This window comes from Nicotiana tomentosiformis, chromosome 7 (assembly GCF_000390325.3).
Source record: "Nicotiana tomentosiformis chromosome 7, ASM39032v3, whole genome shotgun sequence".
NCBI classification, from domain to species: domain Eukaryota; kingdom Viridiplantae; phylum Streptophyta; class Magnoliopsida; order Solanales; family Solanaceae; genus Nicotiana; species Nicotiana tomentosiformis.
In genome coordinates, this window is record NC_090818.1 from 78,286,465 (window position 1) to 78,358,553 (window position 72,089).

General features: G+C 39.4%; 4 protein-coding genes across 4 annotated transcripts; 2 read left to right on the top strand and 2 right to left on the bottom strand.

Moving 5' to 3' along the window:
• Nucleotides 1–20,480: 20,480 nt before the first annotated feature.
• LOC138895863 (uncharacterized) lies at nucleotides 20,481–20,822 on the top strand. Its single transcript, XM_070180603.1, has one exon. It carries the CDS (start codon nucleotides 20,481–20,483, stop codon nucleotides 20,820–20,822), a length of 342 nt encoding a protein of 113 aa, XP_070036704.1.
• A 586-nt stretch (nucleotides 20,823–21,408) lies between these two features.
• Nucleotides 21,409–22,032, top strand: LOC138895864 (uncharacterized). The gene has a single exon (XM_070180605.1). The coding sequence runs from the start codon at nucleotides 21,409–21,411 to the stop codon at nucleotides 22,030–22,032; it is 624 nt and encodes a 207-aa protein (XP_070036706.1).
• Nucleotides 22,033–37,638: 15,606 nt separating this feature from the next.
• LOC104106186 (uncharacterized) lies at nucleotides 37,639–40,837 on the bottom strand. Its single transcript, XM_070180606.1, has 6 exons — nucleotides 40,722–40,837; nucleotides 39,944–40,586; nucleotides 39,285–39,796; nucleotides 38,381–39,149; nucleotides 38,166–38,294; nucleotides 37,639–37,749 (listed from the first exon to the last, which is right to left on the bottom strand). Exons 1-6 carry the CDS (start codon nucleotides 40,835–40,837, stop codon nucleotides 37,639–37,641), a joined length of 2,280 nt encoding a protein of 759 aa, XP_070036707.1.
• Nucleotides 40,838–41,750: 913 nt separating this feature from the next.
• Nucleotides 41,751–42,293, bottom strand: LOC138895865 (tropomyosin-2-like). The gene has a single exon (XM_070180607.1). The coding sequence runs from the start codon at nucleotides 42,291–42,293 to the stop codon at nucleotides 41,751–41,753; it is 543 nt and encodes a 180-aa protein (XP_070036708.1).
• Nucleotides 42,294–72,089: the final 29,796 nt, after the last annotated feature.

Consider the following 72,089-nt stretch of genomic DNA (forward strand, 5'->3'; position numbering starts at 1 on the left):
AAAAATGGGGCTTAACTTCTGGCGTGTTCATTAGTCTTATGTTTGTGGAAGATTTTTGGTGTGTTTTGATGGTGTGGAATTAATTTATGTTGAAGCTTGGTGGGGGTGCTCATGTGGCCGAAATTTAGTGAAATTTGGTGTAAAATATGTGCACTTGATGCTATTGTGAAGGTATGGTGATGTTGTGGTTGTGGTGTGAGGTGCATTTACTTTGGTTGTATGGTGATTCTAACCCACTTTGAATTGAAATAAGAAGGTGCAAGATATGCCCACAATGTGTTTGTTGAAATATCATAGTGACATAAAATTGTGTAGTATTGCAAATTGAGAAGGGAAGTGCTTTGTGGGATGTGATGCTTGATGATAAGTGTGGGGTGGGATGCCATGTTCTTATGCTGTGGAACTTTAACTCGTTAGCCCCAAGTTCTAATTGATTGACCACCCCATGCTCATGTGTTGCTAGGTGCCAAATAAGGTGTCTGGTTCATGCTATAGTGCTTGTGTAGTGTTGTATTGTATCCTAATTTTGTTAGTAGTGAATTAGACTGAATTCTTATTTTTTCTTTTCGAGATTACTAGCTTAGCTTCTTAATTTTGTCTCTTACATTAGTGTTGTCCGTGGTTCTGTTGTTGGAATGTTGTGTTGGGGGTTGGGTGAGCTGCTGATTGCTTGTGTCATGCTTCTAATGGGGTAGTCCGAGTCCCCGATATACATTTTACTTGTGAACATTCCAGTGACATAAGTGTGGGGTGGTTACCCGTTTGGTCTTGTTTTGTTTTACGTGTTATGGCTAATATTGTTCGTCTTGTGCAAGTACAATGTCTCGTCGCCCTAGCAAATGCTCTAACATGGGTTCTTCCGAGGTTGCCTCTAGTAGCCATCGAGGAGGTAGTCGGGCACCTCCCCCCGCCCCAGTGGAGGAGGAAGAGGAGCGCATTGATCCAGATGCGGATGTGGTACTAAAGTGCAAATTTGGTATTCGGGCTGTCCCAGCCCATGCTCGACATTGGTTGCAGACGTGCGTCCCGGTGGTGAAGCTGGAGACCGAGGTTGCTATTGATGATGGGAATTTGGCCCGAAAATGTAATGAGATATACAAGAACATTCGGGCTTTGGGTTTTGACAGTCTATTCCGTCCAGGCGATGTAGTGAACGTGAACCTGGTCAAGGAATTTTATGCGAACTGGCAACCTGAGGCTAGCCTGGATGTTGTGTATGCAGTGCAGGTACGAGGTAAAGTGATTCCATTATCCTCCCAAGTGATCAATCAAATTATGGGTTTCACAGAGCATTCCCACAAGCTCTTTCATAGGGTTCTCCGTCGGCCAAACTATCTGGCTATTCACCGACAGCTATGTGGCACAAACTGTTTTGTCGCATGGACACGGGATGTGAATGAATTACACAAGAACATGACGAAGGGAACATTCCAGCATCCGGCCAGGGTTATTTTGCAGTTAATCAATGCCAAAATCATGCCTACCCAAAGTGACACTGATGTCCCATGGCTGAAAGTGTGTTTGATCTATGCCTTTTTGACAAGGATGCGGTTTGATCTTGGAAAAATCATGCTGGAGCACATGGCGAGAGTGCGATCACTTAGAGCCCGCCGCCTATACTACCCGAGTATGATCACTAGGTTGTTGTGGGCGCACCATGTAGAGGAGGAGTTTCACTATGACCAGACCATCCTAGTGACATATCCTATCAAGGCCTTTGACATCACTACAGTGATAGATCCTCCTGTTGCTGCTATTAATTCGGATCAAAGGCTGGTCTGTGTTGAAGAGACACTGCAACTGCTATTTGCTGACTTGTGCCTTCGCGCTGCTCGGGGGGAGATTGGCTTGGTAGAGTTGCAGCAGGATCATCCCCTTTCTGCCGTCACTCAACAGTGGTTGGGATTGGCTGGGGGAGGACAGTTGCCACTAGTTGAGGATGTGAAATCCGTTCCCTCCAATGATAAGGAGTATTTGCGCACATTCGAGGATGCTGATGATTAGGCCAAGGGCCTCAGGGAGTCAAGTTTTCACTATTGTTTTTACTGTTTTGCATTGGGGACAATGCAATTTCTTAAGTGTGGGGTGGGGTGCTCCTATTTGATTGTATTTATAGTTATACTTGTTTGCCTATTTTGTAGTTGGTTTTTTTTGATTTATTTTTTGCTTTCATAGACAATATGGTCTGTAAATTATAATTCTGAATTCTATCGGCTTGTAATAGTTAGTAATTAATTGTTTAGTATCGACTCTTCTCGACGAAGGATTTCGTCGACTGGCTTCTTGAGGGAGTTGAAGTCGAAAGAGAAACAAAAATTGAAAATCCAAGGTTTTCCTCTTGGTTTTTCTTTGTGTCGCGGTTCTTTTCCAAGGGTTTTCCTTGAACCGGGCGTAGTTAAATTTTTTTATTTTATAGGAATAAAGAATCTTGAGTCATAGTACTAATTTAGAGCAATTTTCCTTAACTGCATATGCCTTGAGAGTGGTAAGTGTCGTAGTTGTGATGCCTAGGCTCAGTTCTTGACTCTTAAATAAGTGCCTTAAATTGTGTGATTGTAACCCTACTTAACTGCTTTGACTAGAGAGTCGGAAAAGATCCGATCCTAAGTGAGTTATGTGTCAATGTGTGAGTGACGTTTTTGTGATATTCTGTGCATGTCAGTTGATGTCTAGAACTTTTCCTGTGTGTGTGCAAAGCGAAATAGTAGTCTTATTCAGTTTAGGAAGTGATATAGGCATTTCTTTGTTGAGTCAGTATGTGTCTGTGACCCACCTAATTGAATGTATCTTAGTTAACCCCTTTGAGCCTATAATTATGTTTCTTTGGCAACCACATTACAAACCTTACCCATTTGTTTGAAGTTATCATCTGTTTGAACCTCTACCTCTCGTGAGCACTTAAAAATATTATAAGCATGTAAAAGCTAAATGGAGGTATGGTTGGGTTTTTAAGTGAAACTATAGAAAAAGGAGAAAGGTGCAGTGTTTGAAAAAGTTTGAGAGCCACTGGTATAAAATTGAGAAAAAAAAAGAGAGTTTGATAGAGAAAAAAAAAGTGAACTTTTTCCAGTGGTATTTCTTATCTTGTTTGTGCTTAAAGATATTGGGAGCTTGATGCTATCATGTATAAAGGTCGGGGCTTGGTTCAACATAAGAGTGGGGTTTGAATTATGAAATTGTATATGTATCAGAGTGCTCAGGGAGGTGTAGCCACTATATCTATATGTATCCTACCCGTCCCACAACCTACATTACAACCAATTAAAGTCCTACTTGATCCTTGATTGAATGAGCTCAATTAGTAGAGTATTACACTACGGGCAAGCCTATGGTACATTTTCTGTTGCACATGAATTTTGATTCTGAGAGTGAGTTAATTCTTTCTATCTTTAGTTCCTAATTGTTCTTGAACGATATTGTGCGTGGAACTACTCTCTATTATTTGAGTGAGGGCACATGATTTGCGAAGGTAAGGTAACGTCTTTGACCACTGTGTTCGAGTAAGTGACCAGGTTATGCAAAATGCGTGGTACTTTTGAGTCGAGTCTTGAGGTTGGGATTTTATGATATGGTGCTCAGCCTATTTCAAATATTCTTCGCATGGTGTGTTAGGGAGGTTGTCTGATGAAAAGGTCCTCCGTATGTGAAGTGTAGTTTAACTGCTCGAGGACGAGCAATGGTCTAAGTGTGGGGTGTTGATGGTAGGCTAGAAACTCATGTTTTAGCCGTAGTATTACACTCTAATTACTGCATTTTACGTGTGTTTGAGCTTAAATGATAGTGAATTAAACTTAGTACGTGTTTTATGCCTGGCAGGAAGTGATTTCGAGCTAAAAAGTTAATTTAGAGCTGAATCGATCAATTTGGAGCTTTCATGTCTGAGTAAAAGCCTAATAAGTTAAGCCGGGATCGTGTTCGGAGGTCGTGTACCAAGTTTGGATGTCAAAAGAGGATGAAACAATTTTACTCTGAGAAAATAACACTGCCGTGCCGCAATAAAATGCAATGCGGCAGTGTAAAACGTGCCTGACAGGAAAAATACATGCCCGCTGATAGTCCCCACAAGCACGCCGCGAGGTTTGTTTCTACAAGGACAAAAACACGATTTTGATGGGAGGACGGAACTTTGAGAGGAAAACAAAAGTATGTAACACTCGAGAGCACAAATTTGGTCAATTCTTCCATTCTTATTCTAGTATACATTCATTTTATGTTTGAAAATATTATTTTTGATGATTGTATGAACATGAGTGGATAAGAACCCTAATATTCTGGGGTCATGGGTGCTACATGAATTTGATGTTCGAAGTTTAATTTGACGAGTTTGAGTTTATCATATTGGGTTGTTTATTTAATTCTGTTTTTAATTATTTTGCTGAGTAGCTAACACTGAAATACTATCTATGAATCTAGCATTGAACTCGAAAGTGGGAATTCTAGATTGCATATATAATTAAATACAGCAAGTTCTTGAACCTGGGCATCGGTGAACGGATTCGCACTTAGGATGGACATATACCTAATTGCCTTGCTTGATTGAAATACAGGAAGTGTAAATGCATTCTTGTTAATCTTAGTTCTATAGACATATAGGAATTAAGTTAGCTTGAATAGGCGAGTAAGAACTAGAAAAATTCTTATGAGTAATATTAACCCTGTCAATCAACAATCAAGATAAATCAATTAGTCATTTTAATCAAAGAACGCAACATGATTGTTAGCTAGCCTATGACCCTGGAATATTCTCTCCTACTGATTGTTATCTGAAATTGCTTAAGTGTTGTGGTTGATTTCTAGTTATTTCATTGCTTGATAGTTTTTAGGTAGTAAATTAGTCAATTATATATTTTGTGAGAAATCTCTTGAATCGATAAGTTGTTTGAGTTTGAATCAGTCAAAAGTTAATCATAAGTCTTCGTAGGAACGATATTCTACTCACTACTATATTACTTGATGACCACGTATACTTGCGTGAGTGTGTTTGGTCGCAACATACAACCTAATTTGTTCTAAGTCCAATTAAGAAAGGGTGCAAGTAGTACACATATATGGGGGGTCCTAAGTTTTTTAGCCTAAAGGATTACCCCGTGAAACATAAATAATAATTCGCAACTCCCTCAAAGATAGGGGTTGCTCATATTATTCAGCGGGCACAGACTATCATCTCCTGCTACCAAATTACTATCTTAAAGTTGTTTACCTAAAGCGTTCTAGTTCAATTCTAAAATGCGTTCTATGTGTACATTACCCGTCCCATGCCTATGGTTCGAGGCTTTAGACCTACTACTTGGGTGGTTCTAGACATTACTTGGGATTCTTAAAATGATAAAACTAGGCGCACATTCAAAACAGGTAGGACTGCACGCAGTTAACAGTTAAGGCCTCAAGTTGTTCCCCACACTGTCACGACCCAATTTTCCCTCTGTTGGGTATCGTGATGGCACCTAGTCTTAGGGACTAGGTAAGCCTCACATTTACTGAATAACAACAATAATTAAATAATATCTAACAATTTTGAAATGGAAATCTCTATAAAATTTACAATTTCCAAAATCGGTAGTACAAGTCATAAGCTCTACAAAGTTTGCTATAATTTTCTAAATACAACTGTTTGAAATAAAGTAACAGTATGAATACAAATCAGAAGGTGACTCCGAAGCCTGTGAACGTAACAACAGGTTTACCTTGAGTCTCCACAACAACATACCACATAGCTAGCTAATGATCACCTGACTTCGAAATATCTAGATCTGCACAAAAATGTGCAGAAGTGTAGTATGAGTACACCACGGCGCTACCCAGTAAGTATCAAGACTAACCTCATTGGAGCATTGACGAGGAACAGTCAAGATACCTACTGGACTAAATAACCTGAACAAGTATAAATATAGAAACAACAGAGTATGATATCTACATAAAGACTACGCGAAGTGGAAATTAATACGGTAATTTCAATAAGGAAGTAAAACAACAACTATCAGCGGAACACCATAATAATGACATAGAAAAATGAATGAAAACACAACCTAAGTTCGATAATCATAGATAAAGAAAAGGATAAGTAACAACTCAACAACACGATAGCTTTCACACCGGGTTTTAGTCAATAAACTCCATGAGGTACCGAACCTCATACTATTCATAACTCACGGGTTCCAATACCTGAACCCTAACACTTGGCATCCTGTGCCCTCGTTACACTTCATAACCGCACTGACGACTCACGTGCCAGATAGAGCCATTCTCACAGAGAAGGCAAGTAAACATGGGTGTTCATCTATCACAACAATATCAAAAAAACTTCTTAACCGATAAGAGTGCCCAACTACGTGTATGCTTGTGCAAGTGTCCTAACATAGTTCATGCCAGCTAGTAAGTACAGGAAAAGAAATGGACAGCACGTAGAATGTTTTCACACAACTTTCCACAAGATAAAGCTCACACAGGTAAGTCTACCACTACACAAGTGTCAACAACAAGAATGCCCCCAGGCCATCACAAGTCATCACAAATCAATCCCTGACACAACCTACCTTGTCTCGCCATGTGTGCAATAGTAAATTAAATGCCCGCCTTGTCTCGCCACACGTGCATAATAATGTTCCCACCTTGTCTCGCCACATGCGCAACCCACATATATATATATCCCGACTTCTCATGCCGCATATGAAAATATCAATAGTAACAATAGCACGGCAAAAACCCCGTGCATCAAAATAAAAACAGCCGCACGACAGAAACCATGTGCATCACAACAATAACTATAACAACAACAATGACAATAATACAAGGGTACGATAAATAAGTTAACTCAGAGATTCCAGAACTCAAAGAAATGGAAAAACTAATTCACAAGGAGTAGCCACAATCAGGAATGCTAGTCATAATAAGAATAGCTTAACCAGAAAGGAAATACTATGTAAAAACGGTCCACAATATAAAGTTCGACAACGAGGGAGCTAATACAAGTCGAATAATTCCAATTAAGGACAAGTCAACTAAATTATATGATATCTAACTTCTTTTAAGGTTGGGAAATTAGGAAAGAGATACAACAAATTTAGCTAAGAAGAAGCAGCAGAAAGATAACCATAACCTCAATTAAGGCTAAACAATTACAGAAGAGATAGTAATAATTTCAAATAAAGATAAGCAGCTAGGGAAAGGATAACATGGCAATAGAAAGGTAACAATTTCAGTTAAGGCACATATAAATCAAATAAGCAATAAGAGTGAATCATGAAGCAATTAATTCTAATTAAGCAGGTAGAGGTGAAACTAGTAATTAAGAAGCGTAATCATAATAAGAACAACTGTATATTCAGTGAATACAAGGGCCTACGAACCCTAAAATGCCAATTTTCCACAAATAAGTCCGAACACGTACTCGTCACCCCGCGTACACAGACTACAATTAGTATAGAAGACTCAAATCCTAAGGGGTACTTCCCCCACACAAGGTTAGACAAGATACTTACCTCCGCCGCGGCACGCAGCCCGACTCAAACATATCAATTCACATGGAATCGCTAGGGTCTCACCCTCAACTCTGAATCACAAGTGGAATACACATCATACCAATTGAAATCTTCCACTAACTCAATTATGCCAATAAAATCACAACACTTACTGAACTCTCACCTCGGTAGAGTATCAAATAACAAATCATAACCAAATTACTCAGAAATCACATCAAACCTGCCATAATAGACAACATGAATTCACTCTTAGTCTCGTAACTTTCAATAATGAATTAAAACAATGATAGACACGACTATCACTCATAGAATCTCCCAACAGGGGCAAACACATAAACATAATACTAGGTCATGAACTCACCCATAGGTGGGACAACAAATAGGGGATAAACCAAACCGAATTAAAATACGAATGGTGCCCCTCTGTGACAAATCAAAATCATATATGTTTGACATCATCTGGGCGCAATGTCCTCAAGCCTACTATATGAAACACATCAACGGGTCGGGCCTTCCCTTCTTGGGCGCTCTCGACCTCCCCGACCTCCACCTCGAGCTGGCTGAGCAGGTGGGGCAGTAACTGGTGCTAGAATCATAGCCTAAGGACCGGTAGAGCACGTGGTGGCTGAGAAGTCTGCGGAGGTACACCCCTCCTAAGTGTGGGTCAATCCCTCACAATATTCCGGGTGTCGCCACACTCAAAACAATCCCTCGGAGGGCGTGGTTGTTGTGACTGACTCCGGCCAAGTTTGTCGGACTGGCCGCTAAAAGCACCCCAAACAGAAGGCACACTAGATACTGGCGGTGCATAATAAGGCTCCTGGGGCCTAGCAGGGGCTGGAACACCACTGTCGGCTAGAAGAGCTGAATGAACGAGGCGACTCACATAACCCCTACCATGGCGAATTGTTGGGGCACGAGCTCCAGAATAAAAACCAATCTCTCAAGACTTCTTGGCCTCTCTCTCCTCTCGGTTCCGGGCAAGCAAGCCCTCCAATCTCCTGGCAATACTCATGACCTGCTAATAAGAGATATCCATCTCCAACTCCCTGGCCATACTAATACGGATACTAGGGTGGAGTCCCTCAATAAATCATCAAACCCTCTCTCGAACTGTGGAAACCAAGGTCGGTGCATGTCGGGCCAAATCACTGAAGTGGACTGCATACCCTGACACAGTCGTAGTACTCTGGCGCAGTTTCCCAAACATCGCGCGCCATGAGTCCCTGAGGCTCTGAGGGACATACTCTCTCAAAATCATGACCGATAACTGAGTCTATGTAAGTGAAGTTGCCTCATCCGGACTACTCAGCTCATAAGCACGCCACTACTGATAGGCTGCTCCTTTAAGCTTGAAGGTGGTAAAAGAAACCCCACTCATCTTCGCTACGCCCATAGTACGGAGAATACGATGACACTTCTCCAGAAAACCTTGAGCATCCTATGTAGCTGATTCGCTGAACGTAGGTGGGTGGTACTTCTTGTACCTCTCAAGTCTGAGCTACTCCACCTCCGAAACCGCTATCCCGGTCTCATGCTGGACCGGAGCTACCGGCGGCATAGGAATGAACTCTGGGGCCTGATCAACCTGGACCCTCTGCTTGAGAGTACGGGTTGTGGGAGTCTGTACCCCTCCCCTGGCCTGATATGCGGCGGGAGCTAATGGAATCAATCCAGCCTGAGATAAGGTACTGAACATGCTCATGAACTGGGCTAGAGTCTCCTAGAGGGATGGTGCAGCAATAGGAACCTCCGATGCCTGCCCTCCAGCTAGTGTTGCTGGGGGCTCCTCTGTCACAGCTTGCACGGGTGCTCTAGTAGCACCGCATGGTCGTCCTCTACCCCGGCCCCGGCCTCTGGCGGCTCTAGCAGGGGGCTCAGGTAGTCATCAGATCCTCCGGTACGGTTCTCACCATCTATGAGAAAGAATAGATTACAGAAGTTTATATTTTTTTTTATGCCAACAAATTTTGCACGACAAGGAATCAAAGAAGCATAATGTTTCCTAACAGTTCCATAGCCTCCCGAAGATAAATGCTGACGTCTCCGTACCGATCCGTGAGACTCTAAGAAACCGGCTTGTGACTCACGATACCTATGAACCTAGAGCTCTGATACCAACTTATCACGACCCAAATTCTCCCTCCGTGAATCATCGTGACAGCACCTAGTCTCTACGACTAGGTAAGCCTAACACTTGCGGAAAAGAAATGAAAAACATGAAAATTTAACAACTAACAGTAACATATATTTTAATAAGCATTTGAGATGCTGCCCGGCATATACAATAATCAATTCTCGAAATATACAAAACACTCGCAAGACCCGGAACACCGTAAGTCACAAGATTCTACGAAGTTCTAACTATTCTATACATAAGTGCCTATAGAAATAAGAGAAGAATCAACATGGGGGGATAGAGGGGGACTCAGAGGATATGCGGACGCTGGCATATGTACCTTGAGGTTCTCCGAAAACAACAGCGACTACAACTAAGGACAAGGCTGGTAAGAGAAACCTGAATCTGCACACGAAAAAACATGTACAGGAAAGGGCGTGAGTACACCACAGCGGTACCCAATAAGTGCCAAGCCTAACCTCGGTAGAGTAGTGATGAGGTCATGTCAGGCCCCCTGGTATATAATAAATAAAGCACGAAAATATAATAGTATAATAAGAGATTGGAATTTAACAAAAAGAAAACACAGCGAAATAACAGTACAACACACAGGGATAAACAGCAGGGGATCTCCCGAGATACCGTCTCGTAGTCCCAAAATAAATATGCAGGGAGAACTCTCGAGGTACCGCCTCATAGTCTCAAAAGTAAATATACAGGGAGAACTCTCGAGGTACCGCCTCAGAGTCTCAAAAGTAAATATACAGGGAGAACTCCCAAGGTACCTCTTCGTAGTCGCAAAAGTAAATGTGCAGGGAGAACTCCCGAGAAACCGCCTCGTAGTCTCAAAAGTAAATGTGCAGAGAGAACTCCCGAGGAATCACCTCGTAGTCTCAAAAGTAAACACACAGCTCAAACCGATAAGTACTACATTTAACAGCAAGAGTTCTACAGTTTAGACTGATAAAGAACAATGAAAAGCAAGAAATCAACTAGGCATGCTTCACAAAGTTCAAATAAGCAGTTAAAGCACGTAGACATGCGATATTAGACTAAACGGGATAACTATACATAATGGAATAGCTCAAATAAGAATGGAAACAGACTAATACTTATTAAAAAAATATAACTCAATTTAAAAGGAAAAACAACTTGATACTTAGTAAACATCGGGTTTTACAACAATATAGCCCGTGTACGTACTCGTCGCCTCACATACACGGATCTCACATATCACAACAGTACCAAATCCTAAGGAGATTTCCCCCACATAAGGTTAGGCAAGCCACTTACCTCGAACCAAGCTCAATCAATCGGTAACAATGCCTTTTCCATGAATATCTGACTCCGTATGGCCCAAATCTAGCAAAAATCAAATTCATACCATAAATACAAATATAAGAAATTAATCTAATTAATGAAATCAAAGCTAAAACAAGAAATTAAAAAATTGCCCTAAAAAGCCTCCTCGGGCCCACGTCTCGGAAAGGGTAAAAGTGCCTAAATATGAACACCCATTAACTCACGAGTTCACTCGTACCAAAATTATCCAAATCCGATGTCAAAATCCCAATCAAAACCCAAAATGTTACTTGAAGAACTTCTTCCCATTTTCCCCCAATTTTCAATCCAAATCCAAAATTTAATGATGAAATTAATGATAGATTAGTGGGATATAACCAAAATCAAATGTAGAATCATTTCCCAAACGATGTATCTGAAAATCCCTCGAAATCTCATCCAAATTCGAGCTCCCAAATTTAGCGCTGTTTGATGTGGTTTGAGGGCTCGACTAAGTTCGTATGGTATTCATGGTTTGAATTTGATTTTGGCTAGATTTGGGCCATTCGGAGTTGGATATTCGTGGAAAAGGCATTGTTACTGATTGATTGAGCTTGGTTCGAGGTAAGTGGATTGCCTAACCTTGTGTGGGTGAAATCCCCTTAGGATTTGGTATCGTTGTGATATGTGAGTGCCGTGTACGTGAGGTGACGAGTACGTACATGGGCTATATTGTTGTAAAACCCAATTTTAACTGAGTATCAAGCTGTTTTTCCTTTTAAATTGAGTTATATTTTTAATGAGTATTAGACTGTTTCCATTCTTATTTGAGCTATTCCAATATGTGTAGTGATGTAACGACCCGGCCAGTCGTTTTGAGAGTTATAGCCCCGATCCCCTATTTATTGCTTCCCCCGTATCTATTTCTGCTATTGTGACTTGTCGATAGGTTTAGTTTTTGGTTTTGGAGTGTTTTGGGACACTTAGTCCCTAAACGGAAGCTTAGGCCTTAGGATTTTGATCGTAGTCGGAACTATGTGAAGATGACTCTGGAATGGAATTCTGTTGATTCCGTTAGCTCCGTTGGATGCTTTTGTGCTTAAGGGCGTATCCGGATTGTGTTTTGGAGGTTCGTAGCTTATTTAGGGTTGAAATGGCAAAAGTCAAATTTTTGGAGATTTGGACCGATAGTGGAATTTTTGATATCGGGGTCTGATTCCAGAAATTGGAGTAGGTATGTAATGTTGAATATGACTTGGGTGCAAATTTTGGGGTCAATCGGACGTGGTTTGATAGGTTTTGGCATGGGTTGTGGAAATATTAAAGTTTCAAATTCTTTAAGATTGAATTGGAGGGCGACTCGTGATTTAACGTTGTTTGATGTGGTTTGAGGACTCGACTAAGTTTGTATGGTATTTTAGGATTGGTTGGTATGTTTGGTTGAGGTCCCGGGGGCATCGAGTGAGTTTCGAATGCTTAACGGATCGCTTTTGGACTTTGGAAGATAGCAGATTTTCTGTTGTTTTGTTGCAGACATTTTCTTCATCGCGTTCACGAGGGAGTTCTCGCGTTTGCGTAAGGCATATGGGAAGGCCAATTGAGTTATTCTTCGCGTTCGCAATGTGGTTTCCGCGTTCGCGAAGATATGGAACCCTTAGGGCATGTGTTCGCGACATGGTCCTCGCGTTCGCGGAGAGGAACGGGCAGATGGAGCTTTAGGCATTTAAGCCTAGGCGTTCGTGAAGAGGGTCTCGCGTTCGCATAGGGTCCGTCATTGAAAGGTACGCGTTCGCTAAAGAGGACCCAAATTCTCCCTCCATGAATCGTCGTGACGACACGTAAGAACAAATCCACGCAAATAGTCATGAGCTTATGCCAACAAGGTTCCAGATTATGTAGTAAGCGACTCTAGGCAGATTCAGAGTCGGGATGCATTAAAATTGTTCAAGAGCTATAGGCATGGTTTCTGTGTGATTGAATGACTTAATAAAATCCCATAGACAGTGCTTCTAGGCAAATTATGTTGACGAAGCTGATGAATATAATCCTTATTAACGGCCTATAGGCATAATCTCTAGGCGATTTGCGCCTGGGCAGTGAGACCATTGAAGGCACAGATTTATCCATCTTTGATCCAATAGGCATGCTATCTAAAAGTGTATGAAAATAGAGCATGTTGAGCAAATGAAACACTTAGATCTTATACGCATGTTTCCTACCCTTTCATACGAAAATTAAAGTATCACAGTCCCCCACTTTCACTACTTCCCCATTATTCGTTATTACAGACTATTACATGACCAAATAGAATACTAAAACAATTACAGACTTAATATGGTAATTACAGGTTCAAATACAACAATTACAGGTCCAGTACAAGTACAAAATAACTCAGCAATGCCTTCTAGGCCTTCACCAACCTTACTCTTCACACATCCAATAGGCCTAACACCCCAGGCTCACACGGATGACTAAAGCACGCGAGACCCAACATACAAGGCCCAATGAAGCAGGCCCAAACACGAAAACAATTATCTTGCTAACAATTAGCAGGAGTACAAATAGCCCACACAAACAAATTGCTCAAACAATTTCAGATGCAGACATGTACAGATTGGATGCTTGGTATTATAGTTAATAGAGAATCTGGGTTTTAAACACACATAATGAGCATATGTTGAAGTTTCAAATTTAGGCAAGTTTGGATACCAGAAAATATTGAACTGCAGAATAACTTCAAGGCAAATAGGATTGCAAATGAAGATAACACAATATCGAAATCATATTGGTTCATAAAAGTTCAAACAACATGGACATACAGAGCAGTGAACACAAGCAAAAGAGAATGGAATTGCAAGAGTCAAGGTACTCACCAGTTTGCAGATTAATAAGCAGGTAAAAGAGAAAATTAAGTACCAATAGTAGCTCAGTCAGCAATAGTAGAGAAAGAATAGCAGGACTCCCAAAATTCCAGTGCGTCAGAGTTCCCAAGGGTTTTAAGTGAACCCCGGGCAGTGCACGCACTAAGAAAATTGCAACAATCAAATTTCGGTGTCCTTGGTTTTCAGCTGGCCAAGGTCTCGAGTTTAGAATAGTAGAATGAGTGAGAGTGAGAGAGTATTAGCAGTAGTTAAGGTCTATTTTAGGGGCAATGGGGAAGGGGTTTTTATAGTAGAAAATTTAAACGAACAAACAAGGAAACACAGTCAATCAAACATAAATTAGGAAAGAAAAGCATGCAAAATCAATTTAGAATCAAAATGGGAGAAAAATCAGGCAAACCCTAGTTTTGCCCGGAGTCAATGATTGGTCGAATATATTTGTAAATCGAACCCATATAACCTTGCCATGAATGTATATAGACGATACATCATCTAGATCTTAAAGATCGAGGATGATTGTTCTTGATTCAAGACCTGGTACTTGCCAAAAATAAGCAAGTACTAGGTGATGCCATAACCATGTAAGTAATGGGGAGATAGAGCATATATGGAAGGGAAATCATGGGGAGATTCCATATTAGGACCGGAAATGGAGAAGATAAGGGAGGCAGCTGCTAGGGTTTTATAGGAGAGGAGAATAGGACAGTAAGGAGCGTTTGGGTCGTTGTTCTTGACAGATCAACGGTCAGGATTAAAAATGAATGGGGCGGGTTTGTTTTAGTAGGTCGTGACCGGGTTGAACTTAAGGGTCGTTTGGTTTGGTCTAAAGGGATTGGGCCAGGGATTTTGGTTTGGTTTGCATTAAATTGGTCAGGAAATTGGCCTATTTTGGGCTAGCTTTCAAAACACCAAAAATTAAATAAAATAAAATTATTAAAATAGCAAATAACTAGCAAACAAATATTATTTATTAAGTAAAACAATTAAAAATAGTAACTCAATATTATAAAAATATAAATTTCTACTTTGGCATAAATGATATAATAAACACAATTATTTTTGTAGAATATTGGCTATTATTGCAACTAATATAAATAATTGTGAAAATGGAAATGTAATTATGTAAAAATAGGATTAAATATTATAAAATGCACGCGGGTATAAATAGTAAATTTGGATGATTAGGTCACCCAAAAATGATTTGAAAGAATAATTAATAAATATTTGAGAAATTAAAATGCAAGAAAACCAATTTTAAAGCTTTAAAGTTATAGAAAGTACTTACATAACCCGTATAGGTTGGGTAATAGTGCAAAATGATATTTTGAAAGTATATAAAATATTTTATAAAATATGAGGGCAAAATTGGGTATCAACAACTGCCCCTCTTTACCCGGGAATGATGAAAGAGTTGTTGGATAAAGAAAATGATGACCAATTTTGTCCGAATGAACGAGGATGAGGTATTTTTCAAAAAAATGGGGGCCGAACCCTAGTTTTTGAGTTGCCTACATATCCCTGGTGTTATGGAAATCAGGTAGTGTGTAGTTCTGAATCCAAAATTGAATAGAGCCGGTGGAGTTATTTTAAGAAAGGCGTGCATTTTGAAGAAGGATCGTTTCTAGATATGATAGTGTCATAAGTAACGGATACTTTCAGGTGGGGCTATGAATGCGAATTTGATTGTTATTGATGTACAAGACAAGTGTTTGAGTGGTTACGAGATGGGAACGATCATTGCTGGTTGTCAGTTACATTGGAGGTAATCAATGGATGTGAACGTTGTGAACGGAAACCAGAGAGAGAATTTCTCCTGTTTGTAGAAAGGTTACCTCCCGAGTTACCTGCAAAACTTAAAACACGATGCACGCGAATATATGTAGTTATTGCGGAAATTTAAACATGATGCAAATTCTTTTGGGACCATGAGAGTTGTCTTTCGGACGATGAGGATGATGTCGTTAGACCATGACGTCTTGGGCCATGAAGCGTATGATAAGGGATTCGTGGGCCATGAAATGGTGTTCTCGGTCCATGAGGATGGTGCCTCTGGACGATGACGCCTTTGAATAATGATATGCATTTTCTAGAGATACTCCAGTGATGGCATGATGTCTTCGGCTATGAGGATAATGCCTTCCAACTATGATGCCTCCGGAAAATGTGGCAATGTTTCAGCCCATGAAATGCACTGATGCATTGATATTAATTGCTTGATAGAGGGAACATGTGATGCTTAGTCATATGCGAGAACGAGCCAAGGCAGTGCTTAGCCTTATGCAAATGATGGAGACATCGCTTAGTATTGTGCGATATAATGAGGGAAGTGGTTAGCCCTATGCAATGTGACGGAGACAGTGCTTAGTCTCATGCAGTGTAATGGAGACATTGCTTAGTCTCATGCAAGTTATTGTTATGATTCTTGTACACATTGTTGTTGAGCCCTAGATATATTCTGTTGTGGCATTGGTATTGTTACTGTGGTGATGTGATGGCACATGTGTACGTGAGGTGCAGATGATTGTTATTGTTGTGTTGTGATTGAGATGCGCATGCAGCGGAATAAAGGTGGTGTGTATATTGATGTGCATGCGGCGAGGTAAGGGGGCTTATGGGCGTGTGAAGCTCACGCAGCGTCATACGAGGGACTTATGATTCATGATTTGTGATTATGAGGTGTGGTACCTCGGGGTAATTCTTGATGTAAATCTTGTGTTGGAATGACTAGAGGATGTGAACTATTATGTTTTCCTTAATTGATCCTCTCGTTTTTCAACTGTGTTCGAGTTAACTTGCTGTGTTACCACACGTTACTCCTTGATGCCTATTCTAAATTTTGCTTTCCATTGTTAGCTTTATATTGATATTCTGCACAGATTTATGTCTAGTGAGTGTCTTGACTTGAACCTTTTCACTATTCTGCCAAGGTTAGTCTTTATACTTACTGGGTACCGTTTGTGGTATAGTCATATTACGCTTCTGCATATTTTTGTGCAAATCCAAGTACCTCTGAGCATGCCGGTCGTTAGTGAGCGAATTTGAGATTGCTGTGGAGACTTCAAGGTATACATTCCATTATGCTCGCAAGCCTAAGAGTCACCTTCTGTTGATTTGCTTACTACTGTTTATTGTATTTCTAAATAGTATTGTATTTTGTTTTTTGAGATTTCACATATACTCTCTTTATAGCTTATGACTCGGTAGCACCGGTTTTGGGATTTAGGTGACTTACATATTTATGCTTTTGGTTATATTAAACCACTTTTCAACTTTCATTGTTATTTAATTTTGTGTTTGGTTCTGTTGATCGTGCTATGTGATAGGCTTACCTAGTCCTAGGTACTAGGTGCCATCACAATCCTAAAGGTGGGATTTTGGGGTCGTGACAAGTTGGTAACAAAGTTCTAGGTTCACAGGTTTTATGAGTCATAAGCAAGTTTAGTAGAGTCTTGCAGATCGTTACAGAGACGTCTTGTAAGGCCCCGTGAATTTTTTCCTAAAAAACAGGGTTCCGTGATGCCGGGGTAGGCGTAGAGGTTAATAATGCCAAAAAATCGGGGTTCCTAAATACCGGGGTTCGAACTTTTTGGATTGAACAGTGCACTGGGGAGTTAAAGGAAAATATTTTGCAGAAATAGGCATTTCTAAGGCCCATTATGCGGCCGCATAATCACTCTGCGGGCCGCAGAATGGCTGCAGAGAGAAGTAGCTACTTAGGCCATTTTTATGTCAATTTCGCGGCCAATTATGCGACCGCATAAACATTTCACGGGCCACCCTTTTGTCGCACAATCCGCCTTAGGATTTTTGCGGAGGGAGGTTCTGCGGCACATTATGCGATCGCAGAACAGGTCTGCGAGCTGCATAACTACCGCCACCCAGGCAGATATTTTCCATTTTTGGCACCAAATTATGCGGCCGATATGCGGACCGCATATCCATTTTGCTATCGCATATGCAACCGCATACCTTGTTCTAGAGCTTCATTTTTGGGTTTTTATAACCCGACCCTACTTCGTTAATTAGACTTGTTGTCCCATTTTTGAGCTAAAATCTGACATTTTGAGAGTGAGAGAGTGATCTTCAACAAATTGTCCTTCAATTCTTGCTCGAAACATTGAAGATTAACAAGGAAAACTCACTAGGTCTTCATCCTAAAGGTAAGATTCTACATCCTAATCCTCAATTTCGAATTTTGTCTAGAATTGGGTAGTTAGTAAGATAATATTTGGGCATGGGAGTTGTTCATCTTGTATGCATGTGTTATCAAAGAATTTGGGTAGGTTGTGAGCTAAAACTGGAAGAGAATGGGTTGGGAAATGATGGAAGATTTCACAAAGGGGCCTTAAAAACATTAATGCACACCTAGTGCTTGATAATATGCTCAAATGAGCTAGAATCATGATCATCTTCCTAATTTTAGTTCAACTTGTTATATTTCTAAAATAGATTGAAGTTTCTAAGAATTTCGGAACGTTTGAATGTTTAAGGAAGCTCAATTGAGTTATGTTGGCTAAACCCCCTTCTTCTTAGAATCGAATCCCACGGTGTTTATGTAATTGGTGTAAGTCCCAAATTGATCATTATAGAATTGGCTATTCCTAATGTGTTTGTGTTGAAAGATGCATGTTCAATATTTATTAAAAATGCCTCATCATGTCATCTTGCCATTTGAGGATGTGTTCAAAATGTGGAATATGTGTTAGAAATGTTAAGACTTCATGTCAAGATCGAATAAAGGTTGTTATGCCAAATTGTATGAAAAGCCTATATGTGCTTTAGATTCCCAAATTGCTCATATGTGTACTAATGTATTAAATGGTAGGCCTTATTGTTGTTGATGATGATAATGATGTTTGAATGTGGAAAGGGGAAACTGGAATTATGAAATACGGCCAAGTGCCAAGAATGACTTTATAATTGTGGTCACTAGTGCCAATGAATTGAAAGGATGTCAAAGAAGTATGATGTGAAATGGTTGACTGAAAAAGGTAATGTCTCGGGAGAGACGGCCTAGCTGATCGAGCCGTGGTCGGACGCCATGCCGCACACATGGTGGTGACTGTGCTAGAAATTATGATGAAATTGTGGTTATGGTTGATGTCTCAAAAGAGACAACATAGCCGATCGGGTCGTTATCGGACTCCGTGTAAGAAGACGGTGGTATTGTGAATTATGGTATATCGGCACTAAAGATCACCCAACCTAATAACATGGAAATTGATTAGAAAACTTATGTGATCCTTAACTTGATGTTTTAGTATGATTTGAAGCTCTTATTGAATTCTTGACTGTTCCCCCTTGTATTATTATTTATTCTATTGAGATGTTGTTTAGTTTTACATACTAGTACTATTCGACAGTACTAATGTCCCTTTTGCCGGGGGCACTGCATCTTTAAATGGATACAGGTGGTTCCATAGCAGGCAGTTTTGATCACCGATAGCGGTACACCTTCTTCCTAGCAGACTTGGTGAACCCCACCTCATTCCGGGGTCATGTATCTTTTGTACATTTTGTTATCATGTTTGGAGGTATAGCCGGATCCTTGTTGCCGGCACTATCATAACACTCTTTTGTATCTTTAGTAGGCTCCGTAGACATTGTGTGGGTTGTTTGTCAGTGATGGGGGAAGTCAAACAATTCATGTTTATGTTTTAATGAATCACTTGTTCCACTGTAGCCTATAAAAAGGTGTGTATTTTGAGACTTAAAAGTGAAGTAACTAGTAAAATGCTTTAGTATTGTATACATGATCTCCCTACTGTCTAATTAACGAAATTATGTCTTCTCTTGATCATGAGTGCGCTGGGTAGAAAGCGTCTAACAGGCTTGCTCGACCGGGTTCACTCGATTGGGCGCTGGTCGCGCCTTTCGAGTTTGGGGCATGACAAACTTGGTATTAGAACTTAAGGTTTTAAAGTATCCTAGGATGTCTCGCAGCCTGTCTAGTAGAGTCCTCCTAAGCGGTGTGTTGTTGACCACATCTATAAGTTGGAGGCTACTTGGACATTTAGGAATAAAACCCTTCTTTGATATTCTGGATCGTGCGACGAAACGGATTATGAAACTATTCCTCCTCTAATTCGTCCATTCCTTTAACTTTCAGTACATGACACCTAAGAAGAGAGAAGGAACTGGCCAAGGAGCCAATGCCGCCCCAAGAGTGGCAGTTGACCATTTATTTGATGATGCGGGCGAATACCCGAGGGGTGGGGATAATCTCCCGACTGCTACACTGCCTGATTCCACTATGCATGGCCAGGCCACACCGGTTGCTGCACCTACTGAGGGTGCAGCGATTCCTCCAACTGATATTCTGGTTCCATCTCCAGCCTGAGCTTCTGGTTCTGGTATTTATGATGCAGATCTTAGGGGAGCTATCCAGATGCTGATAGAGATAGTAGCTTCTCAAGCCCAGAGATCAAATGTTGAACCCACTTTTTCTAGCCAACAAGGGGATTCTAGTGGTTCCAGGATGAACATGTTTCTTAAGTTGGATCCTCCGATGTTCACGGGTGCTAATCTCGAGGAGGACCCATAGGGCTTCATTGATGAGATGCATAAGACTCTCCAGGTTATGCGCGCTACTGAGATGGAGGGAGTAGAGTTGGCCTCATATCACCTAAAAGGGGTGGCCTATTCTTGGTTTGAGCTGTGAGAGGACTCTTGGGAGGAGGGAGCCCTCCAGCGAAGTGGAGTGAGTTTGCTGACGCTTTCATGGACCATTTCTTGGCGGCCGAGACTAGGGCAGCCCTTGCCGCAGAGTTTGAGTGCCTTAAGCAAGGAAGTAAGAGTGTGTGGGAGTATCACATGGAGTTCGTGCGTCTATCTAAATATGTCATTCTCATGTTGACGACTATGGAGGCTAGAGTGCGCCGGTTTATGCAGGGCCTTAGTCCCTTGGTTATCAATGAGGCCGCTACAGCTGCCTTGAATTCAGATATGAACTATGGGAAGATGGTATCATTTGCTCAAGCTACACAGAACCATAAGTTGAAGAACAGAATGGAGCGAGAGGGTAACAGCAAGGCCCGGTCCGCGGACAACTTTGGGGAGTAATTTGGTAGGGGAAGATCAGCTTTTAGGGAAGGGTCATCAAAGCCATCCTAGTCATTTGTTAATTATTCAGCCAGCGCACCGCCAGCAGGGCCCAGTCAGCAGCAGGGGAGTCATTTTAGGCCCAATCAGGGCAGCAGGGGACCCCACCAGCAGGGCCGATCAGGAGGGAGATTCCAATAGCAGTGGAGGCCCCCTTGCCCCAGGTGTAAGAAGATGCACTTGGGGATCTGTTACATGAACCTACCTATATGTTACGAGTGCAGATAGAGGTGTCATATTCTGAGGGAGTGTCGTTCATCCCACCAGGGTACGGGAAAGGGGCACAACAAAGCCACCGAGTTCTGCAGCTGCTACATCTTTATCATTCCCTCAAGCTCGAGGCACTCCATCACCAGCAGGGCGTGTGGTAGCTAGGGGTGGTGCGCAAGGTTCAGGAGGACCCAACCGTTTCTATTATATGAGTGGTCGCCAGAGTGCAGAGGCTTCTCCAGATGTTGTCACAAGTATATTGACTATCCAATCTCATGATGTATATGCTCTTATTGATCCCGGTTCCACCTTGTCCTATGTTACCCCTTATGTTGCTATGGAATTTGGGATAGAATCGGAACAGCTTCCTGAGCTGTTCTCTGTATCTACTCCGGTTAGCGAGTCTATTGTGGCCGCACGGGTTTATAGGGGTTGTGTTGTCATGGTGCATGATCGGGACACCATGGATGATCTCATTGAATTGGGGATGGTCGATTTTGTTGTAATTATGGGAATGGATTGGCTTTATTCATGCTTTGCCAAGCTCGATTACCGAACTAGAATTGTGAGGTTTGAATTTCCAAACGAGCCAGTTGTAGAATGGAAGGGGGATAATGTGATGCCAAAAGGTAGGTTTATTTCTTACCTTAAGGCTATGAAAATGATCAACAAGGGATGTATTTACCATTTGGTACGGGTTACGGACACCTGTGCTGAGGCGCCTACACTTGAGTCTGTGCCTGTTGTGAATGAATTTTTGGGAGTCTTTCCTGATGAACTCCCTGGGATCCCACCGGATAGGGAGATTAATTTTGGGATTGATGTGATGCTAGACATGCACCCTATATTTATTCCACCCTATGGGATGGCATCAGTAGAATTGAAGGAGCTAAAGGAACAATTGATGGATTTTTTACAGAACGGTTTCATCCGACCGAGTGTGTCACCATGGGGTCACTGAGGATATGTATAGACTACCGGCAACTCAACAAAGTCACAATAAAAAACAAATTCCCATTACCAAGAATAGATGATTTGTTTGATCAGTTACAGGGTGCTAGGTACTTCTCCAAAATTGATTTACGATCCGGGTACCACCAATTGAAGATCCGGGAGCAGGATATTCTGAAAATAGCATTCAGGACCCGGTATTGGCACTTTGAATTTGTGGTAATGCCTTTTGGGCTAACAAATGCCCTGATGGCATTCATGGATCTTATGAATCGGGTTTTCAAGCCTTTTCTCGATTCCTTTGTCACATAGTATTCGTTGACGATATTCTTGTTTATTCACGAGGTCGCAAGGACCATGTCAATTATCTCAGGGCAATTTTGCAGACTCTTCATCAGCACCAATTGTATGCGAAATTTTCAAAATGTGAATTTTGGCTTGAATCTATCACATTCTTGGGTCATGTTGTCTCCAAAGAAGGAATTAAAGTTGACCCTCAAAAGATTGCAGCGGTGAAGAATTGGCCTAGACCTACAATGCCAACCGAGATCCGCTGTTTCTTGGGCTTAGCAAGGTATTAAAGAAAGTTTGTGGAGGGGTTTTCTACTCTTGCCTCTCCATTGACTAAATTGACACAAAAGGCAATTAAGTTCCAATGGTTAGATGCTTGTGAAAGAAGCTTCCAGGAGTTGAAATTGAGTTTGAATATGGCACCAGTGTTGACTCTACAAGACGGTACATATGTGTTCATAGTATATTGTGATGCTTCGAGAATCGAGCTTGGGTGTGTCTTAATATAACACGGCAAGGTTAGAGCTTATGCTTCTAGGAAACTCAAGAATCATGAAAAGAACTATCCAACACATGACTTAGCACTTGCGGCTGTGGTTTTTGCATTGAAGATTTGGCATCATTATTTGTATGGGGTCCACGTGGATGTATTCACGGACCACAAGAGCCTTCAATATATTTTCAAACAAAATGAGCTGAATCTGAGGTAGAGAAGATGGCTTGAGTTACATAAGGATTACGACATCGATATTCTATATCACCCGGGGAAAGCCAATGTGGTGGCGGATGCTCTTAGCCAAAAATCTATGGGTAGTTTGGCTCACTTGGAGGCATATCAAAGGCCATTGGCCAGGGAAGTTCACCGATTGGCTAGTTTGGGAGTTCTTCTTGCCGACTCTAGTGAAGGAGGGGTAATTATGCAGAATCGGGTTGAATCATTGCTCGTTGTGGAAGTCAAATAGAAGCAATACGACAATCCATTGTTGGTACAATTAAAGGAGGGGATTCAAAAACATAAAACTAGGGCTTTTACTCTTGGCATGGATGATGGTACACTAAGGTACCAAGGGCGGCTATGTGTTCCAAATGTGGATGGTCTCCGGGAAAGAATCATGACCGAGGCTCACACTTCCAGGTATTCCGTGCACCCGGTCTCTACAAAGATGTATCATTATCTCAAGGAAGTCTATTGGTGGAATGACATGAAAATGAATGTGGCGGACTTTTTGGCAAGGTGTCCGAATTGTCATCAAGTAAAGGCCGAATACCAACGGCTTGGCGGGTTGGCACAGAATATAGAAATCCCAATGTGGAAGTGGGAAATGATCAATATGTATTTTGTGGTAGGGTTACCACGTACTCCGTGCAAGTTTGACTCAATTTGGGTGATTGTGGATCGACTCACGAAATTAGCACACTTCTTGCCAGTTAAATCTACCGACACATCGGAACAATATGCTCAGTTGTATATCAAGAAATAGTCAGTCTGCATGGCACTCTAGTTTATATCATTTCCGATCGAGGGGCTCAGTTCACGGCCAATTGTTGGAAGAAATTTCGGCAAGGTTTTTGTACTCAGGTGAATCTTAGAACAACCTTCCATCCACAGACATACGAGTAGGTAAAGCGGACTATTCAAACGCTCGAGGACATTATGTGTGCTTGTGTTCTTGACTTCAAGGGTTGCTTGGATGATCATTTGCGACTCATAGAATTTGCCTACAATAACAGCTTTCATGCTAGTATTCAGATGGCACCATTTGAGGCACTCTATGGTAGGAGATGTAGATCTCCCATTGGGTGGTTCGAAATTGGGGAAGCTGAGTTGATAGGGCCAGACCTCGTGCATCAGGCTATGGAAAAAGTTAAAATCATCAAGGAGCGGTTGAAGACTGCTCAGAGTCGTCAAAAATCCTATTCAAATGTTCGTCGTAGAGACTTAGAGTTCAAAGAACATGATTGGGTATTCTTGAAGGTTTCCCCCACGAAGGGTATAATGTGGTTTGGAAGGAAAGGGAAATTGAGTCCGAGGTATGTCGGGCCGTACAAAATCATTCATAGGATTGGTCAGGTGGTATGACTACTTGTACTTAGTTGCTATAACTAATTTAGTTGTAGTCAAGCCTTATCCACATTTTTATTTATATCATGTCCTTGTGTATTTTATTGATGAGTTATGAGGATATTTCTCTTGATGATAATTAGTTATGTTGCATTGTTGTGATAATGGCACTTGTGGACATATTGAGCGGATTGATTGCGATGATATTATGGCACGAAGTCTTTTTTGTGTTGTGATGATATTGTGGCACGAGGTCTTTGTTATGCGATTGTGTTTGGATGTGTCAACACGATGTCTTTGCCATACGATTATGTCTATTGTTGTGCATGTGGGGAAAAATAAGGGTGGCGCTATTCTCAGATTTCCCACGTGGCAAAATAAGGGTTGCGATATACGCATGTGGTGAAATAGGGGTTGCTTTTTTTGTTATGTGCACATGTGGCGAAATAAGGGTGGCATTGTCGGGATGGTATGTGATGGCTTGGGGGAAATTTTATTGATTTTGTTTGTGTGGTGGTACGAGAGTGGCATTCTTGTTTGTGCGTGTGACTTCTTATGTGTGATATGCATTTTTACTTGTTTGTTATGTTGTTTCTAACATGCTAATCTATCCCTCTATGATTATTTGATGATTTGGTTGACAACTGGATTTACCTACATAGAGTTTATATCTCATGTTTCATTGAGTTGTTGGTAGTGTACCGGATGATCATGATAAGAAAGTTGTCATCGAGCATTGATATAGTTGATTCTTAAAAGATTCTCTTGAACATGTTATTTGGCATTTGATATGGACTCGGATCATGTTGGGCGTCGAGTTTCAGTCATGTATGAGTATTGAGCACATAAATTATGTGATACATACATCTTTGTGAGTGGGGGTTGGTGCAAGTAGTATTTGTTGAACATGTCTAATTGGTAGAGTCTATTTATTACCATATCCCAGCTGTGTACCCTTATTGTTGTTATTCTTTATTCTGTGACTGTCTCTCTGGAATATTTTCTTTGTATTATACATGTTATTGAGATGTACAGGTTATGCAAAGTGAGTATCTTTTGACTTAAATAAACCTCGTCACTACTTTTCTGAGGTTAGTCAAGATACTTACTGAGTACATGGGGTCGGTTATACTCATACTACACTTCTGCACATTGCGTGCATGTTCTAGGAGCTGAGAAGCTATGGATGAAAGGAGTAGTCACTGGAGATGTACCTTCTTCCCAGATATAGCTACCACTTATTCTTGGTAGTTTTAGATTTATAATCTGTTTATATATATTCCAAATAGATATTGTATTTATTTTCATACCAGCTTTGTAAATCTAAGTCTTAGTGGTTCATGACTTGCTACCAATCCTTGAGTTTTTGTATGAAAATTTCAGTTATTTCATTTATCGATTTGTTATTATTTCATTAGAGTTGTGTTGACTGTTGTTTGCCTTACCTAGTGGGTTGGGGTAGGTGCCATCATGACTAGGTAGATTTTTGGGTAGTGACAAGTTGGTATCAAAGCTCTACGTTATAGGTTCTACGAGTCATGAGCAAGTGTCTAGTACAGTCTTGCGGATCGGTATGATGACATCCATACTTATCTTCTAGCGACTACATGACATCTAGGAAACTTCCCATCTTCCTTTCCTTATCATGTGACATTATTTCAGCTTGAAATTTATACCTTTGATTTCATCTCATTCACTCGTATGTGTTGTTGCGCACTCCATATCAGCTATGCACCGATGGTTTACGATAATGTGTATGGACTATGAAGGTCTGTGGATGCTTGATTATATCTCCATTGTGTCGTCTAGTGTCAAAAATGGATGTGGTGGTAGGTCTTTCAGGTTTTCCTTTGTGGGAGGCAGTGGATTCTTGTATCTTGTTGATGAGTACAGAATTAGGAGGATTAATTGGCTGCCTAGTTATTGTGACCGTGGGGTCATGAGAAGATGCTAATTTGAGGCTAGCTGGTGGGATTTGAGGTTGTATGTTTCATATGATGGTTTTATTTAGTGGAATGCATATATTATCATTTCAACGCACCTGGGGAAGTTGGCTTGACTGTCACCTGGGTGAATATGCACTTGGCAGAGTCTTTGCAATGCTTTATGACTATAATGAGTTTATGAAGTGTCCAGCTGATTAACAGTATGAGACCGTGGCAGCTACGAAGGAAGGGTGGTGTGAGTTGTAGATAATGTGTTCTATGGCTACGAGACAAAAGGGGGAGTTTTCTATTGAAGATTGGATTGCATGGTCAGGCATTATATTAGCCTCAGACTAGGATGAGCTTATGGAGTGGCTATGATTTGACAAATATTTCATCGTGGATGATTTAGAGCAAGGGATCGGTTGGATATATTTCGTACTACACCTTATGGGAACATAGGAGTCTTGGGATGATTCAGGTTTGATACTCTTTGTGGATGTTGTGTGCAAGGAAAAAGTAATCACATGGTTTTTCTTTTGGATATCCATGTGCTGGTGGAGCGCGGCTTGTTCGGTGCATATTGGCTGCGTATTGGGGATTAGAGCAAGGTGGATGACTTTCCAGAAGGTTCCAACGGGATCAGGAATCATATGTGGTAATTTAGGATTTTCGGATTTGCATATGGTTAGGACTTGGGGCTTGCATTGGATGGTAGCAAAACTTGCGGCATTCTATATCATTATTGATTCTACATTGAGGTAATAAAGAAGTGATGAAACAACTTCAGATTCATTAAAGGGTTCTTCAGTGCAGGCATTTTTCATATTGAGGTACTCTTGCTCTTAACAGTCTATGCGACTTCGTTGATTTAAAGGGATTTAGTTCTAATGATTTGGTTACGTGTAAATGTATTCCGGAGAGTTTGCAAGTATTTGGACATGACTTGCGTATTGTGTACTCTACATGCATGGGTGTTCGCTACGTGTCGTGATTTCATTCTACGAGATTGAGTTAGTGGAAGGTTTATGCTTGATGGTATGTCTATCCTACTTGTGATTCGGAGTTAAGAATAGGATCCTCGCATTTTCATATGGTAGTATGATAGAAGTGGTACGCCGTGTGGGATTGAGATTTCATAGGTAAGGTTGCAGTTAGGTCTTGAAAGGTAGGTCACGAGTTCTAGACAACATGGGATATTTTAGATGCTTAGAGGATGTTAACACTACCTTGTGTTTTTGACTTGCAGGTGTTCGACTAGTATTACGGTAACCGCCTAGGGGTTGACTGTTGTTGTTCAGATTTTTTCTACACGGCATAGAAGATTTATGTGAGTAGTTTCTATACGTTGATGGTGTACGAGAGATGTGTCAGTCATTTGGGTGGTGGAATTTGGATCGGATATGAAGATTTATATATTCTTGAGGTTCAGGGACTAGTTGTTCTTATAGGTAGACTATTCCTTGGTTGCGGACTGTGAAGATGTGTTAAAAGTTAGTCACCTAATGGTATATGCTATGGATAGGTTACTATGTACTTTTGGAAGGTTATTTACCTATTTTGGGATGATTGGAATTGATTTAGGGGTTCATTGGTCGGCCTTATGAGAAAGTGTACTCTACATAGGATCGGGTTTGCTCACTCATGCACATCATTTTTATGGGTGTGTCATCAGGCAGAATGGATGTATATGTTCCCTGATTAGTTTCATGTGTTGCTCTCTTATGGTACGATGGGTTGTGCGGTTGTTCGACTATTCACACGCATGGTGTAGTTCTATTCCGGCCTTGTGGTGAGATTTGAGCGAGATGGATTTTGGGGGTGTTGAGTTGCTTATTGCGCCTTGGTTATGGTTTTCTAGTCTGTGGTATTTGGTGCCATCCGTTTCTATATTATTATGGTTATGCATTTCATGTGTTTGATATTTGTACACAGGTGGTTGTTGACTGTGAGCATTATGGCTCGATGAGTATGCCATGTGGATTGGTATGTTTGGATCGGGTGACGCACCGCAATAGAATTATGTAGGGATATGATCTTTGTGCTTATTTCGTGTGCTTTGCTTCTCCCTTGTGAAATGGGTTTATAGCGTTGAGAGTTTTGGTGGTATTTGTTGAACTTGTTGGGTGGTTCTCTTCTTTGTCTCCCCTTCTATCTCTGGTTATATTTGATTTATTGCTTATTGAGTACAAATTGCGTCGTATGTGTGTATGTGGCATTTGGTATGGCTTGTCATTTTGAATAGCTTGTACTGGATAAGATGAGATCATTGGACCTGGAATTAATGCAATCGAACTTGGATAAGGTATGTTTTGATCAGAATATCATTAATCGGCTTAGAGTTTGGCAATCGTTCTTGTCGGGTGAGAGAACTCCAGGACTTGTTGATTGGGTGAGTGATTATGAGTTTCTACATGTTTCTTGCATCATTAGCAGTGTTATGAAGGTTTGAAAAATGGTTTTATTTGAAATGAGGTTTGTTACCGACACCAGGTTCGATAATGAGCAGCTAGTGTGGTCGGAAGTTATTGCTTTGAGTACATGGGTTATGTGGTACATCGTGTGGTTTGATATTGGCAGTGTATTGATGGCTTGATGCAGCTTGATGTGATAGATACAATGTATATATACAAGGACCAGATATTATAAGGAACTTCGGGCGTTGGAGCTTGGGTTCTAATGTTTATGGACTAAGGTTAAAGAAAGGGATCTTTAGGCAGCTTGTGTTGATGGGCCTATATGGATTGAGGTGATGTGGGATCACCCGTGGGTATGGCTATGGTGAGTTTTTACAGTGATTTGATGGCATAGGAACGACTATTGGCACGTTCGAGGATGAAGGTATGTTTAAGTGAGGGAGAATATAACGACCCGACCGATCGTTTTGAGCTTTATTGTTCTATTCGGTGGTTTGAGATCTTGAATAGCTTCATATGATGTATGACAACTTGTGTGTATGGTTGTTTCGATGTTCGAGAGGTTCAGGATTTTATTTGTAAGAGAAATGTTCATATTTGGAAGCTTTAAGTTAAAGAGTTGACCAAAGTTTGACTTTTTTGTAAATGGTCCCGGATTTGTGTTTGTAGGGTTCCAATAGATTTGTATGGTGATTTTGGACGTAGGCGCATGCCCGGAATTGAATTCGGAGGTTCCTATGATGATTTGGCTCTTTTTGTCGAAAGTTGACAATTGAAGGTTTAGAAATTTCATAAGTTTGACCATGAGTTAACTTTGTGGATATCGGGTTTGTATTATTATTTCAGGACTTGGAATGGTCCTTATTGTCATTAAGAACTTGTGTGCAAAGTTTGGTTTCATTCCGAATTGATTTGGTAGGATTCAGATGCGTTCGCTGAAGTTTGAAGGTTTGAAAGTTAAGAGAATGATCTTGGTCTTTGATTCTTTGGGTTTGATGTAATTTATGATAGTTCAAGCTTTTGGATAAGTTTGGATAATGTATTTTAACTTGTTGGTATGATTGGACGGGGTCCAGAGAGGCTTGGGTATGTTTTGAGTCGTTAGTTGAGAGACTAGTTAAGTTAGGAATTGGAGTTAGACCATGGTCAACATCGGATCAAGATGACCCCTTCTCGGTGTTTTGAGTGTGTGAGCAGGTCTGTAGCGTGTTTTATGATTGAAATGCATATATGGTTTGTGTCAGGGAGGTTACGGATCATTTCAGGGAAGTTTTGGATTGCTAGTTTGCAATTGAGAACCTTGGTCGCTATTGTGAACATGAGGTGGCCATTGCGAACATGAGGTCAGAATTGAAAACCTATGGTTGCAAATGCGACATCTGCAGCTAGGTTAAGAGCTCGAACTTCGGGATTTTAGCTCATTCTTTCATATTTTGAACCCTAGACTTGATGAAGGGCGATTTTCCATGGGTATTTTCATATTTTGGAGAATTCTTCAAAGGTAGTGGCTATATTGATTAAGATTACTTGCTATGGCATTGGTTGACTTCCTTGATTGATGATTGGCTAGATTCGGACCGGTTAGAGGTAATTTCTCAAGGAAATGCGATTTTGGAGCTTTGGACTAGCCCGGATCAGGTAAGTGTCTTGCCTAGCATTGGGTGAGGAAATTTTTCCTACTAATTGATATTGTTTGCTACATGTGGGGTGATGTAATTATGAGGTGACAAACGTATATACATGTGCCATGGATATTCATGCTCGGGGTAGATTCTAGCTTACTCTGTGCTTCAATTGATTATGTGTTCTACTTGATTCTATGTATTGTTCCATTAATTGATTACATGAGCACAATAAACCAGGTTAGAGAAATATTGAGATTATTAGTATCGTATTTTGAACACGATGAGCAAATCTTTAGACTTATACTATATTTTCCTCATAGACAAATATGCGTAAATTATGAGTACACATCTGTACTTGTTATTCTAATGTACCTTTATTGAGATGTGTATACTCTATGATACATATGTGATCCTTGGTGTAACTACTTGTATTTGTTTGCAATAATTGATTTAGCCGTAGTCATGCCTTATCCGCATTTTAATTTGTATCATGTCCTTGTGCGATTTATTGATGAGTTATGAGGATATGCCTCTTGATGATAATTTGTTATCTTGCATTGTTGTGATAATGGAACTTGTGGACATGTTGAGCGGATTGATTGTGATGATATTGTGTCACGAGGTCTTTGCCATGCGATTGTGATGATATTGTTGCACGAAGTCTTTGCCGTGTGATTGTGATGATATTGTGGCATGAGGTCTTTGCCATGCGATTGTTATTGAAGGTGTCAGCACGAGGTCTTTGCCGAGGGGTTGTGTCTATTGTTGTGCGCGTGGGGCCAAATAAGGGTGGTGTTGATCTCTGATTACCCACGTGGCAAAATAAGGGTGGCAATATGTGCATGTGGCGAAATAAGGGTGGCTTTTTTTTATGTGCACATGGGGCAAAAAAGGGTGGCATAGTGAGGATGTTATGTGATGGTTTGTGGAAAATTTTATTGATTATGCTTGTGTGGTGGTACGAGATTGGCATTCTTGTTTGTGCCTGTGACTTCTTATGTGTGACATGCATTTTTACGTGGTTGTTGCGTTGTTTCTAATATGCTAATCTATGCCTCTGTTATTATATAGATGATTTGGTTGTCAAATGGATTTACCTACATGGAGTTGATATCTCACGTTTCATTGAGTTGTTGGTAGCGTATCGGATGGTCATGATAAGAAAGTTTCCATCGAGCATTGATATAGTTGATTCTTAAAAGATTCTCTTGAACATGTTATTTGGCATTTGATACGGAATTGGATGTTGTTGGGCACCGAGTTTCAGTCATGTATGAGTATTGAGCACATAAATTATGCGGTACATACCTCTTTGTGAGCGTGGTTGGTGCAAGTAGTATTTGTTGAACATGTCTAATTGGTAGAGTTTGTTTATTATCTTATCCCAGTTGTGTACCCTTATTGTTGATATTCTTTATTCTGTGACTGTCTCTCTATAATACTTTCTTTATATTATGCATGTTATTGAGTTGTACAGGTTCTGCAAAGTGAGTATCTTTTGACGTCACTACTTCTATGAGGTTAGTCAAGATACTTATTGAATACATGGGGGTCAGTTATACTCATATTATACTTCTGCACCTTGCTTGCAGATTCTTGGAACTGAGAAGCTGTGGATGACGGGAGTTGGCACTGAAGATCTACCTGCTTCTCAGATATAACTACCACTTGTTCTTGGTAGTTATAGATTTGTACTTTGTTTATGTATATTCCAAACAGATGTTTTATTTATTTTCATATAAGCTTTATAAATCTAACTCTTAGTGGCTCGTGACTTGTACTACCTATCCGTGGGTTTTTATATGAAAATTTCAGTTATTTCATTTATTGATTTCTTATTATTTCATTAAAGTTGTGTTGACTGTTATTTAGCTTACCTAGCGGGTTGGGTTAGGTGCCATCATGACTAGGTTAATTTTTGGATCATGACAGGGTGAGAAGTGTAATGATAAAAAAGTTGAACACGTTCAGAAAAAGTTATAGAAAAGGTGCCCAAGCAGAAACATGCACAAGTTAGTGGATAGAAGAGACCTCTAGCACCATTCCTACAAAGGTTAGCAAAGCACAAGAAAGATGACCAATATAATAAGTTCATAGAGATTCTAAGGCAATTCAAGTGAACATACCTTTGATAGATGCTTTGAGGGAAATGTCGGGCTATGCTAAAATTATGAAGGACTTGATATCTTGGAAGTGCGACTTCCAGGACTTGTCAATTGTAGACTTACTCAAACTTGCAGTGTTGTAGTAACAAAACATGCTGCTCAAAAGTTGTCTGACTCCGAAAGTTTTACAATCTCATGAACCATTGGATGTTATGATTTTGCTAAAAAAATTGTGCGACTTGGGAGTCAATATTAACTTGATGACTTTGGCTATCTCTACAATAGTGAAGAGGCCTTCATGAATTCTTGATGATGTGCTTGTTCAGGTGAGAAAGTTTGAGTTTTCTGTCGACTTCGTCATTCTTGATTGTTAGGTTGATAAAGAGATACCCATAATTTTGGGAAGGCCATTCATGGCTATTGGGAAAACGTATATAGATTGCGAGACTAGAGAAAAAAAGTGAGAATGAACAATGAAAAAATCATCTTTAGTGTTAAACACTCTATGAGGAGACCAGTGAGTTCTCAGACTGTTCATTAGTGGAGGCAGTTGATGTGATTCTACAAGAGAAGGTTGAGACTCTGCATGCCAAACACCCATCCCGACCTTGCATAATGAATTTAAAAAATGTAGATGGTAAGGACTTGGCAGAGTAGGTGTTGGCTCTTGAAGGCCAAGGGTACTAGAAAAGGGAGACATAATTCGAATCTTTACACTCAAAGGAAAGAAAGACCATGTCATGACCCCAATTTTTCACCTTAGGATGTCGTGATGGCACCTAGTTTCTAAGACTAGGTAAGCCTAATATTCATTGATAGCTTAACAGAATTAACAACTATGATAATAAGATAATTCGATAAAACTCATAATAACTCCAGAACATCTGTAACAAAATTCCCAAAATAGGTGGAACTGAGACACAAGCTCTACAGAAGTACACTATAAATCCCTAGTACAACACTTTCTAAACAAAGAGTAAACAATAGTAAGAGTAAGGACATAAGGTGACTCTGAGGCCTGCGAGCGCCAAACAGGTATACCTTGAAGTCTTCGAAATGTATGGCAAAATCAACGATGCCTAGCCTGATCTCTAGTACCTGAATCTTCACAAAAATGTGCAAAAGCGTAGTATGAGTACAGCTCAACGGTACCTAGTAAGTATCAAGCCTAACCTCGGTAGAGTAGTGACGAGGCCAGGTCAAGACACCTACTAGGATAAGAGAAGACTGAACAAGCCATGATATAGGCAAATAACGGAAGAGGAGGAAATAAATGACCATAAAGCAATTCAATAATATAAGATAACAACGGAATTTAACACAATAAAGGCAACAAAAAGGAGTGAACACATGATAAGAACAACAAGAAAACAATACGGACAAATACAAGTAAGGAAAATAAAAAGATAACAAAAATGTTCAACCAACAAGCCTCTTTAACATAGAATGCACAACAAGAATCACAACCGAGGTACCGCCTCGTATCCTCATTTTTCAATTTCAAAATTACAACCTTTCCTTATAACGCCGCGTGCGCCTTACATTAAGATATGTTTGAAAATATTTTTTCCGAAATAGCTACATGCACTTTAGCCCCCTTATGTCACCGTGTGGCTTCAAGCAATTCCCTTACTAGCAACACTCACATAAATCCCACCTTACAACATCGCATGCACATTAACCCTTACTTATCCTTATACCGCTGCATGCGCATCAATATCACAATAAAATAAAATAACTCGCACCACAAGTGCCCATATGCCACAACTTTCCAAAATCGACAATACTGAAGCTACCACAACATATAGCCCACGGCTCAACCACAATACGAACAAGAATCTTAATAATTACAAAATGAGGGAGAATGACTCAACAAGGAAATATATCTCAATAATCAACAACATCAAATAAGAATAACTCAACAAATAAGGAGGTAACATGACATTAAGAGAGATAACAAAGGCAATTAAGGCATATAAGAGCATGTTTGACAATAAAGGATAGAGCATGTGATAACAACATCAAATAAAGCATGTAAGAGCAATTTAATAATGGAAGGCTAACATGATATTTCAACTTCTAATTAAATGCATGAAAGAGTCTAAACTGGTCATAATACCACATATAAGCCCGTGTACACAATCGTCACCTCGTGTACAGGTCTTTCACTTAATCCAAATAACACAAATCAACCCAATTCCTAAGGGGTAGTTTCCCTACACAAAGTTAGGCAATATACTTACCTCAAACAAGCTAAATCAACCCAATAGTAAGCCTTTTTCGTGAAAATCTGATGTCTGTCCATAGAAAGAATTAACTACAGGCTGGAATGTCTTTGAGGTTCATTCAAGATCCGGATTCCCTCAGGGATTATTAATTACGTATAGAATATTTAACAAAGCAGACCAGCACTTTATATTCATTAATAGCCGTTACATGAGAATACATCAAATAGGAAGCTCAAATCTGGCAAAAATAACTTAATACCATCATTACAAACCATAGAAAACGATTCTAGATAATGAAGTTGTACTCTTTAAAGAAAATCAAATAGTCAACTCAAAAAGTCTACACTGGGCACGCACCTTGGAACCCGTCAGAACTTACAAAATCCAAATACCCATTCCGATACGAGTCCAACCATACAAAAATTATCCAATTCTGACCTAAAATCAACCTTCAAATCCTCAATTTATAGTTTACGAAAGATTTCACAAAATCCCCAATTTTTTCAACTCAAAACACTAATTAAATGATAAAAATAATGATAGAATCATGAATAATAAGAAAATCCGAGTAAAAAACACTTACCTCCATCCAATCCATGAAAATCCCCTCCAAAATCGCCCCAAATCGAGCGCTCTAACTCAAAATATGAAAAATAGAACGAACCCTCTATTCACCCCTATTTTTGCCCAGGTATTCCGCACATGTGGGACAACAACTCCTTTTGCAGCTTCGCATCTGCGGAAAAATCATCGCAGATGCGGCTTCTCATTAAGACCAGAAAAAATTGCTTATGCGGAGCACAACGTGCACCTACACTTCTGCTTTTGCAAACCTCGAACCTCTTCTGCAGAATCATGAGCGCACCTACAGTCCTAAGCCATTTGGCCCAGCTCCGCTTTTGCGGAAGAAAACTGTATCTGCAGTTGTGCACATGCGTATGGACCTCTGCACTTGCGGCCCTAGCATCACTTAACCTTATTTCGCACATGCGGCCATTGGATGGGTTCTGCGGTGCCGCACCTGCGGCTATGCCCTTGCAGGTGCGATTGCACCAGAACTCAACTGTTATTCAGCAATAATCCTAAGTCCAAAATGAACCTAATTTCAATCTGAATCACACCCGAGGACCCTAGGACCCTGGCCAAGCATACAATCATGTCCCAAAGGACACAACGAACCTACTTGAGGCTTCAAATCACATCAAACAACATCAATCTATGAATTGCAACCCAATTCAACCCTATTTAATCAATGAACATTCAGCTTCTAAAACAAATGCCGAATCATATCAAACCAACTCCGAATGAGATAAAATTTTGCATGCAAGTCCCAAATGACACAACAGACCTATACCAACTACTGGAATCACAATTTGGACTCGATATCAATAAACCCTCGGTCAAACCTATCAACCTTCCAAACCTTCAACTTTCCAACTTTCGCAAAAGAGCACAAAATCAACATACGGACCGCCAAATCAATATCCGGACATACACCCCAGCACAAAATTACCACTTCAAGCTATCAGAACCATCAAAACTCCATTCTAGAGTTGTCTACATAAAAGCCAAACTTCGGTCAACTTTATCAACTTAAGCTTCCAACCTTGGGAATAAGTATCCCAATTCACTCCGAAACTCACCCGAAACCTAACCAACTACCCCAGCAAGTCACATAACCACAATTGAACATAGAGGAGGCAATAAATAGGGTAAATGGGCTAAAATACTCAAAATGACCGGTCGGGTCATTACATTCTCCCCCCTCTTAAAACAAACGTTCGTCCTCGAACGAGTATAAAGACGTACTTGAGGTGCTGAAAAAGTGAGGATAACGGCTACGCATATCATGCTCGGACTTCCAAGTCCCCTTCTTGACTGGTTTGACCCCTCCGTTGAACCTTCACTGAAGCAATGTTCTTTGACCTCAACTTTCGGACCTTCTTGTCCAAGATGGCCACCAGTTCCTCAACATAAGTCAAATCCTTGCCCAATTAGACTGAGCTGAAATTTAACACATGGGACGGATCACCATAATACATCCGTATCATGGAAAGATGGAACTCTGGGTGAACTGCCGATAAGTTGGGTGGCAATGCAATCTTGTAGACCACCTCCCCCACACTCTCAAGGATCTCAAAAGTACCAATATACCTGGGACTCAACTTTCCTTTCTTCCCAAACCTCATCAAACCCTTCATGGGTGAAACCCGTAGCAAAACCCTATCTCCCACCATGAATGCTACATTGCAAACCTTCCGATCGGCATAACACTTATGTCTAGACTGTGCTGTACGAAGCCGATACTGAATTAACTTAACCTTCTCCAAGGCAGCGCGAACCAAATCAGTGCCAAACAACCTAGCCTCCCCCAGCTCAACCAACCAACTGGAGAACGACGCCGCCTCCCATATAAGGCCTCATAAGGAGTCGTTTGAATAATTTATTGGTAGCTGTTGTTGTAGGCAAACTTTACAAGTGGAAAGAACTAATCCCATGAACCCCCAAAATCCATAACACAGGCACATAGCATATCCTCTACGATCTAAATGGTGCGCTCGGACTGCCCATCCGTCTCGGCGTAAAATTTTTTGCTCAAATCAACCTATGCGCCTAACTCACGTTATACGGCCCTCCAGAAGTGCAATCCGAACTGTGTGCCTCGATCGGAGATAATAGAAACTGGAACCCCATGAAGGCAAACAATCTCACGGATATAGATCTGAGTTGGTCAGCCTATCCACAATCACCCATACTGCGTCAAATTTCTTTAATGTCCGTGGGACCCCAACAATGAAATCCATGGTAATATTCTCCCACTTCCACTCGAGAATCTCAAGTCTTTGAAGCAAACCGCCCAGCCTCTGATGCTCGTACTTCACCCGCTGATAATTCAAGCACTAAGCCGCATACTCCATTATATCATTCTTCATTCTTCTTCACCAATAATGCTGCCTCAAATCCTAAAACATCTTAGCAGCACCCGGATGAATGGAGTACCGTGAACTGTGGGCCTTCTCAAGAATCAACTCACGTAACCCATCCACATTGGGCACAAATGTCCGGTCTTGCATCTGCAACACCCCATCAAATCCAATAGAAACCTCATTGGCATCGTTGTACTACACCGTGTCCTTAAGGACAAGCAAATAGGGTCGTCATATTGATGCTCTCTGATGCGCTTATACAAAGAAGACCGAGAAACCTCGCAAGCTAGAACTCGGCTGGGCTCCAAAATATCTAATCTCACAAACTAATTGTCCAATGCTTGAACATCCAATGCCAATGGTCTTTCACTAACTGGAATATATGCAAGGCTACCCATACTCTACGCCTTCCTATTCAAGGCATCGGCCACCACATTGGCCTTCCCGGGATGATACAAAATAATGGTATCATAGTCTTTCAATAGCTCTAACAACCCCCACTGCCTAAAGTTCAAGTTCTTTTGCTTAAACAAGTGTTGTAGACTCCGATGACCTATGAATACCTCACAAGACATGCCGTTGAGATAATGCCTCCAAATCTTCAATGCGTGAACAATAGCTGCCAACGCTAGATTATGAACAGGGTAGTTCTTCTCATGGGGCTTCAACTGACTTGAAGCATAAGCAATCACCTATCCTCATGCATCAAGACACACCAAATACCAATCCGCGAATCATCACAACAAATCGTATATGAACTCGATACTGAAGGCAAAACTAGAAGTAGAGTTGTAGTCAAGATAGTCTTGAGCTTCTGAAAGCTCTCCTCACACTCGTCAGACCACCTGAATGGAGCACCTTTTTGGGTCAATCTGGTCAAAGGTGCAGCAATAAATGAGAAACCCTCTACGAAATGATGAACTGGCAAGTGACTTTCCCTGTCTTGCTTAGCTTTTCTCAATTCCTCTGGTGAATAACACCTTCCAGAGCAGGTCAAGTCCCCCATTTCACCTGTTTCTTCAACTATCTCTTTTCCTTTGTATGTCATGATAGTCTTGTTATAATTCCAGGGAATAGCTTTTGTGTTTGTCACTAGGAGTTGGGCAACAGGTCGGATCATGATTGGGTCTATTATATTCTTCAAACCATTATTCGGAATGATCTTTTGAATGCCCCCGGGGATGTAAAGCTTTGGCCCATCCAATTGAACCTCAACCTTTTTTGTGCTTCCAGGAACATAGAGAATCATTGTTTCAGAACGTGCCAAGTTCAAACTAGAACTCGCACCTTTCACCATCAACGGTGCCAATTGCGGCGGGTTCACTATCCCTTTTGGTTCTGGCCCTATGGTTCTAACAACCATCTCTGTCTTGCCAGACTGCTTATAATCCCAATCATCACAAAAAATCCCAATAAAATATGTATTATCATGAGTTGGGAGAGGATTGTTTGTGATATTAGGAGTATCCTCATTGTTTGTTACCACAATTGCCTTTGCTTCAATCAGATTTTCAATGGCTTTCTTTAATGTCCAACAATTTTTGGTACTATGCCCTTGGGTGTTAGAGTGATACTAACATCTTGCATTTGAGTCAAAACCTTTTGAATTTGGATTCACATAACGCGGCATAATAGGTTCAATTAACTTCAACTGCATCAACTTTTGAAATAGGCTTGTATACGATTCTCCAATTGGGGTGAACTCTTTCTTTGGCTCATGTTCTCTCACATATTCTTCTAGGGGACGAGGATTATATGGTGCCTGAAAATTCGGCTGGAGTTGATGGGAACCTTGTGGAATTGGTGCCCGCCATTGTTGGTGATTGGGAGGCCTAGCATAAGCCTGAGCATTAAACATTGTGTACTGTTGCAGGGGAACTGAGTATCGGGGACCTTGAGGCGGATAATAATGTTGAGGAGAATTGGATTGTTCTTGTTGGAATTGCACGTAAGAAGGAGCTATTCCTCTTTGAACTCCCCCGAACCCAGATTCCATCATGGATCCTTCCTCCTTCTTTTTCCGATTTCCGAAATTGCCTGACCCGCTTTGAATTGCTTGTGTGGTTGCCTTAAGGGCTGCCTGACTAACAATTTTGCCTAACTTCATGCCATTCTCAACTGTTTCACCAATCTTAATCGCCTCAGCGAAAGGTTTACCAATGGCGGCCAACATGTAATGGAGGTAATCAGGATCCTGAGCTTGGAGAAAATAGTCAATCATTTCTGCCTCTTTCATTGGTGGTTTGACCCTAGCAGCCTGCTCTCTCCACTTGATTGCATATTCTCTGAAGCTTTCTGTTGGTTTCTTCTTTATGTTGACGAGAGAGGAGCGGTCTGGCACTATATCACTATTGTACTGAAACTGTTGGACAAAATCTTGAGCCATGTCATTCCAAACGTGCCAGTGAGAGATGTCTTGATCTATAAACCACTCTGACGCAATTCCTGTCAAACTTTCCCCAAAATAAGCCATGAGCAATTCTTCTTTGCCTCCCGCTCCCCTTAATTGGTTACAATACCTCTTCAAATGGGCAACGAGATCACCATGCCCATTATACTTGTCAAACTTGGGGGTCTTGAAGCCGGGTGGCAAATGAACATGGGGAAACATGCATAGATCGTTAAACGAAACACTCTTGTGTCCCCCCAAACCCTGTATGTTTCTCATGGTTTGTTCCAAGCTCTTCATTTTTATGGTCATTTCCTCTTGTTCCATATTTTTTTCGGGCTTAGCGATCTCAATTAGGAACACGTTATGAGGAGTATGCTTGTATGAATCTGGAACCTTTAAAGTTAGTTCTGGAGAGTAATGTTGGGCATCATGAGCATCCAGTTGTGGATCATTATCTGACTTTTGTGCAAGAGCCGGTTGAGGGACAGTGAAAGTATGGACACTGGGTATAATAGGTGGGTCATTTCTGAGGGGTGCGATTGGAGGACGTGGAATGGAGGTACTGGGGATAGTGGGAAGGTTAATGCTCGGACTGAATCCAAGTTGGTACAATGGGTTACTTGCTATGGAGATAGGCACTTGAGTGGCAACTGACACATTATGAAGATTATCTGAATGCCCTATGGGTAGTGAGGGCGGTGCTTGTCCATTCACCTAGGCTTGGTACATCTCTGCCAATTGTTGCTTCAACGCTCTTACTTCTTCAAGCAGTCCTGAACCTTGTTCAACCAATTGTCCATGGACATCATCATTATCTGACTTATTCTCACTGTTGTTTGCCATTCTACTTTTTCCTTTTGATCTCGTGTTGTAAGGGTGAGTCGCCAGTTTAAACCACAAACCAACCACCTCTGTTTTACTTTATCTTTTAAAATGACAAACAACAAACGTGTTAGAGTTAGGCATTTTGCAGATATTAATCACATATTATATGTCATGCACCTAATGCCATTTTCATTTCTAAAATGATCTTGGAAGGCTATATGCTTCATCCCGGCTTATTAATTTATTGGTTTATTTTCATCTTGAATTTCATGCTTTTTTTCGTTTTTTTTTAGATTAATTATGGTTATGATCGCATCCGATGAGGATTGCCTACGTATCATGATGCCGTATGAATCGGACCATTACGTAGTTCAGGGGAAAACAATAATTTTTTTTTTAACAAAACGAAATAATACAATAACAGAAAGGACATTACATTGAAAATGACTTACCAGACTCTGACAAGACTAAAAGACAACGATTTTAAAGATTCAACAATGACTCAAACTAAAACATAACTACTACATGAAAAGTTCTAACAACTACGACTATATTTCAACTCCACAATCTTCTTACTTTCAAACACTGGAACATCTGCTCATGGTGGGGCTTGCCCTGGTTGACCCCCTAATGTACTGTACATCCTTTCTAACTCTGCTGCAAGATGACGGGCAAAAGTAGGTGCATGCTCCAAAAATTACTCATAATCCATCCCTTGGCAGTTCACATAACATTGAGCAGTATAAACAGCCAAATTATGGACTTACTCTTTGAAGTACTTGAAATTCTGATCTCGATCTTGTAACTGCTGCTGGCGAGCGATGGCTATCTCCCTTATATGGCCCTCACGATCTAAGGCTGACTCCAACTGAGCCCGAAGTCTAGCCTGCTCGAGTCTTGCCTGAGCCATCTCCCTATAAAAATCTGCATGCTAGTATTCTCTATTATACCTTCTCATTTCTTCCAATTGTGCGTGGAGCTGAGCTTCTGAACGTACCCAATGGGCCTTCTCTCTCTCGAATTGAGCCCTCTCTTCTTCAAATTTTGTTACTTGGCGATCCTTACTTGATTCAGCCTTCTCATTTAGCTGTACGATCTTTTCCTTGGCTTTGTCCAACGCCTTTTCAGTCTTTGCCAAGAGGGAATCATAATCTTGCACCTTTTCCATCAGATTGGCAATGGTTCTCTGGTATTTCCAACTTCTCACTGGCACTTTAGAGGCTTTCTTCATCTGTTGAAGTTGAGCACGAAGGGCTTTATTTTTGCAGATCAGACTCTTCTTTTCCCCTTCGGCTTCTTGTTCTTGCAAGTCTTTCTCAAAATTGAGGTTTCTCAGCCTTTCTTCTAAGGCATGAATAGTTGTTTTGTATCCATTTTCCCGTTCACCCCAGGCCAACCGTTCTTGGATTTTATCATCAAAGGCTTGAACATGCGTCCTTTTTGTGGGCCTTTTGAGCTCGGGCACATCATCCATGCGAGACCTCTTCCCAAACCATATAGCATAACCCGGATCTACCTTACCTCTCGCAGGATCTGGCACCTGAGTATCATCTTTCAAGTAGCGACAACCATTCCAAATTTGCTGGATTAAAGCTTCGGGGAGTGGGGCTTCAGGGTGTAGCTCAATCACTTGCACACTCAAATCTTCATCCTTAGGTACTACTTGGTACCTTCCTAGCTGTCTTCAAACTCTGTGTGGCGCATACGGCTGGATACTTCTCAAACCCAACAACATCAAATAATATTTTAGGGCCGACATGTGTATCACCGCTCTTACCGGGAGCCATCCCAAAGTCTACTCAATTTGACTTGCATTTAAAGATCTTAGGTGGGATATCCAGGCTTCCACCCCTTCTGGAGAGTTGTAATCTTTTACTCTTTCTTCGTAACTCTCAATGAAATTGTCCTTTTTTGGACCATAGCTCATGAACTTGGGGTGATGTCGGAGATGCTCAATCAACCACATTTGTAACAAAATATTGCACCCTTCGAAGAATTTTGCCCCAGACTTGCACAAAGTCAACGCCCGATAAATGTCTGATAGAGTGATCGGGGCAAGATGTGATGTTCTTTGGTAGTGAGGACCTGTACAACCCTGGCTATACGGGTATCAATTGTCCGCTCCTCATTTGGGAAGACCGTAATTCCCAGAAACGCCACTATGAAGGCGAAGCGATGATGAATCTGCCATGTGTCTTTGTTCTGCTTGTTGTTAAGGCCCTTTTCATGCATTTCAAACCCATTTGGCTACCCGAACCTAGAGTACAGGTAGTAGAAAGAACAACACCCTTCGACTATGTTGGTCTTTCTAATTTGCTTACTGATGTTAAGAAGATCAAAGTATCGGTGTACAGAAAGAGCCCTCGGGAATATGAGCTCCTAGTTTCTCAAATCCCTGCCAAACCCAGAATATCCAGCTATCTCTTCTAAAGTGGGAGTTAGCTCAAAACCGGAGAAGCGAAAGACATTGTGTACAGGGTCCCAAAAAGTCACTAGTGCCTCAATCAAATCGTCTCGTGGTTTAATTTTCATAATATCTGTGAGGGCTCCCAGGTGCTTGGTGACCCATTTCTGACCATCTTCTCCTAAATCATACCACCACATCTGAAGCTGAAGTGGAGCCTCGTCTACAACTGTGAACGGTGTGTTCTAGACAGTGCTCATTTTGTACCTGTGGGTGGTTAAGGTTAGGGTTGACACTAGTCTCAAGGGACAGAACCAATGCACTCCTTTTGCAAACAATCTTTTGTAAATAACTCAATTTTAAGAAAAATCAACGAGAAGGGGGCTATTTTTGCAATTATGACCGAAGAAAGGGTGGTTATTTTCGCAACTATGGCCCCTTCTTACTTTCAAGGATAGCTTTAGGGACGGGGGAAGGGCATTATGGTAAAAGTGATTCCCAATTGACAGACACGTCCGTTCTTGCGAGAACAACCCTTCAACAATTTTGAAGATGTTCTAAGGCTATTCCGACAGGAACGATTTGGGATTAACCGAAGCTGGGTCTGCTTATTTATTTTTTGATTAAAAAAAAACACTAGACATATTTCTTTTTTTTTAAGTTATTTTATAAAAATGGGGCCGAACCCTATGAAAGTTGCCTACATATCTCACATCCGGTGAGAATCAGACCCGCGTAGTTCGTAAATATTTCAGGAATAGGATGACACTTTTTTTGAAAAATGCAGCCTTTTTTTTGTGGGTAAATACTGAGATTTTCAAAAATCGGGTAAATTTTCTCCCTCATATTTTCTTCTTTCTGGTTTTTCCTCAATATTTTTATATATTTATTTTTATTTTAGAAACCGGTCAACATGCACAAACTAAATCAAACATAATGCACAAGTAGCACATAAGATGCATCAGGATGGTCTTGTAATTTCGAGTACACCTGTCCTAGACGGACCCAACCCCTGTGTTCAGTCCCCAAAGTCAAATGCACGTGATGCAAACAAACGTACCTACTAGGGATCCGGCATGAGGCTATGTTATTCTAGGTTTAAACCTGGGGGTGTGTTCTAGACATGGCTTACCCAAACGGACAACTCGAGCCGATGTGGGAGCAATGTCCGGGAGAACGAATGTCTACCCGGCCTAGTTACTGACCCAACCTCATTCTAATTGGTATGACTTCTAACAGAAAAGTAGGCCACGCGCACGTGTGCACCATAAATTCAGAAGACTCAGAAGGGAGGCGTAAGAAGACAATTTAATACAGTTCAAATAATATCAAAGCGGTAATTAGCACATTAGGCCCAAAGACACACTAATAACATCAAATCAATAAAGCCAAGTATATATCACATTACAAGCTTGAATTCTGAACCGTGAACCAGAGATTCTGGGTTCTGTTCCCCAGCAGAGTCGCCAGAGTGTCACACCTCCTTTTTCCAGGGAGAATGGTGCCAAAGGAAAGAAAGGAAGTTTTTTCAATTAAAGTGATATTAATCGAAATTAGATTATTTATTCAATTTTCAGAGTCGCCACTTGGGATAATTATATGGTGTCCCAAGTCACCGGTTTACATTAAATCCCAAATCGAGGAAATTTGATTCTGTTTTAAAGTCCGCGAAAACCAGAAGACCGAGTAAGGAATTCTGTTAGTCAGGGAGAAGGTGTTAGGCATTCCCTGGTTACGTGGTTTTAGCACGGTCACTTTTAATCATACCTGGCTTAGTTTATTTGTTTAATTACGTACTTTTAGAACCTACGTGCATTTTACCTCTTACCGCTTTTAATTACTTCATTATTTGTAATTATTGAATTATCTTGAAACGAATCACGCGTACGTGTATTCGTTTTGTTTGGTGTGTCATGAATCATGTCACGCATACGTATACACAATTAATAGCACTTTATTATTTTTAAGATTATTTTGTCAAAGTTGCGCGAACGCTAACTTTGCCTTTAATTTGGAAAATCATAACTATGTCATGCGAACGTGTACATAATTATCATAATTGATTGGTTAACACGCGCCTAAAGCATACTAGCGTATTCAGAGTATTCCATTTATTTTTTATATTTTATTACCATTATTATTTCTTTTACCTATTGGAACGAGTCTTGAATTAGTTCATCGCTCATCTCGTTCCTTATAATTTATTTTTATCTAGTTACACAAATGCACCCTTAACTTTCTACTTATGGGTTATAACCATGTCAAATAAACATATTGATGGTAGAAATAATATTTTAATCACATCTAAAGTTGTCTACTATTTGTAGGATTAATTTGAAATAATTATGTACGAAGATAATGAGCCATTGTATAACCTAGTAATTTAATATATACAAACGAGCATAGAAATAATATACATATGATATATAACACGAAAAAAAAAATCTTGTATGAAGGGCATTTTAAAAAAAATTAATCTAAAACTACAAATCCAACACATCGATTTTTGAGAACCAACCAAACAATAATGAATTTATAAACTGACTTTCAAGCATTATGGAAAATTTTTAAAACTTAACCGGAAGAAGTACATATCCTTAAAAAATTTGTTTAACACTCTGGACACCAACTATTAGAATAGAAGGGACTAACTATTTTCAAGACAAAAGCTAAACTTTGAATTCTTAATCAAACACTTCATATGCTTTAAAGCTAATGTAAACACAAATCGACGTGATACCAACTATTATTATCTCATTTGAAAGACTAAAGAATCAATTTGTTGCAACTTGAAATTCCAATATACCCATTCAACTATAATGAAATTGAAACCCAGTAGCGATGAAAATGATTTCTTCCGTTAAAGACTCAGACTAACAAAATATTTTTAAAGCCTTAACTTTGAGAAAACTGAAATACTATTCTTGTTCGCTTTTCTAATCGATGATATCTCTTAAAATTACGATTTCTATGTGATATATAATATAACTATTATTTACACCTAAAACAACTTAAACAAAAAATACCTTCTGATTATTTTGTCTAATAGTCTTTAAAATTATGCGATGACTAGCGACGACACAATAATTTCCGAATAGAAATTAACTCAATACAAGTTTTGCCTTAACTTAGATGATCACATGCTTCATATCAACAATGAATTTAACTACAATTATAACTTAAACATGAAATAAAATAAATAAGTAATGAAGCATTCAATTACTAAAACTTTTTAAATTACACTAAGAAAACATAGATCTCATGTTATTATATGGCTTTACTAAGAAGATTCGAGTGTTACCATTTTGCGAAAAATTCAGTCAGTAATCGACTTAATCTACTAATTATAAAACTTCTAGAACCCACGAACTCGAAACCACGAACGAAATCCCGAACTCCGTCTTCAGATTCAATAACTTAGCCAAACGTTTTCTTCTTATTCTTCGAAGAACAGTTTTTTTTTTATGTTGCTGGATTTTTCTCTCCAGATTGCTTTCCTCACCTCTCTTTCTTTCTTACTTGCACAATTCTTTCTGTTTTCGTTTTTCTTTTTTCCCCCTCTCTAATGATAAAAGCCCATCTATTATATATTGTGTTGTGTCAATTCAAACGAGACCTATAGATAGAGGGAATCATGGAGTGTGTGCCGAGTGAACGTGAGGGGTTGAGGGTGAGAGACGTGAGTGTGTGGGAAGTGTAGGGAAGTTAGTTAGATCAGATAGGAAGAAATTTCCCTTTGTTTTGTGTGTGTTTACTCTTATTTTGTATCTTTTTTTTTTTGTTCTTTTCGTTAGTTACCTATCTTAGAAAAACCTTTTTTTTTGTCTTGTGTGTGAAATGAAGAAAACATAAATTAAAAATAAATAGCTAAAAATATTAGCCAACTAATTTTAGACTTATATATTATAGATATAAGAAAATTAAATATTTACACTATAGTTTATATTTCAGATGTGTGTGAATTTTGATTTCTGTTAATTAGAATTTTAATAAGTAAACTATATATATATTTATATTGTTTATTTATTGTTTATTAGAAATATAATTTATACTCTAAGACTGTGATAATTTATACTCTAAGACTATGACTACTTTTGTAGTTTTTTTTTTTTTCAATAAAACCTATTAAGAGTATGATAAAGGTTTAAAATATTAAGATTAGACCTAAAAGAAATATTTACACTAAAGTAGTATAGAATTTGGGGTGTGGTAAAAAATTAGGTGTTTACAGCACCTAAAGGATGTGATGTCTCAGTCTAATACTCATCTAGAAGTAGAAACAAGTGAGGATACTTAGACTTCATGTCTTCTTCAGCTTCCCAAGTCATCTCTTCCATATTATTGTTTCTCCAAAGTACTTTAACCGAAGCTACGTCCTTAGTTCTCAATTTTCGAACTTGTCTATCTAGTATAGCAATTGGAGCTTCCTCATATGATAGGTGCTCTGTGACCTAAGCATCGTCAACTGGAATAAGTCTAGGAGAATCTCCAATTTATTTACGGAGCATAGACACATGAAAGACTGGATGTACAGACTCCAAGTTAGAAGGCAAGTCTAACTCATATGCTACATGGCCTACTCTGCGTATAATCTTATATGGTCCAATGTACCGAGGTCTAAGCTTTCCTTTCTTACCGAATCACATAACGCCTTTCATCAGTGATACCTTTAGGAATACCCAGTTGTCTACCTGAAACTCCAAGTCTCGTCGTCGATTTTCTGCCTAAGACTTCTGACGGCTTTAAGCTGCTAATAGCCTTTCCTGTATATGCTTAATCTTCTCGACTACCTTTTGTACCAACTCTGGTGCTACTAATTTAGCTTCCCCAACATCGAACTAACCGATATGTGACATACACTTTCGTCCGTAAAGAGCTTCGTTTGGAGCCATCTGAATACATGAATGATAGCTATTATTATACACGAACTCAATGAGTGGCAGGTGATCATCCCAGCTACCCTTGAAGTCTATCACACAAGCCCGTAATATATCCTCAAGTGTCTGAATACTACGCTCGACCTGACCGCCTGTCTGGGGATTAAATGTTGTGCTAAGACTTATCTGAGACCCCAATCCTTTCTGGAAGGACCTCCAAAATTTAGCTGTAACTTGAGCACCTCTATCTAAGATAGTAGATATAGGGACACCAAGAAATCGTACTATCTCCTTAATGCAAAGCCTTGCATAATCCTCTGCTGAATACATAGTCTTGACAGGCAGAAAATAGGCTGATTTTGTAAGTTTATTGATGTTCGACCAAAAATGTGTATATTTACCCATTACCACCTTACATTTTAGTACTTTTAGTTGTCTTTTGAGTAGTAATTATAATGGTTTGTGCCTAATATCATATTTTTACTATGTAGAAATAAAGCGGTGCGAAAATACAAAGATTTGAAGCAAAAATTATGCAAAAAAGAAAAGAGCACGAAATTATAATTGAAAAAAGCATAGGAAAAAATCTACATGGATAAGACAATTTTGGAGCAGCACATGAAACAAAGAAAAATGGATGAAAAATAAAAGACGAAGAGAAGGCTGAAAAATGAAATTAAGAGATGAAAATAAAGGGTGATGAGTCTAAAAGTGGAAAGTGCTTAGGGAAGTGTAAGTTACTATTATATAGTTCTCCTACCAGTCCCTTTGCCAATATTACAACCAATTAAAGTTCTATTTAATTCTATTTGAGCATACTTAATTAGTAGAGATGTACACAATGGGCAAGCTTATGGTTCTTTGTGCATACATGTGAATTCGTTTGTGAGTGCGAGAGTTGTTCTTTGATGCTATGTCCTTGAGTTATATTCATTCTTTGATTTGAGTGTATGGACTATTTATTCTTATGAGGGAACTTGTTTCATGATAGATAGGTGATGTTATTAGCTTTATTTAACAGAGTAGGTGAGCGAACTTAAATTTGGTGAGTTAGAGTCCCTCTCCGAGGTAATTAGGAGGTTAAAAGTTTGTTGTTTGTTTGTAACTTGTATATCTTGCACAATGATCAGGAAGTGTATATATGATGGTTTGAGTTGTAATAGGGACAAATTGTTAATATCAACCAGAGTGGCGATGTTTGGAGGCTTGATTTATTGAGAGTAATTTCATTGCTTACTCGAGGACGAGCAAGAGTTTAAGTGTGAAGTTCTGATGTTCGACCAAAAATGCGTATATTTACCCATTACCTCCTCACATTTTAGTACTTTTAGTTGTCTTTCGAGTAGTAATTATAATGTTTTGTGCCTAATATCATATTTTTACTACACAGCAATAACGCGGTACAAAAATACAAAGATTCGAAGAAAAAATTACACAAAAAAGAAAAGACCATGATTTTATAATCAGAAAAAGGGTAGGAAAAAATCATCATGGATGAGACAATTTTGGAGCAGCACATGAAATGAAGAAAAATGGAGGACTTGGGATGTTTGTCTGCGTGGCATGAGATGAAGTAAATATGTGAATTGGTTGATGATCAGAGATTAAAGGAAAACAAAGAAGAAGGCAAAAAAAAGTTTATAAGGAAAGTTGGAAGTTGGCCACAAGAATTGGAATTGAAGAGCAAAATGTTTCTGGTTTCTGCGCTAGAGCTAGTGCTAGGCGCTGGGTCTGGACGCTGGTAGCGGGATTCTCTTATTTTGCCCGAAACAAGGTTATTTCGATAATACACGGTCCCAACTCGTAAAAAAGGTGTTCTAAACCTAATTTGTAGGGGATCTAACATATTTTTGAGGGAGAACACGTCATTTTGGAGGAGGAGAACATAAACCACGCTTGGAGCAAGGATTCTTAGTTTTTCTTTCTCTTCTCTTCCTTTAATTTCATAGTTTATTAGTTCTAGAGATTTGGGTGCTACATGAACGTTGTAGTTTGAAGCTTGAATTATTCTTATTATTTTATCATATTGGTCTATTTATTCAATCTTGCGCTTAATTATTTGATTGCTTGATCACCAATTGAATACTATCTTTGAATCTAGGATTGAACTCGGGGGTGGGAATTCTAGATTGCATATAAGATTGAGTAGAGAGAGATCTTCAACCTGATTATCGGGAACGGATTTGCGGTTAGGATAGGGATATACCTAATCGCCTTGCTTGGTTATTATATGGGAATTATTAATGCGTTCTTGTTAATCCTAATTCCATAGGAATATAGGTATTAGGTTAACTTGAATAGGCGAGTAGTACTTCGGGAGAAGGCTACGAGTAATATTAACCCTGTCAACCAATAAACCAGATAAATTAATTAAACAATTTAAGTGGAAGACTCAACGGGATTGTTAGCTAACCCATAGCTCTAGAATATCGGCTCTCATTGAATTTGTGTTTGATTTCGCCAACTTGTCTCCTTTAATCTCTTAGTTTTCCACTCTAGATTAGTTTTAGTTTAATATTCATACGTTAGAAAATCGCTTGAATAGATTAGTTTTTGGTTTTAATTTAGTTGATAGTTAATCACAAGTCCTTGTGGGTACGATATTTGGACTTACAATCCTATATTACTTATCGACCACATATACTTGCGTGTGCGTTTGGGAGCAACATCTATCAACAATCACCCATATAGAATCGAACTTAAGCTGGGTACGAGGTAAGCCTATGAATAATTCCATATTAATTACTTCCCATTTCCTAGTCGAAATCTCTATAGCCTGCAATAATCCACCGAGTTTCTGATGCTCAATCTTAACCCGCTTACAATTAGGGCATTGAGCAACAAACTCTGCTATATCCTTTTTCATTTCATCCCACCAATATATTTCCATGATATCATGATACATCTTCGTTTCTCCTGGATGAACAGAATAACGAGAATAGTGAGTTTCTCCCATAACCTGTAGGCGCAGCCCTGCAACATTAGGGACACATAATCGTCCTCGATATTTGAGGACCCCATCTCCTGTAATCTCAAATTGTGTATTCTCTTTCTGAGGGGTTGTATCTCTGTAATGAGCTAACACAGTATCCTCATACTGGTGTTCCTTCACTTCAGTTACTAAAGAGGATGTTGTCGTGTCCTGAATAGTAACTCCGATATCACCTGAATCTAATAATCGAACACCAAGACTCGCTAGATGATGAATCTCATGGGCTATCTCAATCTTCTCTATCTATAAATATGACAGGCTACCCGTAAATCTACGGCTGAGGGCGGCGACTACTACATTCGCTTTCCCTGGATGGTATAAAATATCAACATCATAGTCTTTCAGTAGCTCCAACAATATCCTCTGACGTAAATTCAATTCCTTTTGCTTGATGATATACTGAAGACTCTTATGATCCGTATAGACATTAACATGAATACAATAAAAATATTGCCTCAACATCTTTAGTGCATGAAACCGCTGCCAACTCTAAATCGTGGGTTGGGTCATTCTTTTAGTGCTTTCTTTGTTGTCTAGAAGCATAAGCGACAACCTTACCATGTTGCATCAATACACAACACAATCCAATGCCCGAAGCATTACAATAGACAGGATAGCCATCGATTCCCTCTAGGAGTGTCAGAATCGGTGCTGAAGTCAATATGTCCTTTAATGCTTGGAATCTTCGCTCACAAACATAAGTCCACTGAAACTTAGCTGCCTTTTGAGTCAACTTTGTCTATGGTGATGAAAGAGAAGAAAATCCCTCTACAAATCTCATGTAATAATCTTCCTAACACAGGAAGCTACGAACCTCCATCGGTGTCGTGGGTCTAATCCAAGTCTTCACTGCCTCAATCTTCTGTGTATCAACCCGGATACCCTCACATGAAATAATATGCCTAAGGAAAGCTAAAGAATTCAACCAGAATTCACATTTAGAGAGCTTTGCGTACAACTTCTCTTTTTGTAGAACTCTGAGCATTGTACGCAAAAGGGCCTGAACATAGTTCATCAAGTCCATGAATATTTCTGGGGCATTGGTCAAACCAAATGACATAATACGAAACTCAAAGTGCTCGTATCCGGTCCTGAATGATGTCTTCGGAATATCTTTCTCCTTAACTCTTACCTGATGGTACCCTAACCTCAAGTCTATCTTCGAGAAACACTTGGCACCCTGCAACTGATCGAATAAATCATCAATCCTCGGGAGCGGGTACTTATTATTTATTGTCACCTTATTCAACTGCCTGTAATCAATGCACATCCGCAATGAACCATCTTTCTTCCTCACAAATAACACAGGTGCTCCCCACAGTGATGTACTAGGTCTGATAAAGCCTTTTTCAAGCAAATCCCTCAGTTGTTCTTTCAACTCTCTAAGCTCAATAGGTGGCATTCTGTAAGGAGGAATAGACATCGACTGAGTATCTGGTAATATGTCAATAGAAAACTCAATCTCCCGCTCTGGCGGAAGGCCTGGAAGCTCATCAGGAAAAAAATCAGGATACTCATTAACCACAGGGATATACTGAAGGGTTGGTGACTCTACATTCATATCTTGTACTCAAGCTAAGTGATAAATATAGACCTTTCTGATCATCTTCCTTGCCACACTGGCTGAACTATGCCTGCACCACCTCTCATCGGACAATCTCTTATAACGTGGCCTGGATAACCACAAGTATAACAAACACCCAACCCCATAAGGCACTGCCCGACATGTTGCTTACCACACTGAGCACATCGTGGCAAGGGTGGCCTCATCTGACTTGACTCACCCCTATACTGAGAACTAGAGGCCGTGAAATTCTGACTAGGACCTAAATATGTGGAGCTATCAAATCTCCTATCGGCAAGCTGAGGGGTGCACTAGCCGACGACTGGGCTGGATACCTCGGGTACTGCTATCTGTGAGCACCTTGAAACTCACCAGAAGGGCCTGAAGATATCTCTCTCTTACTTTGGCCCATATCATGCTCACGATCGGCCCTCTACTTCTGCTTACACTCCTCTAAACCCTGAGCGTATGCCTGAATATAAGAAATATCCATACATGGCTAAAGTCAGACAGACATACAATCATTAAGCAAGTGTGGCTCCAACCCCATCACGAACCGGTGAACCCGATCCTCCATATTAACTACAATAGTCGGAGCATACCTATCCAAAGAATCAAACTGAAGATTGTACTCCCAAACACTCATATTACCCTGCTGAAGAGTTAAGAACCTATCAACTTTGGCCCGTCTAAGCTCTGGTGGAAAATAATGACGAAGAAAGGCCTCTATAAACTCCTGCCATATTGCTGGAGGGGCATCCTCACCTCTGGATAACTCCCAAGACACGTACCAATTAACTACAGCATATAGAAGTCTATAGGAAGCTAGCTCAACTGACTCAGTCTCAGTGGTCTTCATTACCCTCAATGTCCTTTGTATCCTATCGATAAATACCTGAGGGTCCTCGTTTGGATTTTCTCTAGTGAATACCGGAGGGTCCAAATTAATGAAATCACAAACCCTCACACTGATGGCCCTACCTGTATGACCAATACCTACCTCATGGCGTTGAGCCTGTGCGGCTACTAATTGAGTCAATAGCTGAATAACATCTCTCATCTCCTGACCTGGTGCATCTGGCTGAGGAGCTGGGTGTACAGGGGCAGGCGCTGGAACTGGTTCCCCTTGGAGCTCTTCTAGAAAGGGCAAGGAATGTGAAGTCTGAGTTAGAATCTCACAATGAGACTCTCCCCTAGCCCTGGTAACTTATGGCACTCGACTAGTAGTCTCACCAGCCACGGACTTGCCCTTCTGGTGCCTACAACCTTCTTAGGCATCGCTAAAAACATATCATATCGTTAGAAAAATGAATCTGTATATCGCACGATCTAAGATAAGAAGGGAGGATAACATCCTATATGTCTTCTAGCCTCATGTTTATAATTGTGGTGTACAACACACTCAGAAACAGGTGTCTACTAGACAGGGCTTGTAGACAACTCTAGGACATAACTGCTCTCATACCACTTTTATCACGACCCAAACCGATGGGCCATGACGAGTGCCCGAGCCTACCTCTCGAACACCCCTAAGCATATGTCGAAGATAAAACATGAAATAAGTGTAGGTCATGCATAACGTCTGGCAGTAAACTACTGAATCATGTGAATAACATATGTGAGAAAATGTGCCCCAAAGACATATACATATATATACGGAATATGGTAGGGCGAGCTGACAAGGCCACATACTATCCAATTATACATGACTGTTTACAAACCTCTAATAGAGTGTACAACTGTATAAAAGATGGGACTAGGCCTCGTCATACCCATATATGTCTACAAACATATCGTTCCAAAACCCAAAAGCAGCTCCAGATCAAATGGAGCACACCAACTCACGCTGAGCAGGGATCCTAAGAAGGGGGACCGTCAGCGTGTCTACCTTCGCCTGCAGGCATGAAACACAGGCCCCAGGAAGTAGGGGCATCAGTACGAATAATGTACCGAGTATGTAAGGCATGAAAATTAGTACACAAAAGACATAAAAAAGAAACATGGAGTAAAGGACTCAACCTGTGAGTCTGAATAGCTTTGTGAATCATGAAACATTTATAGTATCATGCATATGCATATAAATTCCATATCATGCATAGGTACATGCGTACATAAAATCATCAAGCCTCTGAGGGCATCCCATCATATCATCTCGGCCTCTGTGGGCAAAATTATCAATGTATACTAACTGATCAGATGGTGGTGCGTATATAACGCCATAACCATTCCCCATACCCCATATACATATAATATACGCGTATATAATGCCATCTGGTCATGGGTCAATGTACATGTATAAATGAATGCAATGCATAAGAAGTAAGTCAATAAGATCTCTTGGAATGTCATAAGATGTGTATGCCTTCGGATAAACATTATCAACTACTTATTTTTCTGAGACCCATGAACAAAAGATATAATAATAAGGCAAATGGGGAATCAACAACATAGGCACTCCTAGTGCTTCTAAGAATATAGGCATTTATGAAAGTTGTGTGTTTGCTCGTTTCGTTTGTATGGTATAGATCATGTCAAAAGGAAAGAAGGGATAGCCTTAACATATCTGAGCTGATTCACTTAACAACCCATCTAATGTATCCCATATAGTACCTCAATCTTATATGCCAGGAACTCCTCTTCTTTCACCTTACTTCACTTTGAAGAAACCTCGATTCAATAACGCGATACAACGGAACAACGAAATCGAAGTAATGAGGAAAGCCTGTATATTAATTGAATAACGTTGATATAGTTAATGAATTTGCTGCCTTAATTCAAGCAAAAGAACTTTTCATACCATAAGAAGCAACTAACTTTTGTTGCCGCTTCTATTCTAACTAAGAAATTAATTCAATTCAAGTAGTACTTCAAGATTACTCATAACCCCTCGGACCGTGGGTTCACTTCCCCTATATAGCACATATGAATTGTCCACCTCCTACATACAACCACCAACTCACCTACGTATAATGAATGAGTCATTTCCTCATTTGGTATTATGCATCCACGTGAATAGGTGTCCACACTTAATTATGGTAGGGTCCCTTTTCATCTTTAGCTAATTCCATTTTTGTTCTTTCTTTCACTATACTCCAAAATTTAACTAATGCACATAATAAACTCTTCGACCTCAATTTGATTATATACCAAGTTATTTAACGCAGTTATTAATCTCATTATCTAGGTACTCAATATTAGTCCGTAGCCTATTTTGCAAACACCAACTATTCGTCACACTTATAAGTCCTACATCATTTTATACACCGTGCTCTTTATTTTCATACTTAGATATGACCAAAATTCTTTCATGGCTTGGGTCTATTTACACACGTTGAGCGACTCAAGCCATAGACCGAAAGCACGGTATGTAACAATCTCTTACTTTGTTCTCTGTACTGTAACAAAGATGGCTTCAACAACCCGTTAGGGATGGCTTGCCAAATAGGACTGGCTTCGACAACCTGTGGGGGGATGGCATGCCAAGCTGCACAAACGATTAATTTGCTTATAGTTGCAAAAGTTTTCCTACAAAGGGGCTGGCTTCAGGGATGGCTTGCCAAGCTACACAACTCAGAAAACTAACAGTAAAGTGAACAATGTAAGAGACTCCAAAGAAAGAAAACTTAATTATGGATACGAAAGTTTCCCTACAAAAGGGATGGCTTCGCAACCCGCCAGGGATGGGTTGCCAAGATGGCTTCAACAACCCGTCAGGGATGGCTTGCCAAATAGGGACTGGCTTCGACAACCCGTGAGGGATGGCTTTCCGAGCTACACAAATAGTTAATTTGCTTATAGTCACAAAAGGTTTCCTACAAAGAGAGAGATCAAAGGAACAACTTCAGATTCATTAAATGTCTCTTTGGGCGAGCATTTCGGTTTGAGGTACATTTGGGTTTGGTGACATGTGAGGCTAGATTAATTCAGATTCACTTCTGATGGCTTGGTTATGTACAAATAGGTTTCAAAGAGTTCACGAAGGGTATGGAAAGTTTACTGCATGTTGTGATCCTCTCCTGAATTTAGTTAAGTGTTAGGTTTTTGGTCGATGTAGTATTTTTGAGGAGGACTGTCCTACTTGTGATTTAGAGTTAATAGCAGAATTCTCGTATTTTTATATGGCATTATGATGGATCGAGATTCGTGTGAGATTGTCAATGTATGGTAAGATTGCAGTTCATTTTCGGGAGAACGACCATGAGCTTGAGATAGCATAAGAGGTTTAAGAAGCTTAAGAGAATAATAATATTATCTTTTATAGCATGAGAAGGGTATGTGTAGAGGATGCATTGCAAATGGATCTAAGAATGATTTGGCTAAGTACTACATTAATTATGTGGTAGTTAACCGTTGATGTTCAAATTTTGCTACTTGACGCGACATATTGACATAAATATGTTTTATGAGGTGTTTATGTAAATATGATGCCATAGTCGTTTGTGTGGAAGAGTTAGAGATCGGGTATGAATATTATTGTGTACTTGAGGTTTAGAGATCAGATTTTCTAGAGACAGGACTATTTACCTATTTGGAATGGTTTGAATCAGTTTGAGAGCCTACCAGTAGTCCTATTGAGGATACTATTCTAAGCCGAATCAGATTTGCTTACACAATGCATTATTTACTACGGATGTGTCACCAGGAATAATTCTATGTCATCTAGAAGGTTGTACTTATTTCATCGGATTTATTAGACTATCAGTTCACCATATGATTTCGGCAGTTATGTTTAGCAGATTTTGGTATTCGAGCTGAGTGGACTTGATTTGCTAAATTGTTACTTGATACACAGTTTGAGTTGGGCGTATAGATTCTCTTAGACCTATTGTGAATGAATGCTATAGACTCGAGAAGTCATTGGGAGATAAATTTCAGTTTTGAAAATTTGTCACATTAGGGTTATTGCTTTTATGGTGCACAGATCATGTTATATGAGGTTTCATATGTCATTTGTTGTGACCTGTCAATCGAGCATCTTGTACCGCGTGAATGAGGTTGTCGGACCTAGAATTAGTGCATTCAGATTTGGATAAGGTATGTTGGGAAAAATAATATCATTATTCAGCTTAGACTTTAGCTATGGTTCTTGTCGGGCGAGGGAACTCCACGACTTGTTAATCAGATGGGTGTTTATGAGTTTCTACGTGTTTCATCATTATCAGTGTTGTGAAGGTTTGAGACATGGTTTTATTTTATATGAGGTACATTATCGGTACCGAGTTTGGTAATGAGCAACTATTGCAGTCTGTATATATTGCTATGAGTATATATGTTATACGGTACATCGTGTGGTTATATCTTGGAAGTATACTTATGGTTTGATATAATTTGTTAAGGTCGATAGAGTATATAAATACAAGAATCGGATCTCAGAGGGAGTTCCAGAAGTTGAAATTTGGTTCTAAGGATTGTAAACTAAGATTGAAGGAAGAATGTTCAGTCAGGATTATGTTAATATGATTATGTGAATTGAGGTGATTAGGGACTCCCCATGGGTATGTGTATGATGAGTTGTAGATTGATTTGGCAGCTTTGGAATGACTATTGGTACATTTGAGGGCGAACATATGCTTAAGTGGGGGAGACCGGTCGTTTTGAGCTTTAGCATTCTGTTTAGTGGTTTGAGACCTTGAGTAGCTTCATATTATGTATTATGACTTGCACAAATGGTTGGTTTTGATTTTCGCAAGGTTCAAGATCTATTTGATAGAGTGATTCTCAATTTGAAAGCCTTAAGTTGGAAGAGTTTATCAAGGTTTGACTTTTGAGTAAACGACCTCATAATTGAGATTTAATAATTTCAGTAAGTTCGTATGGTGATTTTTGACTTAGACTTATGTTCATATTCAAATTTGGATGTTTCTAGAAGATTTTGGATCAATTTGTAGAAAGATGGCAATTTGGAGAATTAGAGAGTTTATAGGTTCGACCGGGAGTTGACTTTGGTGTTATCGGACTCCTACTATGGTTTTGAAGTCTTGGATAAGTTAAATTAGTCGATTGGAACTTATGTTCAAAGTTTGGTTGTAATCCAGAATGTCTAAGTGTGATTCAGACGTGTTCAAGGAAGTTAGAATGTTTAAAACATAAGAGAATGTATAATATTTGATTCTTGGTTTTGATGTTATTTGTGGTGTTTCAAGCCTTTTGATAAGTTTGGATAATGTATTTGTACTTGTTGGTATGATTGGACGGGGTCCCGAAGGGCTCGGGTGTGTTTTGGGTCATGGGTTGAGAGATTAGTTAAGTTAAGAATTTAGAGTTTGACCACGGTCAACACTGGGTCAAGATGACCTCTTTTTGGTGTTTTGACTGTGCGTGCAGGTTCATAGAATGTTTTATATTGAAATGCATATGTGATTTGTGTCCGGGAGTTTCTAGATGATTTTTGTGTGCTAAAACTAAGATTTTGCAATTGCTGAATTTCTAGTGTGACAATTTCGAAAATACCGGTTATGTTCCTAAGTCTGTCCATAAATTTTAGACTTCATTTAAAACATCAAAATAGCATATTTCTGTCATTTTAAGGCCAAACTAGGTGACTCAAAAGGCTATCTTGGGTGTGGATTATGTTGACTTGTCAAAGATCGGTTTTAGGATCATCTAACATCTTATTCAGGCTAGGACAACTATTACATTTCTTTTACTTGTTTTGCGATGTAGTCACTTTTTTTCTCACAAAGTTTTGGAGCTGAAGAAGAGGCGATTCTTGAGGAGATTTTCATCACTACTTTGTGGGTAAGTGATGTCTATTTGGATTTGGTTATATATCTTTATTTACCATGGATATCTACATCAAAAACATAGAATTTCAAAGTGAAAATTGTGTGTGTGTGGAGGGGGGGAGCGGTTGTCTACCACTTAAGAGGGTGAATATTAGAAATTTGGTAGTCGATTTAGACTCGAATTTGGAAAGTAATCACATATTTGGACTTGACAAATTATGGTTCATCGAGATTTGGTATTAGTTTCGAATTTCATGCACGCGAGCCCAAATTGACTTTTGTTGATGTTTTTGAGAATTCATCAAAGATCGAATTTTATTGATTGGGATTGCTTTTTACAACATTGTTTGACTTCCTTGGATGATCTTTAGCTCTGATTTTCACGATTGGACGGCCAGAGCGAGGTTTTGACGCGATTTGAGGTTGAAAACTAGCTGGATAAAGTAAGTGGCTTGCGCAGCTTTGGTTTGAGAAATTGTTTCCTAATGAATGATATTATTTTCTATTTGCTGGGGTGATGTAAATGCGACATGACGAGCGTATATGCATGTGCCAGGATTATCCATGCTCGGGGTAGATTATACGCTTCCTTATGCCTTGTTAGACTATGCGATCATCTTAACTTATGCTTTACTTGATTTCTATGACAACAAGAGTACAATTATCCATGCTCGAGATTTTGTTTTAGCTTATGGCATCTTAAAAAAGGTGATGAGTTGTTTTAGAGATTTATTAAAATACTTGATTTTGCCTTAATCATACTATATATCATGAACACATATTGATATCTATCAATTGTTTTTTCACGTGAGCTTCCTTATTCATGTTAAGGATTATGTGTAGACTTCGTTGTGATATTTGGTCAAAGTGGCTCTTGAAAGGTTGACTTGCCTATTTGTACGATCGTTATAATCGCGTCCCACTGGTTTTATGATACATACTCATTTCTCTTGATTGTATTTATGCCTCCTACCTTGCTTGGTACAGATATCATATGCTTGGTGGGGGTGAGTGATATTGCACAATGAGTGTTTCCATGTTGTGAGGATGAGTGATATTGGCATGATGGGTGTTTACGTGCTATTTGATATGATATTGGTATGATGATGTTTCCGTGCGATTTGATAAGATATTGGCACGACGAGTGTTTCCGTGCAAGTGAGGATGAGAGATCATGACACGACGGGTGTTTTCGTGCAGGTGAGGATGAGAGACATCTATTGTGTTGTGTTTATATTTCCCTTATACACACGTATATATATTATACCTTGATGGTTAATGTTATTCGTGTACCTATTACCTTGTTTGTTCTTGTTGCTTATGTGCCACCTACTTTGTCGGTTGTCGTTACTTAGGTATGTCATGCCTTGTCTATTGCTATTACTTATGTGTGTTTTATCATATTTGTTACTGTTACTTATGTGCATTTTGTCTTGTCTATTACTATTACTTAGGTATGTCATGCCTTGTCTGTTGCTATTACTTATGTGTGTTTTATCATGATTATTACTGTTACTTATGTGCATTTTGTCTTATCTATTACTGTTACTCACGTACCTTCTATCTTATTGTCACTACTACCTATGTGCATTCTCCCTTGCTTATTACTATTCTCTATATGCCTTCTACCTTATTTGTCACTTAAATATACATGGCTTCTACTCTTGTGTTACTATTATCTACATGCCTTCTACCTTGCTTGTTGTTGTTACATATATGCCTTCTACACTATTGTCAGTGTTAGCTATATGCCTTCTACCTTTTGTAACAACCCGACTGGTCAATTTGTGTATTTGAGCCATGTTTCCCCTTTTGAATCTTCCCGTGTGTGCATTTCTAGTCTTATGACTCGCGGGGATGGTTGGTTTCATTTTGGAGAGGTTTTAGGTTGATTTGGAATAATTGGTTCTTAATTTGGAAGCTTAAGTTGGAAATGTTGATCGAGGTTTGAATTTTACCTCGAAATGGTATTTTGATAGTTCCAATAGGTTCGTATGGTGATTTTGGACTAAGGTGTATGCCCAGAATTGGATTTGGAGGTTCCTAGGTTGAATTGACTCTTTTTGCCGAAGGTTGGCAATTTGAAGGTTTAAAAATTTCCTAAGTTTGACCTTTGTTTGACTTTATGGCGATCAGGTTCGGATTTTGGTTTTGGGACTTGGACTAGGTCTGTTTTGTCATTTAGAACTTGTGTGCAAAGTTTGGTGTCATTCGGTATTAGTTTGGTAGGAATCATACGCTTAGTTGTGATTTTAGCGATTCTTGAGTGCCATTGTGGAATCCATGCATTTTGGAGTTCAATTCGTGGTTCCAGATGTTATCTTGGTTTTTGGAGCTCGCAAGCGAGTTTGCATGATATTTTTAGACTTGTGTGGGCATTCGGTGTGGAGCCCTGGGGCTCGAGTGAGTTTCAGACGCATTTCACAGTGATTTGAGTGAGTTTCAGATTTGCTGGTGCTAGCCTGATATTGCAGGTCTCGCAAATGCGACATCCTGTTCGCATTTGTTAGGTGGGAATCACTTTTGTGAGTTTAGCTGATTCTAGGTTGTTTGATTTTGCAAACTATTGGATTGCATTTCCGATAGAGCCATTAATGGGTCGCTTTTGCAAAGGGACTGACTTCGCAAATGAGAAGTTTTTGTTGCATTTGCGACATTCCCTGGGCTTCTCAGACGTCGCATTTGCGATGCCTTTGTCACATTTGTGAACCCTTGTTCGCGTTTGTGACATTCGCAACTGAACAAAAGTTGGGATTTCGGGAGTTAGTCTCAATTTATTACATATTTGAACCGTAGACTCGGTGGGAGGAGATTTTCATAAAAAGCTATTGGGTAAGTAATTTTGATTCAATTTAAATTATAGAACATGATTATTTATGAATTTTAACATCTAAATCTGAGAAAATTTGGGAATTTTTTACTATATTTTAAAAAATAAAAATTTGAGATTTGAGAGTTGGTTTGGAGTCATATTTGAAAACCAAACACATATTTGGATTCGTGGGGTTATGAGTAGTCGAGATCTATCCTTCGGCTCGGGTTTTGACTGGGCGAGCTCGGGGTTGAGGTTTTTTGACTTTTGGAAAATTGTGTAAAGATCTTAACTTTATTTATCAAAACTGATTTTTCTTGCATTGTTTGATATTATTAAGTCATTTTTGGCTAGATTTGAGCCGAGCGAAGGTGAATTTTAAAGGAAAAGCATTTTTAGAGTATCGAATTGACCTAATTGAGGTAAGTATCTTGTCTAACATTGTATGAAAAAATTACCCATTAGGATTTGGTCTAATTTGCATTATTTGTACTATGTGGCGATATGTACATAAGGTGACGAGTGTGTACACGAGCGTGCGTGTGGTAATTGTCCGGATTTGACTTTAGGTTATTAATATGCCTTGATTTGGAGTTTTTTTTATTGTATGAAGCCATTTTATTGTTGATTCACTCCCCGTACCCTTGTGTTATTGTATTAATTCTTGTATACATTGTTGTTGCTTCGTGGGCTATGCATTATTGTGGCTTTGATATTGTTGTTTGGGCGATGTTGTGGCATATTTGCACTTGTGGTGCGGGTTGATTGTTGTGTTGTGAATGAGATGCGCATGCAGCTATATAATGGTGGTGTTATTGATGCGCATTTGGTGAGATAAGGGGGCTTATGCACATGTTGAAAGTAAGGGGAAATACTTCATTATGATGCACATGCATCGAGATAAGGGGAAATATTTCATTGTGAAGCTCACACGGCATCATAAGGGTGTTTTTTGATTATGTTATATGGTGCTTCAAGGTGATTCTTGATGTTATTCTTGTGTTTGAACGGGTTGATGATTTGAGCATGTCATTGTTTTCCTTAAATGATTTCACTTTGTGTTTTACGTGTTTCGGTTAATTTGCCGTGTTATCACATTCATATTCTTTGTTGCTATTTATTTGGTCATGCTTTCCGTTGTTAGTTTTTATATTGATATTCTATACAGGTTATTTGTCTAGTGAGTGTCTCGACTTGAACCTCGTTACTACTCTAGCGAGGTTAGTCTTAATACTTACTGGGTACCGATAATGGTATACTCATACTATATTTCTGCACATCTTTGTGAAGATCCAGGTACCTTAGAGCATGCCGCTTGTTAGTGAGCTAATTTTGAGTTGTTGTGGAGACTTCAAGGTATACCTGTTATTCCGCTCGCAGGCCTCAGAGTCACCTTCTATTTTTTCCTTATTACTGTTTATTGTATCCCAAACAATGCCGTATTTTGAGACTCATTACGTACTTCTTGTAGATCTTATGACTCTGTATTACCGGGTTTTGAGATTGATTGTTGTATTACCATATTGTCTATGTTTTGGGTCATTTTCTTAGTTTTATTTAATATCAGTTGTTATATTCTGTCTGATGTAGTTATGTGATAGGCTTACTTAGTCTTAGAGACTAGGTGTCATCACGATCGTTAAGGTGGAATTTTGGGTCGTGATACCTTGTTTGGTGTTGTTATACATATTCTTGGTGAGGAAGAGTGGTATTGCACGAAGGGTATTTACGTGCTCGGTGAGGATGAGATAAATGCAAGAAGGGTATTGTCATGCCATTTGATTTAATATCTTGAACATATTCCTTTTGTTATGCGGATTTGTGGAAATGGTTTATGTTTCTTTATGTATGTCATTTCTACCTAACATATTTGATTTGTTGGAAAGGTTTGGTTGTTAGGTTTGAGAAATATGCTCATTATTTCTCTTATTTGATTTTTTTACTGTTACTCATCGTTATATTTTGACTTAAAAACCTCACCACTACTTCACCGAGGTTAGTCAAGAGACATACTGAGTACATAGGATCGATTATTCACACTACACTTCTGCACCTTGTGTGCAAATTTCGGAGCAACGCTGATGTGGATGACAAAGGATGGAATAGAGGTTGTACCGACATTCGAGATAAAAGCTACCACTTGTTCATGGTAGATTAGAATACGTACTTCTGTTATGTATATTCAAATAGATGTTGTATTTTCTTCGTACCAGCTTTGTAAATCCAAATCTTAATGGCTCATGACTTGTACTACCAATCATTGAGATAATTGTATAGATTTTTCTGCCATTTATTTATTAATAATTAATGATTATTTATTCGAATTATGTTATTTATTGCTTGGCTTACCTAATATGTTAGGGTTAGGTGCCATCATGACTAGGTAAAAGTTTTGGTCGTGATAGTGTAGCCACCAGCCTCTTCTTTAATTCATCATAAACTACCCCGCAATCATCAGAAAATACAAAGGTGTGGTCTTTTTCAAGCAATTTACATACATGATTAATAATTTTGGAAAACTCCTTTGTGAACCGTCTAAAGAAACCGGTGTGACCAATAAAACACTGTATTGCCTTCACCAAGGTAGGTGGTGGCAATTTTTATATCATGTCAATCTTAGCACGATCGACCTCAATACCCTTCTTTGAAACTCGGTGTCTCAAGACTATACCTTCCTGTACCATAATATATCACTTTTCAAGTTTAGCACCAGATTTGTCTCTATGATTGTCTCAGCAATCTTTTAAAATTCCCTAGGCATTCATAAAAAAAATTATCCACCACAGAGAAATCATCCATGAAAACCTCCATAATTTCCTCAACTATATTAGTGAAGAAGGCCATCGTACATGTTACACCCTATGTATTCATACGTGAGAGTACGTTGTAAGTCAACTGATATAAGCTCAGAAATAAGATCATATTTGAAAGTACATAAAGTAATCTAATCATGTTACCATGGAGGTTACATATATTTAAGATCATGAATAACAAGCACCAATAGGGTTGGAAGGCTTAGAAGCTAAACGAATTGAAGAAAAATAAGTCTCGTCAAAAGTTGACCAGTTGGTACTGTTATAACATGTACTTTTGGGGTGAGACTAGGGTGATTAACATTATAAAGAGGTTATTATATGAGTGATTTTAGTTATATCATAGTCATGTATTATGTTTTGAAGTCAAGCGAGTTGTGGAACAAAAGTTTGCAAAGGTCATCACAAGTTACATTCATAAATATGCTGAAAATTAGGTCAAAGGTAACCGAGATTTTCTACTGATATACATGGAAATACGGGATAATCCACATATAAAATTGACGATCTACGAGTCTAGTTTCTAATTAATTAAACCGTTTGTCGATACGACATTGGAGTAGAGAGATATTTGCAGTTTGGCGAGACTGCGTAGACTGCATAAGTGACAAGTAGGTGTGTCACTAAAGCTTTTTGAGAAATACATTTCGTGTCTTATATGAGGTCTTTTGGGACATATTATATACCAAATTGAAGGTCTTGTAATTTAGTTTCTAACGCTCTTAATTGTTCATTAATACAACATCCGGATAAAAAGATATAAGCGTCGGAAGAAGGGCCAATGCTAGGGTTCCAAGCTAGCACCTCTTTGACTTTTCAAAAGTTGATATATATAGGTTTTAAATCGTCTCTCTCTTCATTTTTCATAGAAAACGACCAGAGAACCCCCATAAACTTACCCTTAAGCTCTCTACAAGGGTTCCAAAGAAGATTAACATCCCATGTACGAAATCAAGAAGCGATAACTTTAGAACGATCCTACGACGTAAGTAGCGCTATATCGCCTCTCTTTTTCTTTGTAGTTTGAGTTTTGGAAGGTAATTAATATTTAAGAAAACTCCTTCTTTAGTACACCAATATATACTCAAGGAATCTTGATAAATTCGTTTCCTAATAGTTAGAACTTACGGAATGGTGATCGGAAGCCGTGAGTTCAATTTATTTCACTTCTAATGGATTGTTTTGTAGTCCACTGGTGTTGGCCTCTTGTGCTTATATTTCACCGAGTTTTGGAGGAGAAATACCACATAATGACAGAATGGTGGACTGGTCGTTCGTCGTTACTTTTTTTAGGTTGTTTGACACTACTTTGGTTGTCGTTTTATGTATAAAATGATTAAGGTGTGTAGGCTGTTTTGTGGTATATTCTGATGGAGATAAGGTTGCAAAATGATGAATACATGCTATTATTGTTGTGTTCTTTTTGTTGTTGGTATATGGTTTTGGAGGAGGGCCTAGTTACAGGGGAGATGCTACCCAAATTTACGTAAACGAGCTACTAGTTTAAGTTGCGAACTTAGCCTTACTCAGCACTGATTTTGAATCTCCTTATGCTGTGGTAGATTGAGTTGAGTTGTTTGAAGAATTCATTGGAAGGTATTAAGGACTCAACGGACATAAGGTATGTTAAGCCTAAACCTTTCCTTTATTTTGGCATGATCCCGTAACTACATGCGTTTGATAACGAGGCATAAAGAGAAGTTCATATTCCTGAATTTATGTACATTATTCTAGTCTCATAAGCTACAGTATTCTCCCTTATCGAGACTTTATATTCAGTTAAGTATTATCTTCTTTCAGTCAGGAGAGCAGAGAGTCTCTATATATATATATATATATATATATATATATATATATATATATATATATATATATATATAGTATTACAGTATTTCCACCACCACCGAGCTATAATCGGTGGGCAGGCCCCTATCGGGCAACCTCTGATCAGATGGTAAGTTATATACCAAGCCTACTGTGGCTGAGTGCCTATGAGTGAGCCCAGAATGGACAAGATATAGATCCTAGTATGGCTGAGCGCCTATGACCGAACCTACTACGACAGATAAGTAACACATACTATATTATATTTTAGTATATATTTTACTAACTATATTGAGAGAGATGAGTCAGTATCAGCAGATAAGCATATCTCCAGATTATCTTTGACTCCCAGTTACTTTCAGTTATTATATTATATTTTGTTGCCTTACATACTCGGTACATTATTTCGTACTGACGTCCCTTTTGCTGGGGACGCTGCATTACATGCCTGCAGGTTCTGATAGATAGTTGTATAGACCTTCCTAGTAGACAAAGTCAAATATCAGCTTGGTTGGTGAGATCCACTTCCTCGGAGTTACCAGATCTACACCTTGGAGTCCATTTTATATATACATGTTTGACGGGTAAGTCGAGGCCCTGTCCCGACCATGATACAGTTCAGTTATCCCTGGAGGCTTGTAGACGAGTCTTGTACATTTTATATATCAGTATTGTGGCTTTACCAACCATATGTAGATGTTTAGTTTGGTATTGCTGGTTGTAGATGTTTATTTTCAGATGATTCAGAATACGGCCTCATCGGTCTAAGTTGGGGCTTACCCCTCTAGAGTTCACAGTTACAGAGTGGTATGCTTGGGCCGAGTATGGCATCGGGTGCCGGCACGCCTCTTCAGGTTTGGGGCGTGACAAACTTGGTATCAGAGCAGTTCTATCCTAGGGAGTCTACAAGCCGTGTCTAGTAGAGTCTTGTTTATAGGTGTGTTGTGCACCACACTTATAAGTAGGAGGCTACTAGGTATTTAGGACTGTCACTCTTTCTTCTTACTCTAGATCGTGTGGTAGACCTCAGTTGTAAGAATTCAAACTCCTAAGTTTTATTTTATTCGTAATACAAGGATACCTACATCAAGAAAGACAGTTGGTATGATATTGAATGTGATTGTGAGAGAGCTGAGTCAGAAGAACTCGATTTTGCATCATGCTTATGATGAGTAAATGTGAGGTCTTCAGTATATCATGCGTGTGCTAAGACGTGTAAGCTTCTTGATAAGGAACCCTAAGGCATGAATATCTATCCACCTATATGGTAAAAAAGCAATAAGAGAATCAGAAGGTAGACACAGCTTTCAACAAGTAAAAGAAGGAAGTTAAAGAAGGGTACATAGTACCTAGTTAGTGAAGATTATCAGTATTTACAATTCAAGCAAAGAAATATAAGCATTCCGAGTTACTTTCCACAGTAACAGAGGTATGTACAATTGGCCACACACATATCAGTTATTCCTTATGGGAGCTAACATATATAGTTTAAGAGAATGATGGAATATCAGGATCTAATTGGGGTTAGAGTAATCCAAAATGGTGGATTAAGCCAGGGGAGCTAATAGTGAAACAATGTTTTGTTGAAGTTTTTTGGATAATGTGATAGAAAGAAATATAAGCTGGAGAATAAGAAGAGAGTAAAGGACGCATTATGAATAAGGTATGATAAATGGGTGATAACGGTAAATCAAAATATGACAAGATGACATATTTTATAGTCAAGTAAAGGAAAACACAAGAGGCGACAGGCCTTGAGACAATAAAAGTGTATAAGCCATAAAGTCATATCCTTATTTCGAGAAATGAATTGATGACTCCAACATGATTACCACAAGGCTAAGTTGGACCCCCGGAGTAATAAAAAATTAGTATGGGCTAGTAAACAAGATAAAATTAGGAACCGAATGACGTGATAATAGTCAACATTGCGGGAATTTCGGTGACCGCGTTCTAGCAATAATAGAATGGACAACGGAAGAATAACCTTTAAAGGCCATTCAAGAAGACGCTTCCCTAAAGCAAGCATTGTGAGCTGAGTTAAGCTTAGGTTACAGTAGGTGTCACCCTTGTGCATAAGAAATTCAGTTATCCGGGGCACAGAAGGGTCACCGCAAGGCGAGTAAGAGTCAGTGAAGACGTGAAAAGACGTTGAAGATGAAGAGCTAAAATATTTATAAGTAAATCTGCATAGCATTAAATGTTACTACTGTCCTAAGGAGGGAGATGGTGTGATATGGTATTAAGTCGAAGTTAAGTGGTTCAGGTAACTATGGAATAGTAAAGGAAGAATGCGTTAAAATGGCGAAAGGAATGATATTGTATTTATTCAGATCCTACAGATATCCTACGACTCCAGAACATTATGCAATCACGACGCCGGGAAGAGGCAGTAAGGGTTCCCACACCAGATGTTATTGATAAATAAGTGCGAGTGGTAAGTTAAAACAAAGGACATAATTTAAGAGAGAGTACACGGGATATAGATTTGAGAATGGACCAGCGAGTAGTTAGTGGTTGATTCAGGAAGAGCCTAGTTATGACTAAACAAGAGGTCTCAGATAAATCCGTAGATCATTAAAGATAAACGTATTGAAACCTAGCATAGGAAATTCAGTCTCGCAGATACGATATCGTAATCCTTGAGAAATATTCAGATAGGAGTTGGGGTAGTTAAAGGTACCCTATAAGTGTTACAGAAATAAAAGAGAGTGCCACTAGGGAGACAATCGAAATTTTAATTCAGAAGTAAACCTATGAGAACAAGGGCACAGAGGTATGTAACTAAGGATATTTGTAGGTGAGTTAGAACATCAAAAATCCATTGGGTATATAATGTAATAAACTCGCAGCTTTAAAGAGTCAGAGAGTATTCCCTAAGTACCACAACAAAAGACTAGCTGATGAAATAAGGAAGAAGGCTTCAACATAAGCATAGTGACCTAAAGAAGAAATGATCTTGTACCAACAGTCTCACTACAATATTGTATGCACTCCATAAGAAAGTGGCACCTATCATGACTAAGGAACGAGAAGTAAAATCCGAAGTAATATTCGAGATCATATGAGTTGCACGAAATTCCAATAGGTTTGGGCACTAAGATAAGCCAAGTACTCATGCAACAAGTGGCAAAACGACTAGGAAAAGTAATTGCTTACTTTTAAAGAAAGCTGAGAAGGCACGAAAGGAATTATTCGAGCAATGAACCAGAGTTAGTTACATTATGAACGCACTTAATATTTTGGAGTATTATCCATGAAACATATATGTTGACATTCCTACAGCTATAGGAGACTCTGGTATAAGTTAAAAGAAGGAATTGAGTCCGCTTCACAACAAAAGCTTGAATTGTTAGAAGATTATATTATGGATGTTGCATAGCGTCCACCAAAGGAAAAGTAATAACTAATAACCTGAGTCGCTGATCAGAAGATAGCTTCAGTCTACTTAAAGGCTGGGAGAGAAGAGGAATCTAAAGAGTTACATCAGCTAAGTAAATCAGGAGTTTGATTATTACCTAGATAATTATAGAAATCGTGATTGAGAATATTGCATAATCACTCTTAATATCAGAGGTACAAGAGAGATAGTACAACAACCATATTCTATAACGGCTCTACGATAAAGCTAGTTATAAGATTACCAGCCTTATAAGAAGTTAGTATGAAGCACCCACCGGATTACATATGCACTAGAGGTGCAAGTATTATAGTAGAGCTTCAAGTTGTGGATGTGGATTCCACTTATGTGGAAGGGTAGTTATGAAAGAGACAGAAAATACGATGCTAGATTTAAAGGTAAGTAAGGTAAAGGTGAAGAACGTATGAGATACTCAAGTACAGAAGGTTGTGAATAGTCCAGACTTCAGATAGAGGGCTAGAAGCGCTATGATTCAGTATCCACAAATGATAGTTATGTCGTCAGTGGCATATCTTATAGCCTATGGTTCCCAGGTACCGTGAGGTCTTGTTAAGAGATTACAGAAGAGCTAGAGATGGCGTGATGTTTCGCTTGAGGTTCCAGAATAACATAAGGAAATGTATGGTGCTAGAAAGTTAAAGGAAGGCTATGAGTACTATAAATAGATATGTGTAGGTCGCAAGCTAAAGTATGGCAGAGCAACAAGGTATTAGGTGGTCACGAGTAAGGATAAGAAAAGGTGATTGAGAAGGTGACGAGAATAGGTAAGGCCTCAGGATTAAGCCCATTAAAACAAAAGAGTTGATGGTTTTCGTAAGTTATAGAAAGCTCTATATAGGCTGAATGAACTCGGAGGATTTTAAGACTATGAGCATTTAGAAGAGATGGAGTGCTGCCCTGGTAGGAGAATAAGGGTGTAATTGTGATAAATGTTAATAGGATGACATTTAGACCTTTGATTGAGTAATGATTCAAAGAGAAGTCATTTCATGAATTGCATGGGATTAGAATACCCCCATAAGATTAATCACGTTGGGATGCTATGAAATATGGTTATTAAAGATTAGTATCGTCCCTAGGTGGATCAGGAAAATAACTTCAGATGTTCCCCGATGAGACGTGAGCCCTAACGTCAATGTATTACATAAGAGGTTTCAAGTTGTCAGTGGTAGATTATAGATCAACATTAAGGTGAATCAACAATAGGCAGATAAAGTTCCAAAGTATGAGATGAGATTAGGCCGTCATTCTTAAGATGAACAGTAATGAGGAAGAACTAAAGGACATATATTTATACATATAGGATAAGTAGCGAGAGAGTAACCTGGAGTTGGGTAGCAAACCTCAGTAATAATAAATTGAAGTAAGTGTTATGGTATAGTATAACCTACCTAGATGTAGTAAAGCCATAAGGATAGATATACAAGGCTATGAAAAAAGATATAGCAACGGTCGTAAGTTCGACAAAGTCTCGAGCGAAGAACTTTAGTATACCTAAATATACCTGGAGGAACAACTTGTCATAGTTCTGTATATGTTCCCAAGGTGAGGTCTAGAGATTGGCTAAAAGCTGGTGGAAAATGGATAAAAGAGTCACATAGTTGCACATACAAGGACAAAGTCATACAGGCTGCAAGATAGAAGGTTGCAACAGTTAAGAAGTTGGAAGGATTCCGACAACAAGTCATGGTGTGATAAAGAGGCCTAAAGGGGGGAATGCCTTAGCCTTCTGATTAATTTGCAGAACAATTTCCTAGATGGAAAAGACAGTATTAAAATATTTGTAACAGCTATGGGTTATGAGACTAATAAGCGCATTATCCAACATTCGAGGACGA

Excerpts from the sequence above, each read along its gene's own strand:
- LOC138895863 (XM_070180603.1), top strand. The coding sequence starts at position 20,481 with ATGGACCATTTCTTGGCGGCCGAGACTAGGGCAGCCCTTGCCGCAGAG.
- LOC138895864 (XM_070180605.1), top strand. The coding sequence starts at position 21,409 with ATGGAATTTGGGATAGAATCGGAACAGCTTCCTGAGCTGTTCTCTGTA.
- LOC104106186 (XM_070180606.1), bottom strand. The coding sequence starts at position 40,837 with ATGGCAAACAACAGTGAGAATAAGTCAGATAATGATGATGTCCATGGA. Across the intron at positions 39,150-39,284 it reads TTCACCCCAATTGGAGAATC|TACCAAAAATTGTTGGACAT; the intron begins GTATACAAGCCT and ends CCAAGGGCATAG. Across the intron at positions 37,750-38,165 it reads TCAACGGCATGTCTTGTGAG|ATGCAAGACCGGACATTTGT; the intron begins GTATTCATAGGT and ends GGGGTGTTGCAG.
- LOC138895865 (XM_070180607.1), bottom strand. The coding sequence starts at position 42,293 with ATGGATGATGTGCCCGAGCTCAAAAGGCCCACAAAAAGGACGCATGTT.